This window comes from Pongo pygmaeus, chromosome 2, assembly GCF_028885625.2.
Source record: "Pongo pygmaeus isolate AG05252 chromosome 2, NHGRI_mPonPyg2-v2.0_pri, whole genome shotgun sequence".
NCBI classification, from domain to species: domain Eukaryota; kingdom Metazoa; phylum Chordata; class Mammalia; order Primates; family Hominidae; genus Pongo; species Pongo pygmaeus.
The window spans coordinates 565,766-637,854 of NC_085930.1; the positions used below are offsets into that span (position 1 = coordinate 565,766).

The 72,089-nt window shown below is 39.1% G+C and overlaps 1 pseudogene; it reads right to left on the reverse strand.

Moving 5' to 3' along the window:
* Positions 1–33,087: 33,087 nt before the first annotated feature.
* On the reverse strand, positions 33,088–34,042 carry LOC129034227 (ubiquitin domain-containing protein UBFD1-like; annotated as a pseudogene).
* Between the last annotated feature and the right edge of the window lie 38,047 nt (positions 34,043–72,089).

Genomic DNA, 72,089 nt, shown 5'->3' on the forward strand with positions numbered 1-72,089 from the left:
AATTCACATGGAACCAAAAAAGAGCCTAATTAGACAAGGCAATCCTAAGCAAAAATAACAAAGCTGGAGGCATCATGCTATCTGACATCAAATTATACTATAGGACTACAGTGACCAAAACAGCATGGTACTGGTACAAAAACAGATATAGAGACTAATGGAACAGAGTAAAGAACCCAGAAATAAGGCCACACCTACAACTATCTGATCTTGAACAAAACTGACCAAAACAAGGAATGGGGAAAGGACTCCTTATTCAATATATGGTGCTGGGAAAACTGGCTAGCCACATGCAGAAGACTGAAGCTGGACACCTTCCTTAAACCATATACAAAAATCAACTCAAGGTGGATTAAAGACTTAACTGTAAAACCCAAAACTACAAAAATCCTGAAAGACAATCTGGGCAATACCATTCTGGACATAGGAACAGGCAAAGATTTCATGACAAAGATGCTAAAAGCAAAAGCAAAAATTGACAAATGGGATCTAATTAAACTAAAGGGCTTCTGCACAGCAAAAGAAACCATCAGTAGAGTGAACAGAAAACCTACAGAATGGGAGAAAATATTTGCAAACTATGCATCTGACAAAGGTCTAATATCCAACTTCTATAAGGAACTTAAACAAATTTATGAGAGAAAAACAAACCCATTAAAAAGTGGGCAAAGGACATGAACAGACACTTTTCAAGAGAAGATATACATGAGGTCAACAAGCATATGAAAATAAGCTAACCATCACTGATCATCAGAGAAATGCAAATCAAAACCACAATGACATACCATCTCACACCAGTCAGAATAGTTGTTATTAAAAAGTCAAAAAACAAGGATGCTGGAGAGGTTGTGGAGAAAAAGGAACACTTTTACATTGTTCGTGGGAGTGTAAATTAGTTCAACCTTTGTGGAAGACAGTGTGAAAATTCCTCAAAGACCAAGAGACAGAAACACCATTTGACCCAGCAATCCCATTACTGGGTATATACCTGAGCTAATATAAATTTTTCTATCATTAACCTGCACATGTATGTTCATTGTAGCACTATTAACAATAGTAAAAACATGGAATTAACCTAAATTCCCATGAATGGTAGACTGGATAAAGGAAATGTGGTACATATATGCCATGGAATACTATGCAGCCATAAAAAATGAGTTCATTCCTTTGCAGAGACATGGATGGACCTGGAGGCCATTATCCTTAGCAAACTAAATGTAGGAACAGAAAACCAAGTACCATATGTTCTCACTTATAAGTGGGAGCTAAATGATGAGAACACATGGATATGTATAGGGGAACAACACACGTTGGGGTCTATTGGAAGGTGAAGTGTGGAGAGTAGGAGGTGGAAAAAGATCAGGAAAAATAACCAATGGGTACTAGGTTTACACCTGGGTGATGAAATAATCTGTACAACAAACCCCCATAACACAAGTTTACCTATATAACAAAGCTGTACATGTACCCCTGAACTTAAAAATTAAATAAAATTAAATATTTGCTGGTTCTTATTCCAATGCCAAGCATAGTGACCATAAGAAATAGTAATTCAAGGCAGTGTGAGGCCGAATCCCTGCTTGCTGTGACTTCTCAATGTACTGGGGAAGTGTTCATGTAAACAAGTAATTAGAATGCAAAGTGATAAAATCTATACTATCACACATTCCTAACTATGGGAGGACAGATGGGGTATGACTTAACTTGCCTGGGGGAGTTAAGAAAATCTTTCTGTAAAAATAATTTCATTTTCCATAATAAAATAACACTTTTAATTTTGCAGTAGAGACCAAATCTCCATGTGAAAGGAGTCAGGGGCCTTATAACCTCCAAACCTTTTCCCAGATATTTGTTTTTCCCTTGGGGAAGTAATCACAACTGCTGCCCAAACCATGGTGACCGCAAGAAGGTACTGCTTGCTCTTCCATTCACATTCACTCTGGCCCAGATGATCCCCTGTAGCAAAGAAGAGTAGGAAGGATCATTTACTAGATCTAGGAGATAACCACTGGAAACAAAATTCAGTAATATACAACTAGAAGAACAGTTCTTCTTCTTCTTCTTCTTTTATTATTATTATTATTATTATTATTATTATTTTGAGACAGAGTCTTGCTCTGTCACCCAGGCTGGAGTCCAGTGGCGCGATCTCGGCTCACTGCAAGCTCTGCCTCCTGGGTTCATGCCATTCTCCTGCCTCAGCCTCCCAAGTAGCTGGGACTACAGGTGCCCACCACCAAGCCTGGCTAATTTTTTGTATTTTTTTTTTTTAGTAGAGACAGAATTTCATCGTGTTGGCCAGGATGGTCTCGATCTCCTGACCTCGTGATCTGTCCGCCTTGGCCTCCCAAAGTGCTGGGATTACAGGCATAAGCCACTGCACCCGGCCTAGAACAGTTCTTACTTAATCCTTTCACCCTACTTAGAAAGCTGGCAAGCTGGCAGGTGACATGACTTTATGACATACTCCCATGTGCCCCCTAGGTTTTGAACAATTGCCCGCTAGCTAGCTAGCTAGCTAGCTAGCTGGCTCTGATTCCTCTTCATTTTCTCCCAAAGAGAGCACATTGTTTTGCAGAGGAGTGAGGAAGGTATCATTGAAGTAATCTGGAATCCACTCTACTTACTTTTTTTCCCCCCCGGAGATGGAGTCTCGCTCTGTCGCCAGGCTGGTGTGCAGTGGTGGTATCTCAGCTCACTGCAACCTCCTCTTCCCGGGTTCAAGCAATTCCCCTGCCTCAGCCTCCCCAGTAGCTGGGACTACAGGCATGCACCACCACACCTGGCTAATTTTTGTATTTTTTGGTAGAGACAGGGTTTCACCAGATTGGACAGGATGGTCTTGATCTCCTGACGTCGTGATCCACCCGCCTTGGGCTCCCTAAGGGCTGGGATTACAGGTGTGAGCCACCACGCTTGGCCCACTCTACTTACTTTTTAAAAAGTTAGTCATATTTCAACTACGGTTATTAGTGTTATTAGTAACACTTTAGTTGTGATACATCTCATAACCAATTGTGACAGGTCAGGGTGTTGAAATATTAATAGTATGAAACCTGCTGATCGTGATAATCTGGTTTATATGACTAAGTTGCTCATCTTGTGCTTATGGTTCACTATAGTGACACCTCCTTACCCATCTCCATATCTACCTCTGAAAGACAGATGCTGCCTTTTCCTAGTCATCTGGCATACCTCAGCTCCAGAGATCCATTCCTGAGAGTCTGAGGGACAGAAGAGCAGCCAGGAGACTCACCCCTTTTTGTTGTTTAGGGCTTAGCTCTTCCCCTGTGTAACTGACACTAGGAATGGCCATCTCTTCAGGGGAGAGTCCAACCTTAATAACAAGGTTATAACCATATCTTTAATAGTATAATCATATGAAAATATCCTACAATTAAGCTTAGCATCTGTGTAAGACTGGGAGATTACATTTAATCTTGACCTTGAAAGATATGTAGAAATTTTCTCAGCAAAGAAGAGTTGGAAATGGAATGACAAGCAAAATGCCAGAGGCATAAAAGCCCATGAAGTTTTAGAGGAATGAAAAGCAGTCTCCAGTCTTGCTGGATGTAGGATGTATTAGAGAACTTGGTATTTGTAATTATGTGATGGGTAAATTACTCAATGGTGATACAATTTTGATATTTTCTGCCTGAAATAAATATTAAATGAATCAGCTATTCATAATCAAGTAGTTGCTCAGGAGAAGTTCTAAACTCATTAGGTACATACGAGAAAGGATGTCTGATTTTATTGTAGGCAGAGTAAAAGTCAGATAGCCTAAGGCAGATGTAGGAACCCAGACAGAATGTGGTAGACCAAGCTGTGCTCAATAGAGAAATTTATAACTAGAGACATGGAACCCGCTTTCTTTCACTTTTTTCTTTCCTTCGTTCCGTTCGTTCTTTCTTCTTTCATATATGCATACATTTATTTTGTATCCTTTCCCCCAAATATATTACATGTCTACTTTATGCCAGCCACAATTCTAGGCACCATGATTAAGCAATAAACAAAAGTAGTATGGTATCTGCACCTCCCCTTAAAGAATTTGGGGCAAGGCATAAAACAAAGACTTTAACCAATCACCCAAATGCGGTGAAATTACAACTTCTCTATTATGAAGATCCCTGGAGATCTAAAACTTGTAATAAAGAGGTGTAGCCTAGTCTGAAAAGATCATATAATGTAGCAGTTAACCCCATGAAATCTGGAATCAGGATGCCTAATTTTGTATCTTAACTCTATCACTTTCTAGCTGCTCTTGGGAAAATTACTTAACCTCTCTGAGCTTTAATTTTCTCATAGAATAATGTATATTATAATGAATTATGTTCCAAAAAAGGAGACTAAAAAAGATAGTTTTAAAGATTTACTACATTATTATGTGAAAAGCGCTAGAAAAGAGCCTATTACATACTAAGTGCTTGATAAATGCTAAATGTTCTCACTATCACCATTATTACTTATGGTGAGTCACAGTCGGGTTGCAGGGGGTGCTTAACAGAAAGATTTCCTTGAAGAAGTGATAACTGAGCTGAAATCTGGAGGCTGAAGAGAAGTTACCAGGGTAGGGTAGAGTGAGTGAGTTGTGAGGAGAACCTATATAATAAAGGCCTTATTTCTGGAGGGAACATGGCAAGTTCAAGGTACTGAAAGAGGGTCAGGTAGGCAAAGAGAGTTGGGGAAAATTGTGCGAGAGAGGTGAACAGGGAAGAGATAATATGTGGTATTGTAAACAATTAATAATTTGGGTCTTTATTCTAAGAGCAATGAGAACTCATGCAAGGTTTTGATAAAGAAGGCTGACATAATTAGATTCTCATTTTGTAAAAAATCTGGGCCAGGAGCAGTGGCTCAGCCAGTAATCCCAGCATTTTGGGAGGCCGAGGTGGGCAGATTCTCTGAGCTCAGGAGTTCAAAGAAGGGTCTAAAATTCTGGCTTATGTAAGAGGATGTTGATGACACTCACATAGACTGGACCATGGAACAGGATTAGGTTTGAAGAAGGAGAACAGCAGGAAATAAGTTTGATTTCACACATGCTGAGTATGAGGTACATTTTTTTTTATTATTATACTTTAAGTTTTAGGGTACATGTGCACAACGTGCAGGTTAGTTACATATGTATACACGTGCCATGTTGGTGTGCTGCACCCATCAACACATCATTTAACATTAGGTATATCTCCCAATGCTATCCCTCCCCTCTCCACCCACCCCACAACAGGCCCTGGTGTGTGATGTTCCCCTTCCTGTGTCCATGTGTTCTCATTGTTCAATTCCCACCTATGAGTGAGAACATGCAGTGTTTGGTTTTTTGTTCTTGTGATAGTTTGCTGAGAATGATGGTTTCCAGCTTCATCCATGTCCCTACAAAGGACATGAACCCATCATTTTTTATGGCTGCATAGTATTCCGTGGTATATATGTGCCACATTTTCTTAATCCAGTCTATCATTGTTGGACATTTGGCTTGGTTCCAAGTCTTTGCTATTGTGAATAGTGCTGCAATAAAAATAGGTGTGCATGTGTCTTTATAGTAGCACGATTTATAATCCTTTGGGTATATACCCAGTAATGGGATCGCTGGGTCAATGGTATTCCTAGTTCAAGATCCCTGAGGAATCGCCACACTGACTTCCACAATGGTTGAACTAGATTACAGTCCCACCAACAGTGTAAAAGTGTTCCTATTTCTCCACATCCTCACCAGCATCTGTTGTTTCCTGACTTTTTAATGATTGCCATTCTAACTGGTGTGAGATGGTATCTCATTGTGGTTTTGATTTGCATTTCTCTGATGGCCAGTGATGATGAACATTTTTTCGTGTGTCTTTTGGCTGCATGAATGTCTTCTTTTGAGAAGTGTCTGTTCACATCCTTCGCTCACTTTTTGATGGTGCTGTTTGTTTTTTTTCTTGTAGATTTGTTTGAGTTCATTGTAGACTCTGGATATTAGCCCTTTGTCAGATGAGTAGATTGAAAAAATTTTCTCCCATTCTGTAGGTTGCCTGTTCACTCTGATGGTAGTTTCTTTTGCTGTGCAGAAGCTCTTTAGTTTAATTAGATCCCATTTGTCAATTTTGGCTTTTGTTGCCATTGCTTTTGGTGTTTTAGATATGAAGTCCTTGCCCATGCCTATGTCCTAAATGGTATTGCCTAGGTTTTCTTCTAGGGTTTTTATAGTTTCAGGTCTAACATGTAAGTCTTTAATCCATCTTGAATTAATTTTTGTATAAAGTGTAAGAAAGGGATCCAGTTTCAGCTTTCTACATGTGGCTAGCCAGTTTTCCTAGCACCATTTATTAAATAGGGAATCCTTTCCCCATTTCTTGTTTTTCTCAGGTTTGTCAAAGATCAGATGGTTGTAGATATGCGGCATTATTTCTGAGGGCTCTGTTCTGTTCCATTGGTCTATATCTCTGTTTTGGTACCAGTACCATGCTGTTTTGGTTACTGTAGCCTTGTAGTATAGTTTGAAGTCAGGTAGTGTGATGCCTCCAGCTTTGTTCTTTTGGCTTAGGATTGACTTGGAGATGTGGGTTCTTTTTTGGTACCATATGAACTTTAAAGTAGTTTTTTCCAATTCTGTGAAGAAAGTCATTGGTAGCTTGATGGGGATGGCATTAAATCTATAAATTACCTTGGGCAGTATGGCCATTTTCACGATATTGATTCTTCCTACCCTTGAGCATGGAGTGTTCTTCCATTTGTTTGTATCCTCTTTTATTTCACTGAGCAGTGGTTTATAGTTCTCCTTGAAGAGGTACTTCACATCCCTTGTAAGTTGGATTCCTAGGTATTTTATTCTGTTTGAAGCAATTGTGAATGGGAGTTCACTCATGATTTGGCTCTCTGTTTGTCTGTTATTGGTGTATAAGAATGTTTGTGATTTTTGCACATTGAGTTTGTATCCTGAGACTTTGCTGAAGTTGCTTATCAGCTTAAGGAGATTTTGGGCTGAGACAATGGGGTTTTCTAGATATACAATCATGTCATCTGCAAACAGGGACAATTTGACTTCCTCTTTTTCTAATTGAATACCCTTTATTTCCTTCTCCTGTCTGATTGCCCTGGCCAGAACTTCCAACACTATGTTGAATAGGAGTGGTGAGAGAGGGCATCCCTGTCTTGTGCCAGTTTTCAAAGGGAATGCTTCCAGTTTTTGCCCATTCAGTATGATATTGGCTGTGGGTTTGTCACAGATAGCTCTTATTATTTTGAGATACGTCCCATCAATACCTAATTTATTGAGAGTTTTTAGCATGAAGAGGTGTTGAATTTTGTCAAAGGCCTTTTCTGCATCTATTGTGATAATCATGTGGTTTTTGTCATTGGTTCTATTTATATGCTGGATTATGTTTATTGATTTGCATACGTTGAACCAGCCTTGCATCCCAGGGATGAAGCCCACTTGATCATGGTTGATAAGCTTCTTGATGTGCTGCTGGATTCAGTTTGTCAGTATTTTGTTGAGGATTTTTGCATCAATGTTCATGAGGGATATTGGTCTAAAATTCTCTTTTTTTGTTGTATCTCTGCCAAGTTTAGTATCAGGATGATGCTGGCCTCATAAAATGAGTTAGGGAGGATTCCCTCTTTTTCTATTGATTGGAATAGTTTCAGAAGGAATGGTACCAGTTCCTCCTTGTACCTCTGGTAGAATTAGGCTGTGAATCCATCTGGTCCTGGATTTTTTTTGATTGGTAAGCTATTAATTATTGCCTCAATTTCAGAGCCTGTTATTGGTCTATTCAGAGATTCAACTTCTTCCTGGTTTAGTCTTGGGAGGGTGTATGTGTCAAGGAATTTATCCATTTCTTCTAGATTTTCTAGTTTATTTGCATAGAGGTGTTTATAGTATTCTGTGATGGTATTTTTTATTTCTGTGGGATCTGTGGTGATATCCCCGCTATCATTTTTTATTGTGTCTATTTGATTCTTCTCTCTTTTCTTATTTATTAGTCTTTCTAGCAGTCTATCAATTTTGTTGATCTTTTCAAAAAACCAGCTCCTGGATTCATTGATTTTTTGAAGGGTTTTTTGTGTCTGTATTTCCTTCAGTTTTGTTCTGATCTTAGTTATTTCTTACCTTTTGCTAGCTTTTGAATGTGTTTGCTCTTGCTTCTCTAGTTCTTTTAATTGTGATGTTAGAGTGTCAATTTTAGATCTTTCCTGCTTTCTCTTGTGGGCATTTAGTGCTATAAATTTCCCTCTACACACTGCTTTGAATGTGTCCCAGAGATTCTGGTATGTTGTGTCTTTGTTCTTGTTGGTTTCAAAGAACATCTTTATTTCTGCCTTTCTTTCGTTATGTACCCAGTAGTCATTCAGGAGCAGGTTGTTCAGTTTCCATGAAGTTGAGCGATTTTGAGTGGGTTTCTTAATCCTGAGTTCTAGTTTGATTGCACTGTGGTCCGAGAGACAGTTTGTTATAATTTCTGTTCTTTTACATTTGCTGAGGAGTGCTTTACTTCCAACTATGTGGTCAATTTTGGAATAAGTGTGGTGTGGTGCTGAGAATAATGTATATTCTGTTGATTTGGGGTGGAGAGTTCTGTAGATGTCTGTTTGGTGCAGAGTTGAGTTCAATTCCTGTATTCTTGTTAACTTTCTGTCTCGTTGATCTGTCTAATGTTGACAGTGGGGTGTTAAAGTCTCCCATTGTTATTGTGTGGGAGTCTAAGTCTGTAGGTCTCTATGGACTTGCTTTATGAATCTGGGTGCTTCTGTATTGGGTGCATATATATTTAGGATACTTAGCTCTTCTTGTTGAATTGATCCCTTTACCATTATGGAATGGCCTTCTTTGTCTCTTTTCATCTTTGTTGGTTTAAAGTCTGTTTTATCAGAGACTAGGATTGCAACCCCTGCCTTTTTTTGTTTTCCATTTGCTTGGTAGATCTTCCTCCATCCCTTTATTTTGAGCCTGTGTGTGTCTCTGCACATGAGATGGGTTTCCTGAATATAGCACACTGATGGGTCTTGACTCTTTATCAATTTGCTTGTCTGTGTCTATTAATTGGAGCATTTAGTCCATTTACATTTAAGGTTAATATTTTTATGTGTGAATTTGATCCTGTCATTATGATGTTAGCTGGTTATTTTGCTCGTTAGTTGATGCAGTTTCTTCCTAGTCTCAATGGTCTTTGCAATTTGGCATGTTTTTGCAGTGGCTGATACTGGTTGTTCCTTTCCATGTTTAGTGCTTCCTTCAGGAGCTCTTTTAGGGCAGGCCTGGTGGTGACAAAATCTCTCAGCATTTGCTTGTGTGTAAAGTATTTTATTTCTCCTTCATTTATGAAGCTTAGTTTGGCTAGATATGAAATTCTGGATTGAAAATTCTTTTCTTTAAGAATGTTGAATATTGGCCCCCACTCTCTTCTGGCTTGTAGAGTTTCTGCTGAGAGATCAGCTGTTAGTCTAATGGGCTTCCCTTTGTGGGTAACCCGAGCTTTCTCTCTGGCTGCCCTTAACATTTTTTCCTTCATTTCAACTTTGGTGAATCTGACAATTATGTGTCTTGGCATTGCTCTTCTCAAGGAGTATCTTTGTGGCATTCTCTGTATTTCCTGAATCTGAATGTTGGCCTGCCTTGCTAGATTGGGGAAGTTCTCCTGGATAATATCCTGCAGAGTGTTTTCCAACTTGGTTCCATTCTCCTGTCACTTTCAGGTACACCAATCAGACATAGATTTGGTCTTTTCACATAGTCCCATATTTCTTGGAGACTTTGTTCTTTTCTTTTTATTCTTTTTTCTCTAAACTTCTCTTCTCACTTCATTTCATTCATTTGATCTTCAATCACTGATACCCTTTCTTCCAGTTGATCAAATCAGCTACCGAGGCTTGTGCATTCATCACGTAGTTCTCGTGCCATGGTTTTCAGCTCCATCAGGTCCTTTAAGGACTTCTTTGCCTTGGTTTTTCTAGTTAGCCATTCATCTAATTTCTTTTCAAGGTTTTTAACTTCTTTGCCATGGGTTCGAACTTCCTCCTTTAGCTCGGAGTAGTTTGATCATCTGAAGCCTTCTTCTCTCAACTCGTCAAAGTCATTCTCTGTCCAGCTTTGTTCTATTGCTGGTGAGGAGCTGCGTTCCTTTGGAGGAGGAGAGGTACTCTGATTTTAGAGTTTCCAGTTTTTCTGCTCTTTTTTTTTCCCCTTCTTTGTGGTTTTATCTACCTTTGGTCTTTGATGATGGTGATGTACAGATGGGGTTTTGGTGTGGATGTCCTTTCTATTTGTTAGTTTTCCTTCTAACAGTCAGGACCCTCAGGTTCAGGTCTGTTGGAGTTTGCTGGAGGTCCTTTCCAGACCCTATTTGCATGGGTATCAGCAGCAGAGGCTGCAGAACAGCGGATATTGGTGAACGGCAGATGTTGCTGCCTGATCGTTCCTCTGGAAGTTTTGTCTCAGGAGTACCCGGCCATGTAAGGTGTCAGTCCGCCCCTACTGGTGGGTGCCTCCCAGTTAGGCTACTTGGGTTCAGGGACCCACTTGAGGAGGCAGTCTGTCCGTTCTCAGATGTCCAGCTGCATGCTGGGAGAACCACTACTCTCTTCAAAGCTGTCAGACAGGGACATTTAAGTCTGCAGAAGTTACTGCTGTCTTTTTGTTTGACTGTGCCCTGCCCCCAGAGGTGGAGCCCACAGAGGCAGGCAGGACTCCTTGAGCTGTGGTGGGCTCCACCCAGTTGGAGCTTCCTGGCTGCTTTGTTTACCTACTCAAGCCTTGGCAATGGGGGGCACCCCTCCCCCAGCCTCGCTGCCACCTTGCAGTTTGATCTCAGACTGCTGTGCTAGCAATGAGCGAGGCTCCTTGGGCATAGGACCCTCCAAGCCAGGTGCAGGATATAATCTCCTGGTGTGCTGCTTGCTAAGACCATTGGAAAAGTGCAGTATTAGGGTGGGAGTGACCCGATTTTCCAGGTGCCGTCTGTCACCCCTTTCTTTGACTAGGAAAGGGAATTTCCTGACCCTGAGGTACATTTTTTTTTTTTAAGAGGCAGTGTTTTGTTCTGTCACCCAGGCTGGATTGCAGAGGTATAATAATAGCTCACTTTTACCTTCAACTCCTGGGCTTAAGCAATCCTCCCACCTCAGCCTCCCAAGGAGCTAGGTGCACATCACCATGCTCAGCTAATTATAAAAAATATTTTGCTCTCCCTCTCCCTCTCCCTCTCCTTCTTCGGTCTCCCTCTCACTTCTTCGGTCTCCCTCTGTTGCTGAAGCTGGACTGTACTGCCATGATCTCGGCTCGCTGCAGCCTCCCTGCCTCGGGCTCCTGTGACTCTCCTGCCTCAGCCTGCCGAGTGCCTGGGATTGCAGGCGCACGCCACCATGCCTGAATGGTTTTTGTATTTTTGGTGGAGATGGGGTTTCGCCGTGTTGACCGGGATGGTCTCCAGCTCCTGGCCTCCAGTGATCTGCCTGCCTCGGCCTCCCGAGGTGCTGGGATTGCAGACGGAGTCTCGCTCACTCAATGCTCAATGGTGCTCAGGCTGGAGTGCAGTGGTGTGATCTCGGCTCGCTACAACCTCCACCTACCAGCCTCCTGCCTTGGCCTCTTAAAGTGCTAAGATTACAGCCTCTGCCCCGCCACCACCCCGTCTAGGAAGTGAGGAGCGTCTCTGCCTGGCCACCCATCGTCTGGGATGTGAACAGCCCCTCTGCCCGGCCGCCCCATCTGGGAAGTGAGGAGCGCCTCTGCCCGGCCGCCATCCTGTATAGGAAGTGAGGAACGTCTCTGCCTGGCTGCCCATCGTCTGGGGTGTGAGGAGTGCCTCTGCCCGGCTGACCCATCTGGGAAGTGAGGAGCGCCTCTGCCCAGTCGCTCAACGTCTGGGAAGTGAGGAGCTCCTCTGCCCGGCCGCCCCGTCTGGGAGGTGAGGAGTGCCTCTGCCCAGCTGCCACCCCGTCTGGGAGGAAGTGAGGAGCGCCTCTGCCCGGCCACCCCCTCTGGGAGGTGAGGAGCGCCTCTGCCCGGCTGCCCCATCTGGGAGATGAGGAGCACCTCTGCCCGGCCGCCCCATCTGGGAAGTGAGGAGCACCTCTGCCTGGCCACTCCATCTGGGAGGTGAGGAGCGCCTCTGCCCAGCCACCCCATCTGGGAAGTGAGGAGCGCCTCTGCCCGTCCACCCCGTCTGGGAAGTGAGGAGTGCCTCTGCCTGGCCGCCACCCCGTCTGGGAGGAAGTGAGGAGAGCCTCTGCCTGGCTGCCCCATCTGGGAAGTGAGGAGCGCCTCTGCCTGGCCACTCCATCTGGGAGGTGAGGAGCGCCTCTGCCCGGCCGCCCCATCTGGGAAGTGAGGAGCGCCTCTGCCCGTCCACCCCGTCTGGGAAGTGAGGAGTGCCTCTGCCTGGCCGCCACCCCGTCTGGGAGGAAGTGAGGAGAGCCTCTGCCTGGCTGCCCCATCTGGGAAGTGAGGAGCGCCTCTGCCTGGCCGCCACCCCGTCTGGGAGGAAGTGAGGAGCACCTCTGCCCGGCTGCCCCATCTGGGAAGTGAGGAGCGCCTCTGCCCAGCCGCCACCCCATATGGGAAGTGAGGAGCGCCTCTGCCTGGCCACCCCATCTGGGAGGTGAGGAGCGCCTCTGCCCAGCCGCCCCGTCTGGGAGGTGAGGAGCGCCTCTGCCCGGCCGCCACCCCATATGGGAAGTGAGGAGCACCTCTGCCCGGCCGCCCCATCTGGGAGGTGAGGAGTGCCTCTGCCCGGCCGCCCCGTCTGGGAGGTGAGGAGTGCCTCTGCCCGGCCACCCCATCTGGGAGGTGAGGAGCGCCTCTGCCCAGCCGCCCCGTCTGGGAGGTGAGGAGCGCCTCTGCCCGGCCGCCACCCCGTCTGGGAAGTGAGGAGCGCCTCTGCCCAGCCGCCCCGTCTGGGAGGTGAGGAGTGCCTCTGCCCGGCCGCCACCCCATCTGGGAGGAAGTGAGGAGCACCTCTGCCCAGCTGCCCCATCTGGGAGATGAGGAGCACCTCTGCCCAGCCGCCCCATCTGGGAGGTGAGGAGCGCCTCTGCCCGGCCGCCACCCCGTCTGGGAGGAAATGAGGAGCGCCTCTGCCTGGCCGCCACCCCATCTGGGAAGTGAGGAGCACCTCTGCCCGGCTGCCACCCTGTCTGGGAAGTGAGGAGCGCCTCTGCCCGGCCGCCACCCCATCTGGGAGGAAGTGAGGAGCGCCTCTGCCTGGCCGCCCCATCTGGGAAGTGAGGAGCACCTCTGCCTGGCCGCCACCCCATCTGGGAGGAAGTGAGGAGCACCTCTGCCTGGCCGCCCTGTCTGGGAAGTGAGGAGCGCCTCTGCCCCGCCACCCCATCTGGGAAGTGAGGAGCGCCTCTGCCTGGCCGCCACCCCATCTGGGAGGAAGTAAGGAGAGCCTCTGCCTGGCTGCCCCATCTGGGAAGTGAGGAGCGCCTCTGCCTGGCCACCCCATCTGGGAGGTGAGGAGCGCCTCTGCCCGGCCGCCCTGTCTGGGAGGTGTACCCAACAGCTCTGAAGAGACAGCAACCATCAGGAGCAGGCCATGAGGACGAGGGCGGTTTTGTTGAAAAGAAGTGGGGGAAGTGTGGGGAAAGGAAGGAGAGATCAGATTGTTGCTGTGTCTGTGTAGAAGGAGGTGGGCATAGGAGACTCCATTTTGTTCTGACTAGGAGAAATTCTTCTGCCTTAGGATGCTGTTGATCTATGGCCTTTCCCCCAGCCCCCTGCTCTCTGAAACATGTGCTGTGTCAACTCAGGGTTAAATGGATTAAGGGCGGTGGGAGATGTGCTTTGTTAAACAGATGCTTGAAGGCAGCATGCTCTTTAAGAGTCATCACCACTCCCTAATCTCAAGTACCCAGGGGCACAAACACTGCAGAAGGCTGCAGGGTCCTCTGCCTAGGAAAACCAGAGACCTTTGTTCATGTGTTTATCTGCTGACCTTCTCTCCACTATTATCCTATGACCCTGCCATATCCCCCTCTCCGAGAAACACCCAAGAATCATCAATAAATACTCCATAAATTAAAAAAAAAAAAGAAAAATATTCTGTAGGGCACTTAGAGGGCTCCAGATCTTGGGCTAAGACTTCCAAAGCGATTCCCTTTTGTTTGTGTACATACAAAAAGAAAGGCTTAGTCAGATCTGGTAAGGCTAGGGCTGGGGCTGAGATTAAAGCCTGTTTAAAAGTGTTTAGAGCATGTTTCATATCATTAGTCCATGTTAGAGGTTGTTCCTCAGTTCCCTTAAAAGCTTCATATAAAGATTTTGCTATTAATCTGAAGGAAGGAATCCATATTAAACCCGACCCTACCCAGAAAGGAAAAAAAATATATATATATTTTTTAAGAAACTGGATCTCACTATGTTGTCCAGGCTGATCTGGAACTTCTGGCCCCGAGTGATCCTCCCACCTCAGCCTCCCAAAGCCCTGGGATTACAGGTGTGAGCCACATTTCCTTTTCCTGAGACTTCTAAAAGAAGATGTATAGAAGGTTTGAGGCATAGCAATGTTGTCTGAATGTGTTTCATATGAAGATATGTATTTGCGTATCAATTATTTAGAGGTGGTGTCTGAAGCCTAGGGAGAATGTATAGATAAGAAAATCTAGAGCAATGCTGTCCAATAGAACTACAATGTAAGCTACATATGTAATTTAATATCTTCTAGTAACCTAATTAAAAAATAATAAAAATGTGAAATTAATTAATTTTAATAATATGTTTATTTAACTTAATATATAAAAAAATTATCATTTCAACATGTAATAATGTAAAAAATTAATAGGATATTTTACTTTACTTTTATCTCACCTAGCTTTAGAAATCTGGTGGGTATATCACAGTTAGAACACATTGTAATTCAGACTATATACATCTTAGGCACTCAGTAGCCACATGGCTAGTGCTACCAGTTGGACAGCACTTACTTGTCTTGGAAAGGAGTGGAAAGGGAGGATAAAAGAAAGAGAAGAAAGAGAGCAAATGGGAGAAGAGGAGAGATAGTGTAGTGTGGTAAAAATCAAGGAGATAGTATATCCTAGAAGAAGTGAGTGGTCAAAATGTTCAACTGACTTCAGCCTTCGCCTCTGTAATAGGTATTTTTTCCCCTGAAACTGGGTAGTTCTGCCATATTTTGGAAAACCTTAATTGACTGCACTGTCAATTCTTTAGTTCCTGACTCATTTCTCTAAATTTTTAACATTAAACTTCTTAAAAAAGAGTCTATACATGCTGCTCTTATTAACAATCTGCAACCCAACTTTTGTTCCCATCATTTTGCAAAAACTGGACCCTGTAGTGACCTATTCATCAAGTCAAATGATCTTTCCAGAACTTTTTATCCTTTCCTCTCTAAAATACTGAACAGCTTAAACATTCTCTCATTATTAAAATGGTTTCTTTCCATCTCAACATGGGCATTTGTTTCATCTCTGAGCATCTCTTTTCTCTTAGAAAACATTAACTCATACCTGGATGCAGCTGGTTCTCAAATCTTCATTTGCAGCCCTAATCATGTTGGATATGTGGGATAGTCCCATAATATCTAATTATTGCCTCAAATTCACCATGCTTGAAAGGGAAATTACTTTGTCCAATAAAAGAAATTTTCTTCCTGACTAGTCTGTCACAGAATGTAAGAGATGAGTCAGAAAGGGCATCCCTGAGGATGCTCACATAAGGTGAGGCTGGGGTGTATTTTGTAGTGAACCAGATAGCAAGGAAAGCAGAGAGAGAAACAGCATTCCAGGTTGTAGAATCTGTTTGTTCACTCATTCTTTTGTGCCTTTATTCAACAAAGAGCATCAGCTGCTTGCTATGTGCCATGCAGTGTGCTACTCTCTTGAGATGGGCAGTGAGCAAGTCAAGCATGGACTCTTCCCTCATTGGGCTTATCATCTAGTGGTAGAGAGAGACACATTAAATAAATCATGACAACTGGATTAAATAGCATGAAGATAGCATTTGGAGGCTTTGAGTTGGGAAGTAGCTTAGTGTGTTCTGGGAACTGAGAAGTCAGTGTGAATTATGGGAATAGTAGCAGCAAATGGGGCTAGAACAGGAGTCAGGGTCAGATATCATAGGGTTTTATAGTCCAGGCTCAAGACTCCCAAGTGTATACTAAGACCAATGGGAAGACATTCAACTTCTCCAGGCTCCATACTATCATCTATGGCGCTGCCATTATCCTCACTCCCTGTATCCAACTTATTATCAAGTTGTCATCAAGTTCCATGGATTCTTCTCTAATAAACGTCTCTCATTCTAGTCACTTGTGTTGTTGTTCATGTCTGTATCCTGTGATTTTCATCTCATGTAATTCAGGGCTATAAAATACTATAACAAACATTGTTCAGTACCATAACATTGAACTGGTACCAAAAATATTAAAATTCTGTCTCATAAATACGTAAGAGAGCTTGGTCATATCAGTGAGCAGTTCTGTTAAGACAGAAACACTATGAGGGACAATAAAGAATTCATTAATCACGGATACTTTTATAGACATTATAAAATGTTATTATACTATAGTAGTAATTTTGTTGGAATTATTGACGTCTTATTTAATGCTCTTGTGTCTTCATGTTTTAGATAATGGTGCTAAAATAGCTAATATTTAAAGTGTATTATAAAAGACACAAAAATGTTTGAGAATCATTTCTTTTTTTTTTTTTTTGAGATAGAGTCTCACTCTGTTTCCAAGGCTGGTGTGCAGTGGTGCGTTCTCGGCTCACTGCAAGCTCCACCTCCCGGGTTCAGGCCATTCTCCTCCCTCAGCCTCCCTAGTAGCTGGGAGTACAGGTGCCTGCCACCACTCCTGGCTAATTTTTTTTTTTTTGTATTTTTTTAGTAGAGATGGGGTTTCACCGTGTTAGCCAGGATGATCTCAATCTCCTGACCTCGTGATCCACCTGCCTCGGCCTCCCAAAGTGCTGGGATTACAGGCATGAGCCACCACGCCTGGCCGAGAATCATTTCTGTATTGTCTCATTTCTGCAGTATTACAATACTGCTGCATGTGATGGTTCTTTGTCTGTCTTGCTTACATCCATTTTATACATAGGTATATCACATTTTATTGCATTTCACTTTATTATACTTCACAGATATTGTTTTTTTTTTACAAATTGAAGATTTGTGACAACCCTGTGTCAAACAAGTCTATCCGTACCATCTTTCCAACAACATGTGCTCACTTTCTGTCTCTATGTCATGGTTTTGTAAGTGTCATAATATTGCAAAACTTTTCATTATTATTCACTCTGTTATGATAGTCTGTGATCAGTGATCTTTGATGTTACTATCATAATTGTTTTGGGGTGCTACAAACTGCACTCTTATAAGACAGCAGACAATTAATAAATGTTGTGTATGTTCTGACTATTCCACTGATCAGCTGTTCTCTCACTTCTCTCTCTCTCTTCTTGGGCCTCTCTATTCCCTGAGCCAAAAAAATATTGAAATTAGGCCAGCTAACAACCCCATGATGGACTCTAAGTGATCAAGTAAAAGAGTCACACATCTCTCACTTTAAATTGTAAACTAGAAATGATTAAGCTTATTGAGGAAGTCATGTCAAAAGCTGAGATAGGAAGAAGGCTATGCCTCTTGTGTCAGTTAGCCAAGCTGCAAATGCAAAAGAAATTAAAAGTTTTTCTCTAGTGAACACACAAATGATGAGCAAAACAGCCTTACTGCTTATATGGAGAAATAAAAAAACAAAACTGAGGTGACAGCACACCTATTTACAGCATGGTTTACTCAATTTTGTAAGCCCATTGTTGAGACCTATTGCTCAAAAAAAAAACTGACTTATTTCAAAATATTATTGCTCATTGACAATACGCCTGTTCACCCTAGATCTTTGATAGAGATGTATAAGGAGATTAATGTTGTTTTCATATCTGGTAACACAATATCCATTCTGCAGCCTGTGAATCAAGTAGTAATTTTGACTTTCTAGTCTTATTATATAAGAAATATATTTCATAAGGTGATAGGTGCCATAATTAGTGATTCTTTGGATGGATCTGAGAAAATTAAATTAAACTTTCTGGAAAGAATTTATAATTCTAAATGCCATTAGGAACACTCATGATTGGTGGGAGGAGGTCAAAATATCAAAAATAAGAGGAGTTTGGAAAAAGCAGTTTCCATGGATGATTTTGAAAAGCTCCACACTTGCCCTGCCTTTTGCCCCTGGACCTACTCTGTGGGTCACACGCACACAGTTCCTGTACAAATTGACTAAGGCTTTTTGTGCCTTTTTTTTTTTTAAGTTCCAGGCAGAACTTGCAGGTACACTTGTGCCCTGGTGGTTTGCTGCACCTATTAACCTATCATCTAGGTTCCCTCCCCTCATCCCCCACCCCCCACCCCCTAACAGGCCCAAGTGTGTGTTGTTCCCCTCCCTGTGACCATGTGTTCTCATTGTTCAACTCCCACTCATAAGTGAGAACATGCAGTGTTTGGTTTTCTGTTCCTGTGTTAGTTTGCTGAAGATGATGGCTTCCAGCTTCATCCATGTCCCTGCAAAGGACATGATCTTGTTCTTTTTTATGGCTGCATAGTATTCCATGGTGTATATGTACCACATTTTCTTTATCCAGTCTATCATTGATGGGCATTTGGGTTGGTTTCCATGTCTTTGCTATTGTGAATAGTGCTGCAGTAAACATACATGTGGATGTGTCTTTATAGTAGAATGATTTATATTTCTTTGTGTATATACCCAGTAATGGGATTTCTGGTTCTATATCATTAAGGAATTGCCACACTGTCTTCCACAGTGGTTGAACTAATTTACATTCCCATCAACAATGTAAAAGCGGTCCTATTTCTCCACAGCCTCACTAGCATCTATTGTTTCTTGACTTTTTAATAATCCCTATTCTGACTGGTGGGAGATGGTATCTATTGTGGTTCTGATGTGCATTTCTCTAATGATCAGCGGTGTTGAGCTTTTTTCATATGTTTGTTGGCTGCATAAATGTCTTCTTTTGGGAAGTGTCTGTTCAATCTTTTGCCTACTTTTTGATGGGGTTGTTTGTTTTTTCTTGTAAATTTGTTTAAGTTCCTTGTAGATTTTGGATATTAGCCCTTTGTCAGATGGGTAGATTGCAAAAATTTTCTCCTGTTTTGTAGGATGTCTGTTCACTCATGATAGTTTCTTTTGCCATGCAGAAGCTCTTTAGTTTACTCTGGCCATGCAATTTCACTTCGCTTTGGAAAGGGCAAGGATGACATCATCAGAAATTTAACACTGAGGGAATGACCCTCAACCAATAAAAATGGGGGCTGGGGCTGGGCGCAGTGGCTCACACCTGTAATTCCAGCACTTTGGGAGGCTGAGGCAGGGGGATTACCCGAGGTCAGGAGTTTTGGAACAGCCTGGCCAATACAGCAGAACCCCATCTCTACTAAAAATACACAAAACCAGTCTGGCCTGGTGGCGCAAATCTGTGGTCCCAGGTACTCGGGACGCTGAAGCAGGAGAATCGCATGAACCTGGGAGGCGCAGGTTGCAGTGAGCCGAGATTACAGCCACTGCACTCCAGCCTGGGCAACAGAGTGAGACTCTGTTTCAAAAAAAAGGGGAGGCGGGGGTGGTCAGTGGATATGTACTTTGACTTTGACTTTCTCGCTCCAAGGTGAAAAATGTTGACGTGTGTTTTTAAGTCTTTCAGAAGGTCCCTGATTTCTTATAGATGTAACCTGCTCATTAATGCATTCATGGGTTTTCCTCCTTCCTCTATCTCACTTCTTCATGCTCATTATGCATCTTGAATTACTAACCACATAAACTACTTGCACCCCTATCCTTTTCTCAAAGTCTGCTTTTGGAGAAACTCAAAGTAAGACTGGACTGGAAAACATATTCACCAGCACTGTTTTTTTACATTTTCTTATTCAACCCTTACTTACCCAACTGTCTTGTTATCTCTTTGAAAGTGAAACTTTGGGGTTTTGTTGTGGGGGTTTTATTAAATGATATTTGTAAAAATCATAAGTTCTCTATAAAAGCAGCCATTATGGTTGTTACTGAGTGCTTTTGTAGTTGAAAGCCCTCACAACATTATATAAGAGAAGAAGAGCAAGGAATAGTTATTGACTAAATTATTACAATGTGATGGTGCTAGAAGGAATTCAGGCCAAAACCAATTCAAGGTCCTTCACTAAAGGGGCTATACCATTTTAAAGCTGAAGAGTGCAGAGATACTTGACGAAATAAACCTTTGATATAGATTACCTTGGAGACACGGCACTAGGGTAATTTTTCTGACGTTAGATTGTTGTAGGGTTTTGTTTTTTTTTTTAAATAAAATAAATTATTTTAAAAAATCAGCTTTCTGGAGAGATTTTCTAGGGTTCTCTGTTTCATATAATAAAAATGTGATCCTCAAAGAGTAAACTTCAGCTCTGCCGGCTAATGATGTCTCTGGCCCAAAGGGATGACTCAATTCAAATGCTTTTCTCATTCTGTCTCACTAATGTATCTTTACCAGAAATCCCTGTCTAGTTCCTAATAATATCCATTGTGCATTGCTTACAAAGGAAACACAACCTCTTTACAGTTATGGAACTTGTCCAATTCCCAATCTCTGAGGGGCCAAACTTTTAATAAAGTCTCCAGTGAGGACATTCAGGTTTACTAAAACTTTCAGTGAATATTATTAATTTAATAAGCAAATCTCCCCAGCTAACCAGTTAAAGTTAAAATTAGCCAAGTCATACACAGATTTAATAATTCTCAGTGAGCTTAATTTCTTTTCCAAGAGCAGTACCCAAGAAAATCTTCAATTTTTTTTCTAGTCTGGAGTAAAAATAAAAAAAAAAACAGAAAGAAGCACCTATAAACTGGGCTGTTTAATGTATTTTGGTACTCTATATTAGAATCTTTTATTTATATTTATATAGATGTAAAATAGCAATATTGATATATTAATATACAAATATAAATATATAGTTATTTATATTTATAAACTTGATGGTGATGATAACATCCAAGCCTGAGGTGAAAGACTGAAAAGGGATTTCCATGTGATATTGTTTTTGGAAGAAGCCATAATTTTTATTTTCTGTTTTTTTGTTTTCTTATTTATTTGTTTTTACTTTGCTTCCAATTAGCATGAATGGATTCTCTCTGACTCAACTCTTTAATTACCAAGGCGTTTTCAGCCATCACACCCTGAGTTTACAGCTGAGTCTTTATGTATTTTTAAAAATTATGATATAATACACTTGGGATATAGTATAAAAATCTTCTGTGTATCAACGAATTATTTATCCACTTGTGTAATATAATCACCTTAGTTGTTGATATCCTCTAACGTACAGCACTTTCTTCATTTTATATATCCTTTTCTTCTGCCTCACCTTCTTTTCCATTTTCCCTCTTCCCATCTCTATGTCTATCCCTACTACCTCCCATTTCTCCACCTTCTGTACATCTCTACTTACGGATGCTCTCCACTTCTATTCTCCCTTTTGTTCTCCTACCTAGTCTCACTTCCCCTTGTGTAGGTGTATCTGGAAGTTCTTGAGCTGGTTATAACCTGTTGCTTGATTTTATTACTCACCACTCTAGAGTCTTGCTGAAGCTCTAATTGAGCCCAGGATCAAAGCACTTCTGTAGAGGATAAAGTGGGATGGCTATGATTGGCCATTTCGTACCCACAGTGTTTGGGAGAAACAGTCCAGCCCCTCTTTTAAAAAATGAACAAGACACTGATTCCATCACATTGACTCAAGCTGGCTTTCAAACCAGAGGACTGGATTCCGATTCAAGCTGCCTGATCTGTCTGGACATGTCACTCTGACACTGGCATTAAAAACAGTAGGTGAAGGTAGCTTTATGGACAGAAGAAAGAAAGCCAGTATTTACCAGTTCCTTATGTATTTACATCTTTTCAGATGAAAAGTTTTTATCATAAAATTGTAACTTTTATACACCATGCATAGGAAAAATGAAACAAAAGAAAACACAGTCAGAAATACATAAAAAAACTTAAAAATCTATGAAATATTCACACTTGGTGGCTAACTAAAAATAAGTATTATTGATATTTTAATTATATCTTTCCAGAATTATTTCTCCTATTGTTTTAGAAACTTGGAATCATATTGGAAAGAGTGTTTTAACTTAACATATTAGAGAAATCTGTCCCTATCAGCAAGGAAAAATTATATAATTAAACATAATATATGCCACTATTTTAAATTCATTCCCTTTTAATGGGTATGTGGCTTAATTCAATTTTTCTATCATAAATAAGCTACTAATTAATATCCATTAAATATATCCTTGCTCTCTAGTCTAATAGAAATGAAATATTTGGATCAAAGTGTATGAACATTGTAAAGGCTTTTGATCTACTTTGCTAAAGTGCTCCCCAGAAAGATTGAGTTAATCTGGGAAAAGTCTCTGCCCCATTACACCATCAATAAACTGACTAACATCATCCTTTGTAGTTTTTGCCACACTGATATTTCTTCTTTTTCCTTGCTTCAGAAAAATAAAATAGATAGAACCCCAAAACTTGTTTGCCATTTGTATTTCTTCTTTGAGAAATGTCTATTGATCTTTCCTTTTATTCAAATGTTTGCCTTTTTCATCACAATGTGTTAAGAGCCTCTTATACATCAAAGGTGTTAATATTTCCCTTTCTCCCATAAATGTCCTGAATATATATTTTTCTTATAATATTATTTGTCTGTTAACTGTTTTTTTTTTTTTTTTACATATAAAAGTTTTAAAGTTTTACATTATCACTGTATCAGGGTATACTCAGGAAAACGGAGCCCTTGCCAACTATTTAAATAGAGAAAATGCAATTCAGGAAACTATTACAAAGGGTGGGAAAAGCAAAAAGTCAAACAAGGTAACCCGTGATAAGCTCCTACTGGGAGGACTGGTGTTAACAGAACTCAGAATTCTGTCCATAGGAGAGGTTATTCTGCAGAAGCTGGAATCACTCTGGGGATACAGCTAAGTGCTAGAGACACTGCCTATAGCAGACAAAGAGTGAAGAAATATTGTGGCTTATATCCTCCACTCTCCAGTTTCTTATTAGTGTCTGCCACTGGGAAAATCTAGCCAGAAGCCATTTGAAAGAAATTCTGGGAAATATAGCATACAAAGGCAATTTGATTGTGATACAAAACTGACCAGGGGAAGCCGAGAAATAGAAGGGGAAGCTGAGAAATAGATTGAGGGTAAACAGCGCGTGTTTAAGAGAATCATATACATTAATTATTTCTATTTATGACTTCTGGCTTTGGTGTTAATAAAGCCCTCTTTTTCCCCAAGATTATTTCTTTTATTTGTCTTTAATTTTGAGTCTTATATTTTTAGTTTACATAAAATATATGTTGGTGTAAATTGTGAGTATGTTCCCTGACAGAGGAAGGTCCAGCTGCTTGTTCGCGAGGTCTAATAATGAGATGTAGACAAACTAGGAAAGAAGGGAGTTTATTTCTGCAACCAGTTACAGGGAGAAGGTCAGAGTAACTCACCAGACCATCTCAAAGTTATAAGTTTTTTATTTTATTTTATTTTATTTATTTTATTTTATTATTATTATACTTTAAGTTTTAGGGTACATGTGCACAATGTGCAGGTTAGTTACATATGTATACGTGTGCCATGCTGGTGTGCTGCACCCATTAACTCTTCATTTAGCATTAGGTATATCTCCTAATGCTATCCCTCCCCCCTCCCCCCACCCCACAACAGTCCCTAGAGTGTGATGTTCCCCTTCCTGTGTCCATGTGTTCTCATTGTTCAATTCCCATCTATGAGTGAGAACAAGTTTTTTTTCTGGTACTTATGCTCCATGCTATGTGCGGGATTACACCTACAAGCAGAAGTGTTTCATTCAATCTATGTCTAATCTTTAACTAGGGGGTCTGGGGTCTGGAAAGCTTTCTCTAGAGTCTTAGTTTCTTAATCTTAAGACAGAACCAGGTGTATGTGTAAGAATGCTATTACTATTCAATCAGACCTCAGGGTCTGAGAAAACCCAGGTGGGATCTTAATGGGTTTGTTTTCACATTCCAGTCCTCATACTCAGGCACCAGTTTCTCCAGTTCTTTATTTAACTTATTCATTCATCAAAATTATAGTAAAGGGTAATGGAAACTAACCACCTGGTTGCTAATGGAAACCTGACCTGCCACAAGTAAGGATCCAACTATATTGTTTAATGACAGCCTAGTTGGCCCAACACCATCGTTTGAATTAGATCTTTACCATATTGATAATTTTTAAAGAAGTTTGGGTTTATTTTTGTACTTTTTACTTAGTTCTATATATCTCTTTGTAAGTGTTACAGAAGCTAAATTTCAGGTAAGTGTGAGCAAAAGTTTGGGGGATTCCTTCTGCTACCCATTCATAGGGTAGAAGCTATACCTTAGGCATGGCATGACAATAATGCAGAGATAACAATCACTTTTGCCCCCAGCTCATTGGTAAGGCAGAGGTTCCACACTGGGAAGCCAAGCTTAGAAAATAAGAGGCTATGGTCCACACCCAATGCCTACTCCTAAAGCAGGGATGTCACTCACAGAGAAGGAGGCCACTGTTCCCACCACCAAGCTTGGGAGTGTAGTCTCAGAAATTTTTCTGAGGAGAAAATATGGATATTCACATACAAAAGAATGAAATTGAACCCCTATTTCAAAACATACACAAAAATTAGCTCAAATGGCTCAAATACCTAAATGTAATAGATAAAACTATAAGCTCTAATAAAAATAAGTATAAATATTGTGACATTGTGTTATGTCACAGTTTCTTAAATATGACACCAAAAGCACAGGCAAAATATCAAAAATAGGTGAGATTTCATCAAAATTAGGAATATTTTTGCTTCAGAGGATACCAGCAAGAAAGCAAAGGACATTACTAGATTTGGAGAAGATATATGAAAATCACATATATGAGAAGAGGGTTTTATCTAGAATATATAAAGAACTCTTATCACTCAATAATCAAACCTCAAATTACCCTGTTTAAAAGTTGGCAAAGGATCTGAATAATTACTTCTCCAAAGAAGTTATACAAATTTCAAATAGTACATGGAAGATGCTCAGCATTATTAAACATCAAGGAAATGCAAATCAAAACCCAATGTGACACCACTTCACATGAAATATAATAACTATAATAAAAAGACAGAAAATAACAAGTCTTGGTGAGGATGTGGCAAAATTGGAACCCTCACGCACTCTTGGGAATGTAAAATGGTTCAGCTACTTTGAAACACAGTCAAGCTGTTCCTCAAAAAGCTAAACACAGAGTTACCATAAAACCCAGCAATAACAGTCCTACCTTAATACCTAAGAGAAATGAAAAGATATGTCCATATGCAAAGTTGTATGCAAATATTCAGAGCAACATTATTCATAATTGACCAACTAATGCTAAAGCTTACAATGAAAGCTTAAAGACAGGTATAGCCGGCCAGGCATGGTGGCTCCTGCTTGTAATTCCAGCACTTTGGGAGGCCGAGGCAGGCAGATCATGAAGTCAGGAGATCAAGACCTCGGTGAAACCCCAGTCTCTACTAAAAATACAAAAAATTAGCCGGGCGTGGTGGCGGGCTCCTGTAGTCCTGGCTACTCAGAGAGGCTGAGGCAGGAGAATGGTGTGAACCTGGGAGATGGAGCTTGCAGTGAGCCGAGATCGCACCACTGCACTCCAGCCTGGGGGACAGAGGGAGACTCTGTCTCAAAAAAAAAAAAAAAAAAATGACAAGTATAGCCAACACAACACTGAAGAAGAACAAAGTTGAAGGAAATCACACTACTGATTTCAAGATTCACTATGTAGCTGCAGTAATCAAGATAACATAGTATTTCTGAAAGAATAAACACAGAGGTCAAGGGAACAGCATAGACAGCTCAGAATTGACTCACACAAATGTAGTCAGTTGATCTCTGACAGAGGAGCAAAGGCAACCTATTGAATAAAGATGGCCTTTCAACAAATGGTGCTGGAACAATTAGATATCCATATGCAAAAACTATAAAGCTAGATATACATCATACATAATTCTCAAACATTAAGTCAAAATGGATCATAGATCTAAATGTAAAACTAAAACTATAAGCTTCCAGAAGAAAGATAGGAGAAAATTTAGGTAATCTTTGGTGTGATCATGAGTTTTAGATACAATGCCAAAAGCATAATCTATAAAAGAAAAAAATTGATGTTTAGTATAGTAAAATAAAAACTTCTGCTATGAGAAAGACACTTTCAAGAGTATGAAAAGGCAAGCTGCAGACTTAGAGATGACATTTGTAATACACATTTTTGATGAAGAACTTGTATTCAATACATACAAAGAATGACTAAAATTCAACAATAAGCAAATAAATAATCCAAATTTAAAAGGACCAAAATATAGGAATAGGCATCTAACAAAATAAGATATACATATGGGAAACAAGCATATGAAAAGACGCTAGACAAAATCCAATAATACTTAAAATACAAAATGCTAATGAGGATGTGAAGCAAGAGGCACACACATACATATCTTCAGTCTGCCAGCTGAGAGGGCCTAGAAACAATGATACAGAAGAAGCAATGAACACACCTATTACCCAGATCTTGGTTTCTAATACCATTCTTCAATAAAAGGAACTAGAGTTCTTTGGCTGATTCTAGCAATGGAGCAAGAAATATACAGTATGAGTCTGGAGCATCTTGCAATGACAAAACGAAAAGGTGCTAAAAAACCCCAACCCTATAAATAGAACTTGGGAGGAGGATTTTAATCCATATTTCAATAGGAATGCAGTAAAAAAAATGGAGCAAGACAGGGTAGGGGCACATGTACATAAATGAATAAAATACGTACAGCTAGAACTAGAGTGTGATAAACTTTTTTTTGCCCTGAAGACAATCATCCCATTGAAAACAAAATTCCAGGGAAGAACATACCAGATGACCAGGACCAAGCACAGAGACAAATCAGACACAGTGATTTTGAAGAAAACGTGTTGTCCTTTTGTTACCAATATAACTGGACTTATTTTTTTATCCTGTGTTAAGTGACTGAACTTCAGTTTTTACCTGCCAAAAGTAAAGAGAGCCTCTTTTAAGAAAAGCCCAATGCTAACAACAACAACAAAAAAATACAACCCAATATATACACAATGACCTGTATATGTACAGGGACATATACAATGACGTGTATATGTGCAGGAACCACTGGAAACAGCTTCCAGTAGCCAAAGATTACATGATTTGATCAACAAAGTTAAGGAAGTAATATTTGGATATGCTCAAGTTATAGAATAAATATTGTGCATCATTACTAATGTCAATAAATGATTGAATAAGTAAACAAATAGGTTGAATAACCAAATATTCTGTACAAGAATTTCAACTGATTTATGTAAATATTTTGCCTTCAAAGAGTTGATGTATAAACTCTCCATTCCTTAAGTGTGTTTTGTTTGTAGTTACTTCATTCCAAAAAGTAAAAGTTGGAAAGGGGAGAATCAGTTGAGTTTATGGTAGAGAAAACTGGCAAAAACTGCCTTAGCCAGGTGGTCATAGTCAACATCAAGAGTTATGAGTCATGACAATAATATTTACCATTGATACAATGTGATAAGAATGGCAGTTTGTTCATAGTCTTTATCCCCTAAACCCATAACTCTAGTCTAACTATGAGAAAAATATCAGAGAAATTCCAATTAAGTGACATTCTATAAAATGCCTGACTATTACTCCTCAGAACTTGCAAGGTGATCAAAAACAAGGAGTGGCAGAGAAACTGTCACAGCCAAGAGAAGCTAAAAAGACACATGAATAAATATAATGTGGATCTTAGATAGGATCCTGGAACAGAAGAACGACATTAGGTGTAAACTATAGAAATCTGAGCAATAAAGCATGGACTTTAGTTCATAACAATGGATCATTGTTGGTTCATGAACTGTAAAACATATACCATACTAATTAAGATGCTAATAAAAAGGGTAACAGCTGTGTGATATACGGGAACTCTCTGTATTATCTTTGTAATTTTCTATAAATCTGAGGCTGTTTATTTATTGAAAAGGGCTTGGAGATAAAGTTCTACTTTTTAGAAAGAATCCAGACAGCAACTGGAAACATTTCTCAATTTTTATATCCTCAAAGGTAATATTTTGATTCATGCAAGAATTTTCAATGGGTGTTAACACCATTTATAAAAAATTATTGAGAACAGTAAATTCACACAATATCAATGCATCAAACTCTACAAATTAGATTTTAATTAGTAAGGAAATAAGTTATCTTTTCATGAAAAGATCTGATGGACACTGCCTTGACCAAGTTATCAAACTTAGCATCCAGTAAGAAGAAAAACTGATGTTATGAATCTCTTGTGATGCAAAAGGGAAAATACAGCATACCTATATAGCCATAATTATTTGACCTGAATGAATCAAATTATGAGGAAACATCAGAAAAATATACATTGCAGGATATTTTATAACATGTCTGACCAAAATACTTGAAAACTTAAATGCCATTGAAGGAAAAAAATAGGTAAGATAATTCTCTAGATCGAAGGGGACTAAAATATAATAATAACTAAAAGCAAATAGTGACCAGTAATTGAATATTTAATTAAAAGATAAACTGCTATAGGGAACAATTCTGGGATTATTGGGGAAAATTCAAATGTAAAATACATATTAGTGATGTTTAATTTCTTTGGGATAATACTGATATGATGACTATGTAGAAAATGTCTTTGTTCTTTTGAGATATACATTATTTATTGATAAAGTATCCTGATATTAACTATATATGTATTATGTGTACATATATATAATATATGTATACATGTATTATATATATGTATATACATATTTGTAGATAGGCAAATGTGGTGAGTTGTTAAAAGTGTCCAACTGTTAACAACTATTTAACAATTGTTTAAATGTTTAGTTGGTTGAAAAACCAAAAATCGGTATTAATTGTATAATTCTCTAGGCTTTTCAGTAGGTTTTAATTTTTTCTAAATAAATTCAAGGGAAAATGTTATTGATCCATATCTCTCTTGAATTTCTGTGCTATCTGCCTGCCCATTTCACAGGTTAGCTTCTGGAAAAGTTTTCTTCTCATGCTACACTTTTTAATGTTGTATATACTGTGACTTAGTGATTAAGAATCAAAATTCCGGAGGCAAGCAGCCTGGGCTTGATTCCTGAGCTCCACCTTTGTATTTCTGTGGACAAATTGTAAAATCTTTCTGTACCTTAATTTTTAAAAGTGTTTTTTTAGAAATTAAAATGTGGTTGAGTAAAAAGCTTAATAGATATGCTAAATAGTAAAATAGATGCCTCTGATAAGTCACTAAATGTTTCAAAGTATGAGACTTTTATTGAGGAAAAGCATAAAAAATAATGCCTAGCTAATTGGTAGGTAATATATATGGAAAGTCCAGTGACAAAGATTCTTCACTTGGCCAAACTTTAGGCCACTTCTAAGCCTTCTTCTAGGCCCATCTGTGACTTCTTTGTAAAATCCAGTTATAGAAAATAATGCTGCTAAGACAGTTCACCAAGAATCCCCCACTCTTAATACCCAATCACCTTTGATATCTGATCAAATTGTTTCACTCCTTACCCCTGATATCTGATCATCTTGGCCTGCCCTCAGCAGGAATCCTGGTAGGTTGGCTTATTCAGCCAGAATTCTCCATATACTTGATATGTCGTCTTAGTAATTTTCCATCCATGAAACCCCCTGTTCCTTGGCTACAAATCCCCACTTGTCCTTGCCATATTGGAGCTCAGTTCTATAATAGGGTCTCTCTCTCCCTACTGTAATAGTCCTGAATAAAATTTGTCTTCACCACTTTACTTGTCTGGCTGCTTTTCTTTGACAGTTTTTGGTGCTGAGATGCTGATCTGGATCAGAACTACCACTGGATTCTCAGATGTGGCAACAGGACCTCTCAGCACACACCAGGACCTTTGTCTCCAGACTGTCTGCTTGCTCATTCAGGTACTTGATGGTGAGCCCAACTCCAAAATCCATTGCTCCAGATAAATGTCCACTGATGCATGGTGAGGACAAATTTTGATTATTAAGATTTTGAGTATACTTTCTGAAGCTGGGTTAGAGTCTCGGGCTTCTTTTGAAAGGTGCCTCCTAGGCTGGAAGGGCTTCCTGCCTCCTTGTTCAGAGTGAGAATTATTATTCCCTGCTTCGCTAGGCTTAATGTCTTTCTTCCTGGCTCTCTGTGAGGCCTCTCTAGTTTTTCTCTTTTCTCTATTGGATCCTGCTTTCCCTGAAAGGGAGTCCCAGAGCAAAACAAAACACAAATTTCAGATGCACATTGGCCTACGTATTTTGCCTGGTATGAAGAAGGCAAAAAATGGCTAAATCATTCAAATCTTACTCAAACTACTGAAGCTATTAGACAACATCCCCAGAAAAAAATGTCCAAGCTGATAAACTTCCTAGAGCCCGCACAACTCTTCCACCCTCCCCTTTCCACTTTCTTTTGTATCAATTTCTCCCAGAATGTCCCTTACCAGCTGCATCGCCAGCCCCTGAATTCTCTGTAATCATAAGGTTCACTGGGCTTCCATCTCTTGCTGATAATGACAAGAGTGAGGCTGGTACATGTTCTCAAGCAAAGTTAACAGAAGAAATTACATTTAAACATAGGTCTTGATTCAAATTATGTGCCATCAAGGACTTTCTGACCCCAGAAGGAAAGGGAAAGATTTATTAAACAATTTAGAATATTTCTCAGGGGAAACTCTCTAAGATTCCTTCACTTATCACAACTTATCCATCTACTGGTTGGACCTGGAGATGCCTCCCTTTGGTTTGAAAAAGCCAAATGGACCACCATCTCTGAAGACCTTCAAGGATATTGGCCTATCACTGATTTTCATCAGAGAATGAGGCAAGTAAGAGAAAAGTTACTAGCAGCCATCTCTCAAGTCTATCCAACCAAAATTGATTGCTTACATATCCAAAATTATAAGCAACTAAAGGATGAAACTTGCTACCGTCTTCAACTATAGATAACATGGGAAGAACACTTAAAGCTGGAACTGACTTACTTGACAGTTACTGCTCTGCCCACCAGCTTTGTAAATGGTCTCAGACTGGAGATCCATGATGCATTAAAGAAAAATTATATTAATTGGAAAAATTAAAACACAACTGAGTTCTGCACATTAGTCTAGCATTATGTAAATAGTATTTCAGAAAGATTGGAAACCACACACCACGAGCTTATGGCATCGCAAATGAAACAGTTAAAACAACCTGAGAATTTAAACTCACAGGAAGCTCCAAAATCACTGGCTCCTATTGATTTAGACACTTGCTGATATTATATGGAAAACAATATCTGTGCCTGGGATCCTCCAGACCTCAAGAAAAAAACAACAACCACTGAGTACCCTCCACATCAAAGATTGTTCCCTCTCTTCCAGGGAAGTAAATGTCCAGTGCCTTCGGCTACCACTAAACCACAAGGAGAAATACCTTCTTTAGGCTTTAGCAAAACAAAGGTCAAAAAGTTGCTAGAGAAAAAATTCAATTATGCTCACTGTTTTTATTTTATATTTTGTAATATATATACACATATATAAATATATATACATATATAAAAATATATATGTATATAAATATATATATGTGTATATATATATAGTTTGTTTGTTTCTTTTTTGAGACAAAGTCTTATTCTGTCACCCAGGCTGGAGTGCAGTGGCATGATCTCAGCTCATTGCAACCTCTGCCTCCCTGGTTCAAGTGATTCTCCTGCCTCAGCCTCCCTAGAAGGTGGACCTACAGGTACGCACCACAATGCCTGCCTAATTTTTTGCATTTTTAGTAGCGACAGGGTTTTGCCATGTTTGTCAGGCTGGTCTCAAACTGCTGACATCAAACAATCTGCCCGTCCCAGCGTCCTGAAGTGCTGGTATTACAGGCATGAGTTACCGTGCCTGGCAACTGTGTGTTAAATATCCAGGTCATGATATTTCATCTTCAAGTAAAATCATCAGGCTGAGTCTCTCCTGCTAATCACTTTTATCTCCCTGAAACAAAATGAAAATAGAAAATGTTGGGGGGTCTTGTGGCATATTGTAAAATAAATACCTAATTTCTGTATGACTGCCTCACTCTTTATGACCAGTGATGAGGGATTTATCCCCAAACCCAGTAGCCTGGGACCCTCTAATCAGATTCTTTGGAAAACTTTAAGGACTCTCTACTTTCACCTCTCACTCTTAGACTTCCTAATTACTCCCTGCCCTTTTACTTGTTTTTGCATGAATGGGAAGAACATATCCTTTGAGCGTTATCTCAAAAGCATAATGGACACCAGAGATATCTAGGGTATTATAGTCTAGCCTTAGACCCATTAGCTAAGGTATATCCTTGTTGTCTGCAAGCCATGGCCACAACCACCAAATTTGTCCAAGATCCAATTATTATTAAAGCACAACACTTTTCTGCATCTCTACTGATCTCTTATGAAACTTCAAAATTCTCCCCCTCCCACATCACTGTACATCACTTTTAAAACCTTAACCTTGCCACTTGCTTCCTTTACCAACTGATGAGAAACCTCACAATTATGTCACTAACACTAGATCATTACCTTATTCTGGGCTAAGTTTATCAGAAAGCCCCCTTGTTCAAGTTTGTGTTGATGGCTCCTACCTCAGAAGGCACGATGGGACTTGCCACGCCCTATAAGCTGTCACTGATCAATATAAATCTCTTGAATATCATGCTTTGTCAAACTTAATTTGTATTTAAACTTTTTCTCAGAATTCAGATTTATTGATTTCTGTTATGTTGCTTTTAAAATGGTATTAAGCAGTCAGATTGGCAGTCAGCAAGAAAGGGAACAGGTGATTTCAAGATAAAATTAAGCTGATGGTGTAAGTACATCACCACTGGCTGCAGTCATCACATCATCTTAGATTGAATATGGATTTTTTTTTTTAACAAAGTTCCAGAGCTCTGATATCCAGGGACACTGCAGATGTTTCCTGGCAATATCCTTCACTTTGGTCAGTCTCCTGAGCCAGCAGTGAAAGTGCTTTCAAAAACACTGTCATTTTCCCAACACAGTGTTTTTGATTGCACCAACATATTGAGTTGGAATCCAGCAGTAAGAGGCTCCTGCGGGACCCTACTGAAATATCACCATGTTGTAGTGTTCATGACCCTAGGTTCACTGACCACATTTTTAATGAAGCCCATGGGCAGTTTCTCAATCTGCCCTTGAACTCTGAATACCTACAGTGTTGGCCAGAAACAGGTGAATTAGGCATGTTTGCTTCTCTCCAGGAATCTTTAGTGCTGATCTGGCCTTGTTCAAGCTTAAGTGAATCTCACTTTTCCCTCAGACTAATTGTACATGCCAGACAGGGGTAGTGTTGGAAGGATTCCTGGGCACACCTAACAGATCATATCTTCAGGTTTTCCTTTATTTAACACTTATCTGTGTTGTTTCTGCCTGCAGAGAGGCTCCTTCTTGTTCTTTCTGACATTTGCATCCACTGTGTAGTATCTTTGGGTGGGTTTACTGCTTAAACACTGCATTGTGGAGCCAATCACCATGATCTTGAACCTACTGGTCACTTTTATTTCTCTCAATGGGTCTTATACTCAATGTCCTATTCTCAATATCTTGTACTTGGGGACCAGTCCCTTACATATGACTTTCTGCATGGCAGGTGGAAGACCTGTAATCAAGTGAATTTTCTCTTTTAGCTTGGAGCTTGTGCTATCCAAGGGGAACTTCATGTTGTGTTTGGTTTTGTTCCAGAGGACCTTCAGGTCCACCAACTCTCTGTCTGTGCTGCTTCCCACATCCTCACTGTTGCTGACCAAGGCCTGAGCCAGGGGACTGGGCTGAGGCCAGTAGCAGGCTGCCTCAAGTGGTGCAGGAGTCCTTGGCCACCATCCCCACTGAAGCTTCAGCCTCTATGCAGTTGTGGGGCCAGATGGGTGCCTCAGGCACCATCATCTCAGTTACCATGTCCATGCCGGTTTTTCCATGCCATCTCGGGCTCCTGCTGCCACTATGATGATTGTGTCACCAAATTTTAAATCAGCCCAAGTGGCTGCTAATTGCTTTTACTTGGGCTTGCATAAGAGCAGAGGGAATGAAGGTTAACATTTATTGTGATAACCACTCTTCCTTTGGATAGTACATGACATTGGCATGTTATGGAAACAGAGAGGATTCATGACAGCAGCTGGCATCTCAGTCAAAAATGGAACCCAAATAGCAGAACTCTTAGAGATAATGCTATTACCCCCAGCAGAGTGCTATATTTTAAAAGACGGACCAAAAATTCCAATGAGGCCTGGAGAAATGGATTGGTTGATAAATATGCTAAATTATCAGCTTTTCCCCCAATTACCCAAGACATTCAGGTGGTTTCTAAGCCTTGATATTATGCCTTTGGGTCTCACTTCAAGGCCCTAGACTCCCAGTGGGATTATTCACCCTCATTTGAAATAGTTCTTTGGACACCTGCTAAGAAAATAATAAAAAAAATTGCCATGAAGAAAACAACAGCTTCCGACACAGAAAACAATTGTATGGGCAAAAGTCAAATGTTTCATTCACTTGGGTGGGCCATGGAAACACCAAGGTGGCCACACGGTAGCTTCTACATTTATGGCCATGGCTTGCAGGCAACAAGGATATACTTTAGCTAATGGGTCTAAGGCTAGACTATAATACTCTAGATATCTCTGGTGTCCATTATGCTTTTGAGGTAATGTCCAAAGGACATGTTCTTCCTATTCATGCAAAAACAAGTAAAAGGGCAAGGAGTAACTGCGAAGTCTTCTAAGTTTATCTCCCAAGTTTTTGTTATGGTTTACTTAACGTGACCCACTACAGAAAGGACAAAATGGGAGATATATTAGATAAGTAGTGGTTTGCACTCTTTAGCTTCATTTGGACCAAGTCATTGCCACACTTGACTCATCTGCCAGAACCATAACCCTGGAAAAACTGTCATGTGGGGCAAGGAAGGGAAGTGTTTCCCCTGGAAACTTCTTTCACTTGCAAATAGATCTTATCCAATTACCAAAAGCACAAGGTTAATGATATAGTATAGATATTTGTCATCTCCAAATCAGATGTTGAAATTTGATCCTCAGTTTGGAGTTGGTACCTAGTGGAGGTGTTTTGGTCATACGGGCAGATCCTTCATGAACATCTTGGTGCCAAGATGTTCATGGCTAAGTTGATCAGAAAGCCCCCTTGTTCAAGTTTGTGTTGATGGCTCCTACCTCAGCAGGAGCTCACAGTAATGAGTGAGTTTTCACTCTATTAGTTCCTGTGAGAACTTATTGTTAAGAAGAGCCTGGCATCTCCCTCCTCTTTTTTGCTCCTTTTCTCACCATGTGACACACTGGCTCTCCTTTACCTTCTTACATGAGTGGAAGCTTCCTGAAGCCCCCACGAGAACCAAATGCTGGTGCCAGGCTTCTTGTACAGCCTGCAGAACTGTGAGCTAAATAAACATTTTTTTCTTTTATATTTGTGTAAATGTAAGGGATACAAGTGCAATTTTGTTACACAGCTATATTGCACAGTGGTGAAGTCTGGGCTTTTAGTGTATCCACTGCCTAAATAATGTACATTGTACCCATAAATAATTTCTCATCATCTACCCCCCTGTATCTCCTGTCACCCTTCCCAGTCTCTGATGTCTGACAGTCCACACTGTATGTCCAGGTATACACATTATTTAGCTTCTGCTTATAAGACCATGCTGTATTTGTCTTTCTGCTTCTGAGCTGTTTCACGCTTAAGATAATTACCTCCAATTCCATCCATGTTGCTGCAAAATACATGATTTCATTCTTTTTTGTGTCTGAATGGTAGACTATTTTGTATATATACCACATTTTCTTTATCCATAATCTGTTGATGGACTGAATATTTAGGGTGATTCCCTATCTTTGCTATTGTGAATAGTGCTGTGATAAAGACATGAGGGCAGGTATTTTTTTGAGATAATGATTTCTTTATCTTTGAGTAGATACCTGATAGTGGGATTGCTGGATTGAATGGTAGTTCTATTTTCAGTCCTTTGAAAAATCTTCCTACAGTTTTTCATAAAGATTGTACTAGTTAGCTGAGCACTGTGCCTCATGTCTGTAATCCCAGCACTTTGGGAGGCTGAGATAGAATTGTTTGTACCAAAGAGTTTGAGACCTGCCTGGGTAACATAGTGAGACCCTGTCTCAACAAAAATAAAAAAAGTTAGCAGGATGTGGTGGTGCACACTTGTGGTCCCAGCTACTGGATGGATTGAGCCCAGGAGGTCAAGGCTGCAGTGAGCTGTGATAGCGCTACTGCACTCTAGCCTGTGTGATAGAATGAGACCCTGTCTCCAAACAATCAAGCAAACAAACAAGATTGTACTAATTTACATCCTCACCAATAGTTTAATAAGCATTCTCTTCTTTTCATCCTCACCATCTGTAATTTTTAGTCTTTTTAACAGTAGAATAGAGATCTGATTGGTATAGGATGATATATCATTGTGGTTTTAATTTTCATTTCTGTGATGCTTAGTGATGTTGAACGTTTTTTCATATGTCTGCTGGCCATTTGTATGTCTTATTTTGAAGCATGTCTATTAATATCCTTGGCCCACTTTTTAATGAGATTATTTTTATTTCATTTTATTTTAGTTGTATTTAGTTGTTGAATTGAGTTCCTTAGAAATACTGGATATTAGTCCCCTGTCAAATGCATAGTTTGCAAATATTTTCTCTCATTCTGTAGGTTGTCTATTCAATCTGTTGATTATTTCTTTTGCTGTGCAGAAGCTTTTTAGTTTAATTAAGTCTCATTTGTCTATTTTTGTTTTTGCTCTTTGTGCTTTTGAGCTTTTAGTCATGAATTATTTGCCTAGACCAAGGTCCTGAAGAATTTTCCCTAGATTTTCTTCTGGTTTTCTCATAGCTTCAGGTCTTATATTTAGGTCTGTAATTAATCTTGAGTTGGTTTTTGTACAGGGTGAGAGAAAGAAGTCAGTTTCGTTCTTTCGCATATGGTAGTTCAATTTTCCCATCATCATTTATTGAAAAGAATGTCCTTTCCCCAGTGTATGTTCTTGTCAACTTTGTCAAAGGTCAGTTGGCTATAGGTGTGTGGCTTTACTTCTGAATTCTCTATTCTATTCCATTGATCTATATATCTATTTTTATGCCAGTACCATGATGTTTTGGTTACTATACCCTTGTAGTATAGTTTGAAGTCAAGTCAGATAATGTTGTTAGAAGAGCTGAGGCAGGACTAGCTTGTCTGTCATAATGTGAAAGAGTCTTGGAAGATGTCTGGGGTCCAGGGTCTAAAACCCCTCATGGCCTTTGGAACACCAAGCTCTGTGCCAAACGGTGGAAGGCTGCCCTGCCGCACCACAGATCTAAGCCCAGGGCATAAAACCCCTTGTGGCTTGGGTGGAACCCAGGACTCAGGGCATAAAACCCCTTGTAGCCTCTGGAATGTGCACAGACACAGAATATAGCTAATTGGGCTATATTTAAGTTATTAAAGGAATTTAAACAAGCCATTAGTCCATCTCAGTACTTGCAGTTTAAAACTTGGTGGGCTGATGAAGTTCAAATTCAGGCAAGAGAAAACAGACTTTGTTTCCTACCCTGAATGTTGTTTGTTTACCTGCATTAACTCAACTTTTAATAAAAATTAGACTATCCTAATAATTAAAGCCAGGGAAGGAATCTGGATCCCTATGTCTTTAAATGGACCGTGGGAGGCATCTCCATCCATTCATATAGTAACTGAAATCCTTAAAAAACTTTTATCCCATTGAAAAAGATTTATAGTTGCTCTCATAGTTGCTATAATTGGCCTCATTGCTGTTACTACTACTACTGCAATAGCTGATGTGGCTCTACATTCATCTGTAAAAACTGTTAAATTTGTCAATAAGTGGCAAAAGAATTCCACAAAATTATGGAACTCTCAAACTCAAAAAAATAAAAAAATAGGTAACCAAATTAACAATCTCCATCAAACAGTAATTTGAATGGGAGATGGTACTATAAGTTTAAAAAGTAAAATTCAAATGCAATGTGATTGAAATACCTCTGGTTTTTACATTACTCCTCATCTGTATAATGAAACAGAGCATGAGTGGAAAAAAGCTAAGAAACATTTAAAAGGTCATACTGGAAATTTATCTTTGGATGTTGCAAAACTAAAGGAAGAAATATTTCAAGCCTCTCAGGCACATCTGACACTAATGCCAGGAACTAAAGTGCTTGAAGGAGCTGCAGATGGATTAGCAGCTATTAACCCACTAAAATGGATCAAGACACCTGGAGACTCTGTGATTTCAATGATGATTGTGCTTTTAATCTGTGTTGTTTGTCTTTATATAGTCTGCAGATGTGGAAGCTGCGTCTGGAGAGAAAGCCGCCACCGGGAACAAGCAATGATAGTTGTGGCAGTTTTGTGAAAAAGAAAAGGGACACGTGTTGGTAGAAGAGCTGAGGCAGGACTAGCTTGTCTGTCATAATGTAAAAGAGTCTTGGAAGATATCCGGGGTCCAGGGTCTAAAACCCCTCGTGGCCTTTGGAACACCACGCCAAACGGTGGAAGGCTGCCCTGCTGCACCACAAATCTAAGCCCATGGCATAAAACCCCTTGTGGCTTGAATGGAACCCAGGACTCAGGGCATAAAACCCCTCATAATCTCTGGAATGTGCACAGACTTGTTGGTTTCTTGCTTCTTACTTGTAAACATGTTCTCTATTATCTCAAGCAGCAGAGCATATTCTATATGCATCAAAGAAAATGCTAAACCATCACAGCTATGCTTAATGCACCACTGCCTTTCTACCCCCACGTCCTCATGCCCTCACCTGTTTACCCTCATGTCCTCACCACCTGCTTCTTTGTTTGATCACCAACAAATAGTGTGGCCTCCCAGAACTTGGGGCCTTCGCAGCCTCCAATCTAGTGCTGGCCCCCTGGACCCATTTTATGCACTCTTAACTTGTCTTTTCTCATTCTTTTGACCCCACCAGACTTTGTAGCCCCCAGGACCTTGTGTTGGGCCTGATCACCCCAACAGGTAATGTAACTCTTCAGGGTTTCCATCTCTTTCTGGCTCAATCTTGGGAAGTTGCATGTTTCCAGGAGTTTATCTATTTCCTCTAGGTTTTCTACTTTGTGAATGTATAGTTGTTCCTTATAGTCTCTGATGATCTTTTGCATTTCACTAGTATCAGCTGTAATATCTCCTTTTTCATGTCTGATTTTATTTGTTTCTTTACTTTTCTTGTTTAGTCTTACTAGTGGTCAATTTTGTTTACCTTTCAAAGAACCAACTTTTCATTTCATTGAATGTTCTGTAAATGTCTCTTAGTTCCATTTGGTCTAAAGTCTAATTTTAGTTTATTTATTTTTTGTTAATTCATTTTTTGAAGATCTGTCTAGTACTGTAAGTAGGGTGTTAAAGTCTCCCACGATTAGTGTATTGTTGTTTCTCTCTTTAGGTCTAGTAATATTTGCTTTATGAATCAGTGTTCCAGTGCTGGGTGCATATATATTCAGGACTATTATGTCCTCTTGCTGAGTTGATGCCTTTATGATTATACAATGAACATCTGAGCCTGTTTTTTTTTTTTTTTACTGCTTTGGATTTAAAGCTTGGTTTACGTGATATAAGCATAGCTATTCCTGCTCACTTGGTTTCCAGTTACATGGGATATTTTTTTCCATCCCCTTACTTTCAGTCTATATGTGTCTTTATGAATAAGTTGAGTTTCCTGTAAGAAGCATATAGTTGGATCATGGTTTTTTACTCATTACACCAATCTATACCTTTTAATTGGAATATTTAATCCACTTACATTCAAGGTTAATATTGATATGTGAGATGTGGTTTCTGTCACATTGTTAATAGTTATCTAGTTATTTTATAAATTTTTTATTTCTTCCTTTTTTCTCTGCCTTTGTGGCTTAGTGGAATTCTGAAGTGTGAGCATTGATTCCTTTTTCTTTCTCTTTTGTGTGGTTGCTTTATAAGACCTGTGAGTTTTATACTTTCGTGTTTTTAAGATGGTGAATATCAACCTTTTGTTCCCATGTTTAGAACCCTTTTTAACATTTCTGGTGGGACCAGCCTAGTGGTGACAAATTCCTTCAGTGTTTGCTTGTCTGGGAAAGACTGTATTTTTCCTTCTTTATGAAACTTCTTCCAGCTGGATATAAAATTCTTGGCTTACAGTTTTCTTTTTTCTTTTGCACTTTGATAATAGCATCCTATTTTATTCTGGCTTCTAAGTTTTTTTCTAAGAATTTGGTTTTTAGTCTGATGAGATTTCCTGTACAGGTGACTAGATGCTTTTCTCTTGCTAATGTATTTTAAAGATATTCATCTCCTTGGTAAATTTCTTGTTCATATTCTTAATTGATTTTTAAAAAATTTCTTTGTATTGTTTTTCAGATTTAAAAGCTTCTTTAAAACTAGTATTTTGAATTCTTTTTCTGATGTTTCAAGGGTTTCTCCTTTTTAGGTTCCATTGCTAGAGAATTACTGTGTTCCCTTGGAAGTGTTGTAATAGCTTGCTTTCTTGTGTTTTCTGTTTTATTATACTGATTTCTGTGCATCTGGAGAAATAGTTGCTTTTTCTTATTTTGAGTTTACTTTTGTTGGGGTGGGACTTTTTGTTTTTTAAGGTGTGACCATGATGTATGTTGACTAGGACCATTTGGCTTTGCTTCTGATTTTACAGGCTCAGGGGTGGAAGGAACTTGCCTTATCTCAGATGAGACTTTGGACTACAGACTTTTGAGTTAATGCTGGAATGAGTTAAGACTGGTGGACTGTTGGGAAAGCATGATTGTGTTTTGAAATATGAGAAGGACATGAGATTTTGGAGGGGCCAAGGGCAGAATGATATAGTTTGGTTCTGTGTTGCTACCCAAATTTCATGTTTAATTGTAATACCCAGTGTTGGACATGATTGGATCATGGGAGTATTTTCTAATTATTTAGCACATCCCTTTAATGCTGACCTGTAGTAGAGTTCTCAAGAGATCGGGTTGCTTAAAAGTGTGTACCACCAGCTGCTTCTCTCTCACCTGCTCCACTATGTAAAGACATACCTGATTCCCCTTTTGCCTTCTGACATGATTGAAAGTTTCTTGAGGCCTCCCCAGCCATGCTACCTGTACAGTGTGCAGAACTGTCAGCAATTAAATCTCTTCTTCATAAATTACCAAATCACAGGTAGTTCTTTATAGCAATGCAAGAATGGACTAATACACGAAGCCTGCACTTGAGCCCCCCATTGGCAGGTACAAGTACTGGCCCTGATGGTGATTGGGAGACAGTCCTCAGGCTTCCTGAAGAAATGTCTAGGCAAAGAGCAGAGTGACTGCTACTGCACTGATGTGTCACATGGGGGATGGAGATCCTGACACCACATCCTAACAAGTAGGAATTGGACCTACTTGCCTCTCTTGCCACAGACCCTTCAAGATTTAATCCCCTGCTACAACTATGGCAGCAAGTTGGGACATTTAGTCATGGGAGTTTGCTTTCACTCCACAAGGCTGCTCTGGGCCACAGAACTCACTGCCTGGGTTAAAATCATGCCTCCCCAGCAAGTTCCTCCTCCTTCAATTCTGTGAAAAGGGGATGCCAGTTCTCACACAAGCAGCTAATGTCCATACTACACTCATTTCTCAGTTCTAGCTGTGGGAGCCCCTCCCACCTCAAGTCCTAGCTCTCTAATCTTTGACCCAAGTCTCTCTCATGCCAATGGCTACCACCATTGTTAGCCTGAAGAATCCTGCACAACTTGCTATGAGCTAAGAGCAAGAATGGCATCCAACAATCAGCCCTCAGACCTGGGAAAGTGAGTGAGATGGTTCCTTGAGTTGTTCTTTCTCACAGTTTGTAGTCTGCTTTCTAAGTTAGATCCAGGGCTTGGGAGGATCAAGATGCTCTCTTGTGAACTGAACTGCATGATTCCCTCGTTAGAAGTTGGATCACAGAGAGACGTTCATCCTCCCTCCCCCATAATGGGGATTCACCATTTTCAGCCAGACCTGGCTGCACAAGCTATCCACTCGTCTTCTCTATACCAGTCTCAGAAGTTTTATTTTGCTCTTCTGTGTTTCTCCCTGGATAAAAGTTCAAAGTATGGATCTCTACAGAGGGTTTTGTTTCTTCTAAATGAGTGAGCCATGTTGGAAAAACTTCTAGTCTACCATCTCCAGCAAAAAATCTCCAAAACCTATTTTCTTTATAAATCACTCAGCCATAGATATTCATGCCTATCAATGCAAATGGACTGAGACAGAAAGCAGTATGTACTCACTCTGGCCTACATGTGTTTTAAATAGCTAGAGGATTTTTCCTTGCTAAAATGCCCCAGAAATATCTGTTGCCAAAGTTTTTCTGTAATAAATGTTCCCAACTTTGGGTATCCTCTCTACCAATTCTACCAACTCTAAGCTAACATTTTATTGGTAGAATTATATAGGAAATAGAAAACACAACACACAGTACTCAAAGACTCCACTGCCCCTATCATGCTCAGCCATCAGGAGACACAGAAGCAGCCAATGGGATTCTCAAGACCAAACAGACTAAACTAGCTAAGGAATTGGACTTACCATAAACATGAGTCATAAGATGATCACTTTTGGAATTATCATGGGAAATCCCATGAGGATTATTTATCTTGGCTAATGGAGGACTTTAACCTAACTCTATCTGACATTTTTAGATGCTATCAAGGGTTAATAAAATATACTAAATTCTATAATCAACAAGTCAGGACTGTCTTCATTTTAGAGCTTCCTGATCAACAATTACTCAATTTACAAGGAAGCAATCTGGTCTTCTGGAAATGCCACTGTAGGAAAACTATTCTTGAGTTCAGAAGAAAAGGACATTATGCTGTTTTATTTGGGCTAGCACAGGTACCAAATTACAGGGTGTTTAACCTTAGATTTATGCTTAACAACTAAAGAAATATAAGAGAAGATGGCCAAAAAGGAACAGCTCCAGTCTACAGCTCCCAGCATGAGCAATGCAGAAGATGGGTGATTTCTGGATTTCTGACTGAGGTACCGGGTTCATCTCACTGGGGAGTGCCAGACAGTGGGTGCAGGACAGTGGGTGCAGTGCACTGTGCATGAGCCGAAGCAGGGTGAGGCATTGTCTCACATGGGAAGGGTCAGGGAATTCCCTTTCCTAGTCAAATAAAGGAGTGACAGATGGCACCTGGAAAATCAGGTCACTCCCACCCTAATACTGCACTTTTCCAATGGGCTTAACAAATGGCATACCAGGAGATTATATCCCACACCTGGCTTGGAGGGTCTTATGCCCACGGAGCCTCACTCATTGCTAGCACAGCAGTCTGAGATCAAACTGCAAGGCAGCAGCAAGGCTGGAGAGGGGTGCCCCCCATTGCTGAGGCTTGAGTGGGTAAACAAAGCAGCCAGGAAGCTCCAACTGGGTGGAGCCCACCACAGCTCAAGGAGGCCTGCCTGCCTCTGTAGGCTCCAACTCTGGGGGCAGGGCACAGACAAACAAAAAGGCAGCGGTAACCTCTGCAGACTTAAATGTCCCTGTCTGACAGCTTTGAAGAGAGTAGTGGTTCTCCCAGCACGCAGCTTGAGATCTGAGAATGGGCAGACTGCTGCCTCAAGTGGGTCCCTGACCCCTGAGTAGCCTAACTGGGAGGCAACCCCCAGTAGGGGTGGACTGACATTTCACACGGCTGGGTACTCCTCTGAGACAAAACTTACAGAGGAATGACCAGGCAGCAGCATTTGTTGTTCACCAATGTCTACTGTTCTGCAGCCACTGCTGCTGATACCCAGGCAAACAGGGTCTGGAGTGGACCTCTAGCAAACTCCAACAGACCTGCAGCTGAGGGTCCTGACTGTTAGAAGGAAAACTAACAAACAGAAAGGACATCCACCCAAAAACCCATCTGTACATCACCATCATCAAAGACTAAAGGTAGATAAAACAACAAAGATGGGGAAAAAACAGAGCAGAAAAACCAGAAACTCTAAAAATCAGAGTGTCTCTGCTCCTCCAAAGGAACACAGCTCCTCACCTGCAATGGAACAAAGCTGGACAGAGAATGACTTTGATGAGTTGAGAGAAGAAGGTTTCAGAAGATCAAACTACTCCGAGCTAAAGGAGGAAGTTTAAACCCATGGCAAAGAAGTTAAAAACCTTGAAAAAAAATTAGACGAATGGCTAACTAGAATAACCAATGCAGAGAAGTCTTTAAAGGACCTGATGGAGCTGCAAACCATGGCACAAGGACTACATGATGAATGCACAAGCCTCAGTAGCTGATGCAATCAACTGGAAGAAAGGGTATCTGCGATGGAAGATGAAATGAATGAAATGAATTGAGAAGAGAAGTTTAGAGAAAAAAGAATAAAAAGAAATGAACAAAGTCTCCAAGAAATATGGGACTATGTGAAAAGACCAAATCTACATCTGATTGGTGTACCTGAAAGTGACAGGGAGAATGGAACCAAGTTGGAAAACACTCTGCAGGATATTATCCAGGAGAACCTCCCCAATCTAACAAGGCAGGCCAATGTTCAAATTCAGGAAATACAGAAAACACCACAAAGATACTCCTTGAGAAGAGCAACTCTAAGACACATAACTGTCAGATTCACCAAAGCTGAAATGAAGGAAAAAAGGTTAAGGGCAGCCAGAGAGAAAGGTCAGGTTACCCACAAAGGGAAGCCCATCAGACTAACAGCTGATTTCTAGGCAGAAACTCTACAAGCCAGAAGAGAGTGGGGGCCAATATTCAACATTCTTAAAGAAAAGAATTTTCAACCCAGAATTTCATATCCAGCCAAACTAAGCTTCATAAGTGAAGGAGAAATAAAATCCTTTACAGACAAGCAAATGCTGAGAGATTTTGTCACCACCAGGCCTGCCCTAAAAGAGCTCCTGAAGGAAGTACTAAACACGGAAAGGAACAACTGCTACTGGCCACTGCAAAAACATGCCAAATTGCAAAGACCATCAACCCTAGGAAGAAACTGCATCAACTAACAAGCAAAATAACCAGCTAACATCATAATGACAGGATCAAATTCACACATAACAATATTAACTTTAAATGTAAATGGGCTAAATGCTCCAATTAAAAGACACAGACTGGCAAATTGGATAAAGACTCGAGACCCATCAGTGTGTAGAGACACACATAGGCTCAAAATAAAAGGGTGGAGGAAGATATACCAAGAAAATGGAAAACAAAAAAAGGCAGGGGTTGCAATCCTAGTCTCTGATAAAACAGACTTTAAACCAACAAAGATCAAAAGAGACAAAGAAGGCCATTCCATAATGGTAAAGGGACCAATTCAACAAGAAGAGCTAACTATTCTAAATATATATGCACCCAATAAAGGAGCACCCAGATTCATAAAGCAAGTCCTGAGTGACCTACAAAGAGACTTAGACTCCCACACAATAATATTGGGAGACTTTAACACCCCACTGTCAACATTAGACAGATCAAGGAGACAGAAAGTTAACAAGGATATCCAGGAATTGAACTCAGCTCTGTACCAAGCAGACCTAATAGACATCTACAAAACTCTCCACCCGAAATCAACAGAACATACATTTTTTTCAGCACCACACCACACCTATTCCAAAATTGACCACATACTTGGAAGTAAAGCACTCCTCAGCAAATGTAAAAGAATAGAAATTATAACAAACTGTCTCTCAGACCACAGTGCAATCAAACTAGAACTCAGGATTAAGAAACTTACTCAAAACTGCTCAACTACATGGAAACTGAACAACCTGCTTCTGAATGACTACTGGGTACATAACGAAATGAAGGCAGAAATAAAGATGTTCTTTGAAACCAACGAGAACAAAGACACAACATACCAGAATCTCTGGGACACATTCAAAGCAGTGTGTAGAGGGAAATTTATAGCACTAAATGCCCACAAGAGAAAGCAGGAAAGATCTCAAATGGACACCCTAACATCACAATTAAAAGAACTAGAGAAGCAAGAGCCAACACATTCAAAAGCTGGCAGAAGGCAAGAAATAATGAATATCAGAGCAGAACTGAAGGAAATAGAGACACAAAAAACCCTTCAAAAAATCAATGAATCCAGGAGCTGGTTTTTTGAAAAGATCAACAAAATTGATAGACCGCTAGAAAGACTAATAAAGAAGAAAAGAGAGAAGAATCAAATAGACGCAATAAAAAATGACAAAGGGGATATCACCACCGACCCTACGGGAATACAAACTACCATCAGAGAATACACCTCTATGCAAATAAACTAGAAAATCTACAAGAAATGGATAAATTCCTCGACACGTACACCCTCCCAAGACTAAGCCAGGAAGTTGAATCTCTGAATAGAACAATAACAGGCTCTGAAATTGAGGCAATAATTAATAGCTTACCAACCAAAAAAAGTCCAGGACCAGATGGAATCACAGCCGAATTCTACCAGGGTACAAGAAGGAGCTGGTACCATTCCTTCTGAAACTATTCCAATCAATAGAAAAAGAGGGAATCCTCCGTAACTCATTTTATGTGGCCAGCATCATCTTGATACCAAATCCTGGCAGAGATACAACCAAAAAAAAGAGAATTTTAGACCAATATCCTTGAGGAACATTGATCCAAGAATCCTCAATAAAATACTGGGAAACCAAATCCAGCCGCACATCAAAAAGCATATCCACCATGACCAAGTGGGTTTCATCCCTGGGATGCAAGGCTGGTTCAACATATGCAAATCAATAAACATAATCCAGCATATAAACAGAACCAAAGACAAAAACCACATGATTATCTCAATAGATGCAGAAAAGGCCTTTGACAAAATTCAACAACACTTCATGCTAAAAACTCTCAATAAATTAGGTATTGATGGGACATATCTCAAAATAATAAGAAATATCTGTGACAAACCCACAGCCAATATCATACTGAATGGAAAAAAACTGGAAGCATTCCCTTTGAAAACTGGCACAAGACAGGGATGCTCTCTCTTACCACTCCTATTCAACATACTGTTGGAAGTTCTGGCCTGGGAAATCAGGCAGGAGAAGGAAATAAAGGGCATTCAATTAGGAAAAGAGGAAGTCAAATTGTCCCTGTTTGCAGATGACATGATTGTATATCTAGAAAACCCCATTGTCTCAGCCCAAAATCTCCTTAAGCTGATAAGCAACTTCAGCAAAGTCTCAGGGTACAAACTCAATGTGCAAAAATCACAAACATTCTTATACACCAATAACAGACAAACGGAGAGGCAAATCATGAGTGAACTCCCATTCACAATTGCTTCAAAGAGAATAAAATACCTAGGACTCCAACTTACAAGGGATGTGAAGGACCTCTTCAAGGAGAACTACAAACCACTGCTCAATGAAATAAAAGAGGATACAAACAAATGGAAGAACATTCCATGCTCATGGGTAGGAAGAATCAATATTGTGAAAGTGGCCATACTGCCCAAAGTAATTTATAGATTCAATGCCATCCCCATCAAGCTACCAATGACTTCCTTCACAGAATTGGAAATAACTACTTTAAAGTTCATATGGAACCCAAAAAGAGCCCACATCACCAAGTCAATCCTAAGCCAAAAGAACAAAGCTGGAGGCATCAGGCTACCTGACTTCAAACTATACTACAAGGCTACAGTAACCAAAACAGCATGGTACTGGTACCAAAACAGAGATATGGGCCAATGGAACAGAACAGAGCCCTCAGAAATAACGCCACATATCTACAACTATCTGATCTTTGAAAAACCTGAGAAAAATGAGAAATGGGGAAAGGATTCCCTATTTAATAAATAGTGCTGGGAAAACTGGCTAGCCATATGGAGAAAGCTGAAACTGGATCCCTTCCTTACACCTTATAGAAAAATCAATTCAAGATGGATTAAAGACTTACATGTTAGACCTAAAACCATAAAAACTACAGAAGAAAACCTAAACAATACCATTCAGGACATAGGCATGGGCAAGAGCTTCATGTCTAAAATACCAAAAGCAATGGCAACAAAAGCCAAAATTGACAAACAGGATCTAATTAAACTAAAGAGCTTCTGCACAGCAAAAGAAACTACCATCAGAGTGAACAGGCAACCTACAAAATGAGAGAAAATTTTCACAACCTACTCATCTGACAAAGGGCTAATATCCAGAATCTACAATGAACTCAAACAAATTTACAAGAAAAAAACAAACAACCCCATCAAAAAGTGGGTGAAGGATATGAACAGACACTTCACAAAAGAAGACATTTATGCAGGCAAAAAACACATGAAAAAATGCTCATCATCACTGGCCATCAGAGAAATGCAAATCAAAACCACAATGAGATACCATCTCACACCAGTTAGAATGGAGATCATTAAAATTCAGGAAACAACAGGTGCTGGAGAGGATGTGGAGAAATAGGAACATTTTTACACTGCTGGTGGGACTGTAAACTAGTTCAACCATTGTGGAAGTCAGTGTGGTGATTCCTCAGGGATCTAGAACTAGAAATTCCATTCGACCCAGGCATCCCATTACTGGGTGTATACCCAAAGGATTATATATCATGCTGTTATAAAGACACATGCACACATATGTTTATTCTGGCACTATTCACAATAGCAAAGCCTTGGAACCAACCCAAATGTCCAACAATGATAGAGTGGATTAAGAAAATGTGGCACATATACACCATGGAATACTATGCAGCCATAAAAAATGATGAGTTCATGTCCTTTGTAGGGACATGGATGAAGCTGGAAACCATCATTCTCAGGAAACTATCACAAGGACAAAAAACCAAACACCACATGTTCTCAGTCATAGGTGGGGATTGAACAGTGAGAACACATGGACACAGGAAGGGGAACATCACACTCCCGGGACTGTTGTGGGGTGGGAGGTTGGGGGAGGTATGGCATTAGGAGAGATATCTAATGCTAAATGATGAGTAAATGGGTGCAGCACACCAACATGACACATGTATAAATATTCGAACTGGAAACCTCAACTGAGGCTCTACTAGGAGTTTCCCAAAGCAGACAAAGGCTACAGAAAGACAGTTACTTTAAGAACCTCAGAACTAGTAGATATCTTTACAAGGTAATTACTTTCTGCCCAAGACCATGGAACAAGACCTACCTGGATGCCCCCATCTCTTTATTTCTTTTAAAAAATTATTGATACATAATAATCAAACATATTTTATGGGGTACATGTGATATTTTGATACATGAATACAATGTGTAATGATAAAATAAAGATAATTAGTATATAAATCACCTCAAACATTTATGACTTGTGTTAGGAAAATTTCAAATCTTTTCTTCTAGCTATTTTGAAATATACAAAAAATTATTGTTAACTATAGTCACCTTATTATGCTATTGAACACTAGTGCTTATTCTTTCTATTTAACTGTTTCTTTATAAGAGTAACCAACCTCTTTTCATTCTCTCAAAGACTTCCTATCTCCAGTACCATCATTCTACTCTCCACCTTCATGAGAACAACATTTTTAGCTCCTGCATGTGAATGAAAATGTGATATTTGTCTTTCTCTGCCTGGCTTATGTCACTTACCATAATGACCTCCAGTTACATTCATTTTGCTGCCAATGATATAATTTCATTCTTAAAAAATTTTTAGTTTTTCATTTATTAATACATATATTATGCATATTTATGGGATTCATGTATTTTTTTTACATACACAGAATACATAATGATCAAGTTAGTGTATTTGTAATACCAATCATCTTAACTATTTATTATTTCAATGGGTTGATAACATTTCAAGTTCTCTATCTAGCTATGTTGAAATATAAAAGGCATCATTGATAACCATAATCATCCTAGTTGCTGTCAACCAGTAAAACATATTTTTTCATTTAACTATGTGTTTATACCCATTAATCAATCTCTCTTCATTGCCCCCTGCCACCCAAACACTTCTCCAGCCTCTGGTGTCTATCACTCTATTTTCTACCTTCATAACATCAATTTTTTAGTTACCACATATGAGTGAGAACATGTGGTATTGTTCTTTCTGTGCCTAGTTTATTTCATTTAACTTAGTGACCTCCAGTTCCATTTGTGTTGCTGCAATGACATGATTTTCTTGTTTTGTATGGCTGAATAGTACTCCATTATGTACATATACACTACATTTTCTTTATGTATTCATCCATTTATGGACACTTGGGTTTATTCCATATCTTTGCTCTTGTGCATAGTGCATATGGATTTGAAAACCTATCTTCTTTTGTCCCTTTACCTTCAATCTGTGTATTTCTTCCCTGGTAAGGGAAGTTTCTCATTTGCAGTGTATGGTTAGATCATTTTTTAAAAATCCATTTAGCCAATTAATATTTTTAAGTTGAAGGTTTAATCCATTTACGTTCAAAGTTATTGACATGTGAGGGTTTATTCTTATCATATAGTTTTTGGTGGTTTTGTGTATTATTTCCTTATTTTTCTTTTATTGTTTCTTATCATGGTTTAATAGTCTTCAGTAGTGGTGACATTTTATTCTTTTCTCTTTCTTGTTCATGTGTTTGCTCTACCTGTGGTTTTTATATTTCCTTGTGTTTTCATGATAGTAGATACTCTTCTTTTGCTTCCAGGTGTACAACTCCCTTTAACATTTCTTTTAGAATGGGTATAGTAGTGATAAATTCCCTCAGCCATTTCTTATCTGGAAAAAACTTTATTTCTTCTTCATTTATGATGGATAATTTTGCTGGGTATAGTACTCTTGGCTGGCAGTTTTTTTTCTTTCAGCACTTTGAATATATTATTTCATTCTCTTTTAGCCTATAATGTTTCTGCTGAGAGGTTCACTGTTAGTCTAAAGGGAGTTTCTTTATTGATGACTAGACTAGATGTTTATCTCTTGCTGTTTTTAGTATTCTCTGTCTTTGACTTTGACTATAGTGTGCCATGGAGAAGACCTTTTTGTATTGTATCTGGGGATCTTTGAGGCTCCTGTATCTTGTTAGACTTGGGAAGTTTTCATCTATTATTTGGTTAAACAGGTTTTCTAACCTTCTCATTTTCTCTTTGTCTTCTGGGACTTCAAAAATTCAAATTTTGGTTCCTTTATGGGGTGTCCCATATGTCATGTAGGATTAGCTCATTCTTCTTCCACTTTTCTTTATTTTTATCTATGTTATTTCAAAAAACTGTCTTTAAATTTTAAGATTTTCTTTTCTGCTTGATGTAGTCTATTGTTGAGACTTTCAAATGTGTTTTGTATTTCATTCAACGAATTCTTCAATTCCAGAATTTCTGTTTGGTTTTCTGCTATGATATTTATCTCTTTGGTAAATTTCTCATTTATATCTTAAATTGGCTTTTTTATTTCTTTGTGTTGTTTTTCAGAATTATCTTGTATTTCATGGGCTTCTGAAAAATCAGTATTTTGAATTATTTTTCTGGGATTTCTTAAATTTGCTTTTGGTTGAAATTTCTGGCTGGAGAATTATTATTTTTCCCTTTGGAGGTTTCATATTTTCTTGCTTGTTAATGTTTCCTCAGTCCTTATATTGATATCTGGGCATCTAATGTAACATTCACTTCTTCCCATTTTTAAATTTGCTTTTATTGTGGAGAACTTTTTCTTGAAGATTTATCTATGGCTTTGCTTCTGGATGCTTGCTTGCAGTAGTGTTGTCTTTGTATAATTTGTTTGTTGGTTGGTTTGTTTTTTGGCAGTGAACAGTTTCAGTGATATCTGTGATTTCCTTGGTGGTTTAGATTGTGGTTATTAGTAGAGGCTGTGATAAAGGTTTGCTGGGTACTGGGACAACAGGTGGGCTAGTTTTCAAGCCCCAGTGGTGACAGCAGTGGGCCAAGCAAGCCTGTCCTTGGGCCCCAGGGTGACATGGGACACCAGTGTTAGTGGGTCCAGATGGCCCAGTACTTGGCTCCTCGGGTAGCTAGCTTGGATTGGATAGTGATAGTGGTGAGTCAGTTAGTGGGTAAGTTTTTGGGCCTCTGAGCAGTTGGTGTGGCATGGGTGATGGCAGCAGCAGTGGCAAGACAAGCTGCTGGTTCCAGAGTGGTAAGCAGTTGTGTTGTCAGTGGTTGTGATGTGGTTGGTGAAATAATAATTAGGCCTGCGTGTGACATGAGCAGGTTGGTGCCAGCTGTGGTGGTGGTGGCAGGGTGATAGGCCCACCATAGTACCCCAGGAAGAGTGCTCAGGTGTCAACATTGGTAGACTGGGCTGGGAAATCTCCAGGTCCCCAGATTGCATGCTGTGGCATAGGGGGAGTGAAGCTGAGCTCAGTGGGCTTGTCCTTGGGACCTCTATGATTTGGGACCTCTATGATGTATGTGCCAGCTATGGTAGTAAGGAATGGGGCTATCCCCAAACACCTGACAGTGCTCAGGTGAGAGGCAGCAGTGGCTTCACTGTGGCACTGCCACCCAGGAGGTGGCAGGAGGTGCCTTTGGTGGTGGCTGTCTAGGCCAGCATGTGTCACATTCATGCCTCAGCCAGAGACAGTAGCCCACAACTTGTTCATGCCTTAGTCCATACAGTGGTATCCGATGCCCATGCCTTGCTTATGCCTCAGCGCCAGCTGTGTCAGCTCACATCTCACTCAAAGTTCAGTTCCAGTGGGAGCAGTCCATGCTTTTCTTGTGCCTCAGCTCCAGCACCTCTGGGCCCTAGTACAGTGTAAATGGAACCTTAGGTCTCAGGGAGTGTGTAGAACACAATATAAGCTCCCTCTCTGAAGCAGTGCCATTGCATAGTTTTCCAGCAGCTCCTTGTGTCAGCTTCAGGGTCTGCAAGGATCAAGGGATTCTCCTGTGGCTGGGCTTGCAGAAGTCCACAGCAGGAATGTGTACCACTGGAGGCCCTCTCACTTAAACTTTTCCCTGTGTCAGGAAGTCTCTTCTGGCTCCCAGCTGATTCCAGCTGAGCAGGCTGGCTTGCTTCACTCTTTTTCCCTTCTTTAGGTGTTTTCTGTCACTTTTCTCTTGAATTCTAATATTCTCTCTTGGACAATGTATTCAAAGTGTTATTATCTACTCACTATTTTGGTTCTTCTTAGTGGAGAAGGCATCTTGAAGCCCAGAAAACTGATTTTATTCTTTTTTTAATGGCTGAATAGTATTCCATTGTGTATATATACCACATTTTTGTAGTAAGAGATTTTTACATTCGTGTCAGCCACTGCAAATAAGAATGGAATGTAATTTGCAAATTTACTATGCCATTTGCATTAGCAAATAGTAAAAGATGCACTTTTTTTTTTTATTTCTGCAGGTTATTAGGGAACAGGTGGTGTTTGGTTACATGAGTAAATTCTTTAGCAGTGATTTGTGAGATTTTGGTGCACTCATCAACCGAGCAGTATACACTGCACCCTATTTTTACTCCTTTATCCCTCACCTCCTTCCCACTCTTTCCCCCTGAGTCCCCAAGTCCACTGTGTCATTCTTATGCTTTTGCATCCTCATAGCTTAGCTCCCACTTATGAGTGAGAACATACGATGTTTGGTTTTCCATTCCTGAGTTACTTCACTTAGAATAATAGTTTCCAGTGTCATCCAGGTCACTGTGAATGCCATGAATTCAGTCCTTTTTATGGCTAAATAGTATTCCTTTGTGTGTGTGTGTGTGTGTTTGTGTGTTTGTGTGTGTGTGTGTGTATATATATATATATATATCTCCCTCACAGTTTCTCTATCCATTCCTTGATTGATGGGCATTTGGGTTGGTTCCATGATTTTGCAGTTGTGAATTGTGCTGCTATAAACATGCGTGTACAAGTATCTTTTTGTATAATGACTTCTTTTCCTCTGGTAGATACCCAATAGTGGGATTGCTGGTTCAAATGGTAGTTCTACTTTTAGTTCTTTAAGGAATCACCACACCATTTTCCATAGTGGTTGTACTAGTTTACATTCCCACCAGCAGTGTAGAAGTGTTTCCTGTTCACTGCATCCACACCAACATCTACTATTTTTTGCTTTTTGATTATGACCATTCTTGCAGGAGCAATGCGGTATCACATTGTGGTTTTGATTTGCATTTCCCTGATTATTAGTGATGTTGAGCATTTTTCATATTTTTTTTTTGGCCATTTGTATATCTTCTTTTGAGAATTGTTTATTCATGTCCTTAGCCCACTTTCTGATGGGATTGTTTGTTTTTTTCTTGCTGATTTGTTTGAGTTTGTTGTAGATTCTGGACATTAGTCCTTTGCCAAGTGTATAGATTGTGAAGATTTTCTCTCACTTTATGGGTTGTCTGTTTACTATCTTGACTGTTCCTTTTGCTGTGGAAAAGCTCTTTAGCTTAATTAGGTCCCATCTATTTATCTTTGGTTTTTATTGCATTTGCTGTTGGGTCCTCGGTCATGAAATCCTTGCCAAAGCCAATGTCTAGAAGTGTTTTTCCAGTGTTATCTAGCATTTTTATAGTTTTGGTCTTAGATTTAAGACCAAATCTTTTGTATAAAGTGAGAGATGAGGATTCAGATTCATTCTCCTACATGTGGCTAGCCAATTATCCCAGCACCATTTGTTGAATAGGGTGTCCTTTCCCCACTTTATGTTTTTCTTTGCTTTGTCAAAGATCAGTTGGCTGTAAGTATTTGGGTTTATTTCCGGATTCTCTATTCTGTTTCATTGGTTTGTGTACCTATTTTTATACCAGTACCATGCTGTTTTGGTGACTATGGTCTTATAATATAGTTTGAAATCAGGTAATGTGATGCTTCCAGATTTGTTCTTTTTGCTTAGTCTTGCTTTGGCTATGTGGGTTCTTTTTTGGTTTCATATGAATTTTAAAATTGCTTTTTTCTAATTCTGTGAAGCATGATGGTGGTATTTTGATGGTAATTGCATTGAATTTGTAGATTGCTTTTGGCAGTATGTTCATTTTCACAATATTGATTCTATCCATCCATAAGCATGTGATGTGTTTTCATTTGTTTGTGTTGTCTATGATTGCTTTTGACAGAGTTTTTGTAGTTTTCCTTGTAGAGGTCTTTCACCTCCTTGGTTAGGTAAATTCCAAATTTTTTTTTTCCAGCTATTGTAAGAGGAGTTGAGTTCACAATTTGAATCTCAGCTCTGTTGCTGTTGTTGTGCAGAAGAGCTACTGATTTGTGTACATTAATTTTCTATCCAGAAACTTTGCTGAATTCTTTTATCAGTTCTAGAAGCTGAATTTTTTTTTTTTTTAATCAGTTCTAGGAGGAGTCTTCAGGGTTTTCTAGACAAACAGTCATATAATCAGCAAACAGCAACAGTTTGACTTCCTCTTTACTGATTCAGATGCCCTTTATTTATTTCTCTTGTTTGATTGCCCTGGCTAGGACTTTCAGTACTAGGTTGGAGAGGAGTGGTGAGAGTGGGCATCCTTGTCTTGTTCCAGTTCTCAGAGGGAATGCTTTCAAGTTATCCCCATTCAGTATTATGTTGACTGTGGCTTTGTCATAGATGGCTTTTATTACATTGAGATATATCCCTTGTATGCCAAGTTTGATGAGTTTTAATCATAAACAGATGCTGGATTTTTTTAATGCTTTTTCTGCATCAATCAAGATGATTATATAATTTTTGTTTTTAATTCTGTTAATGTGGTATACCACATTTATTGAGTTGCATATGTTAAACCATCCCCGCATCCCTAATGTAAAATCCACTTGCTTATGGTAGATTATCTTTTTGATATGTTGTTGGATTCTGTTAGCCAGTCTTTTGTTAAGGATTTTAGCACCTGTGTTCATCAGGGATATTGGTCTGTGGTTTTCTTTCTTGTTTATATCCTTTCCTGGTTTTTGTGTTAGGGCAATACTGGCTTCATAAAATGATCTAGGGAGGTTCCCCCTTTCTCTATCTTGTGTAATAGTGTCAATAGATTGGTACCAATTTTTCACTGAATATCTGGTAGAGTTCTGTTATGAATCTGTCTGGCTCTGGACCTTTTTTTTGTTGGTAATTTTTAAATTACCATTTCAAATTTGCTGTTTGTTATTGGTGTTTTCAGGGTATCAAATTCTTTTTTATTTAATCTAGGAGGGTTGCATCTTTCCAGGAATTTATCCATCTCTTCTAGGTTTTCTAGTTTGTGTGCAAAAAAAACATACATAGTAGCTTTGAATGATCTTTTATATTTCTGTGATGTCAGTTGTAATATTTCCTGTTTCATTTCTTATTGAACTTATTTGGATTTTCTCTCTTTTATTGGTTATTTTTGCTAATGGTCTATCAATTTTATTTATCTTTTCAAAGAACTAGCTTTCATTTCATTTATCTTTTGTAATTTTTGTTGTTTCAATTTCATTTAGTTCTGCTCTTATCTTGGTTATTTCCTTTCTTCTGCTGGGTTTGGGTTTGGTTTGTTCTTGTTTCTCTAGTTCCTTGAGGTGTGGCCTTAGATTGTCTGTGCTCCTTCAGACACTTCAATGTACGTGTTTAGGGCTATGAACTTTCCTCTTAGAACTGCCTTTGCTCTAACCCAGAGGTGTTGATAGGTTGTGTCCCTATTGTCATTCAGTTCAAATAATTTTTAAATTTCCATCTTGATTTCACTTTTGACCCAATGATCATTCAGGAGCAGATTATTTAATTTCCATGTATTTGCATGGTTTTGAAGGTTCCTTTTGGAGTTGAGTTCCAGCTTTATTCCACTGTGGTCTGAGAGAGTGCTTGATGTAATTTCAACTTTTTAAAATTTATTGAGGCTCATTTTGTGGCCTATCATATGGTCTATCTTGAAGAAAGTTCCAGTGACTGTTGAATAGAATGTATATTCTGTGGTTGTTGGATGGAATGTTCTGTTTGTATCTGTTAAATCCATTTTTTCCAGGGTATAGTTTAAATCTATTGTTTTTTTGTTGACTTTCTGTCTTGATGACCTGTCTAGTGTGGTCAGTGGAGTATTGAAGTGCCCTATTATTACCAACACGATAATATTATTGTGTTGCTGTCTATCTCATTTCTTAGGTCTATTAGTAATTGTTTTATAAATTTGGGAGCTCCAGTATTAGGTGCATATATGTTTAAGATTGTGAAATTTTCCCATTGGACAAGGATTGTGATATTTTCCTGTTGGACAAGGCCTTTTATCATTATATAATGTCCCTCTTTGTCTTTTTTTTAAAAACTGCTCTGGCTTTAAAGTTTGTTTTGTGTGATATAAGAATAGCTACTCCTGCTCACTTTTAGTGTCCACTTATATGAAGTGTCTTTTTCCACCCCTTTATCTTAAGTTTATGTGAGTTATGTGAGTCCTTATGTGCTAGGTGAGTCTTTTGAAGGCAGCAGATAGTTGGGTTGGTGAATTCTTATCCATTCTGCAATTCTGTATCTTTTAAGTGGAGCATTTAGGCCATTTACATTCAATGTTAGCATTGACATGTGAGGTACCACTCCATTCATTGTTCTATTTGTTTTCTGTGTATCTTGGTTTTTTGTTTTTTTAATTGTATTTTTACAATTTTGTTTTTTAAATTGTATTTTTGTGTTATAGGTTCTGTGAGATTTATAGCTAAAAAGGTTTGGTTTTGATGTGTTTCCAGGATTTGTTTCAAGATTTAGAGCTCCTTTTAGCAGTTCTCGTAGTGGTGGCTTGGTAGTGGTGAATTCTGTCAGCATTTGTTTGTCTGAAAATGACTATCTTTCCTTTATATATGAAAGTTTTTCTGGATACAAAATTCTTAGCTGATAATTGTTTTGTTTGAGGAGGCTAAAGATAGGGCCCCAATGTCCTCAAGCTTGTAGAGTTTCTTCTGAGAAACCAACTGTTAATCTGATAGATTTTCCTTTATAGGTTACCTGGTGCTTTCATCTTACAGCTCTTAAGTTTCTTTCCTTCATCCTAACTTTAGATAACCTGATGACAATTTACCTAGGTGATGATCTTTTTGCAATGAATTTGTGCTTCTTATATTTGGATGTCTAGGTCTCTAGCAAAGCGGGAGAAGTTTTCCTTGATTATTCCCCCAAATATATTTTCCAAACTCTTAGATTTCTATTCTTCCTCAGGAATACCAATTATTCTTAGGTTTGGTCATTTAACATAATTCCAGACTTCTTGGAGGCTTTGTTCATATTTTCTTATTCTTTTTTCTTTGTCTTTGTTGGATTGGATTAATTCAAAGACCTTTTCTTCAAACTCTGAATTTCCTTCTTCTACTTGTTTGATTATATTGCTGAGACTTTCCACAGCATTTTGCATTTCTGTAAGTGTGTCCATTGTTTCCTAAAGTTTTGATTGTTTTTTATTTATGCTATCTACTTTGTTGAATATTTCTCTCTTCACTTCTGATATCTTTTTTTTCCCCTTACATTGGCCTTCATCTTTCTCTGATGTCTCCCTGATTAGCTTAATAACTAACCTCCTGAATTCTTTTTCAGGTAAATTAGGGATTTCTTCTTGGTTTGGATCCATTGACGGTGAGCTAGTGCAATTTTTGGGTGGTGTTAAAGAACCTTGTTTTGTCATATTACCAGAGTTGGTTTTCTGGTTTCTTTTCCAGTTTCCTCTGGCTCTGTCAGAGGAAAGGTCTAGGGCTGAAGGCTGTTGTTCAGATTCTTTTGTCCCCTGGCATGTTCCCTTGATGTAGTACTCTCCTCCTTTTCCTATGGATGTGGCTTTCTGAGAGCTGAGCTGTAGTGATTGTTGTCTCTCTTCTGGATCTAGCCATCCAGCAAGTCTACCAGGCTCCAGGCTGGTACTGGGGGTTGTCTGCACAGTCCTTGATGTAAACTGTCTATGGGTCTCTCAGCCATGGATACCAGAACCCATTCAAGTGGAGGTGGCATGGGGGTGAAATGAACTTTGTGAGAGTTCTTAGCTTTGGTGGTTTAATGCACTATTTTTGTGCTGGTTGGCTTCCTGCCAGGAAGTGGTACTTTCCAGAGACCATCAGCTGTAGTAGTATGGGGAGGAACAGGTGGTAGGTGGGTCCCTAGAATTCCCAAGAGTATATGATCTTTGTCTTCAGTTACCAGGGTGGGAAGGGAAGGACCATGGGTGGGAGCAGGGCTTGGCATATCTGAGCTCAGATTCTTCTTGGGTGGGTCTTGCTGTGGCTGCTGTGGGGGATAGGGGTGAGGTTCCCAGGTCACTTGAGTTATGTTCCTAGGAGAATTATGGCTGTCTCTACTGTGTCTTGCTGGTTGTCCGGGAAGTGAGGGAAAGCCATCAGTCACAGGCCTTATCCAGCTCCCACGCAATCCAAAGGGCCAGTCTCCCTCCCTCTGTGCTCCCACCAACAGCAACAAGTCTGTTTCCAGGCAGTGGGTAAGCAAGGCTGAGAAGTTGCTCCAGGCTGCCTGCCTCCCAGCTGCAAAAGCAAGTATGGCTTACCTTCTTCCTCTGCCTGTGGAGTCTGCACACCAGATTCATGCCCTCCACTGAGTTCTGGCCAGGAGACTTCTCGATCAGTACAAATTGTTCCAAAGTTCAGTGGAGATTTCCTTCTCCCAGTGGACTTTTCCCAGTACCTCTGGCTGCCCTTCCAAAGGACACCTGTGAGGCCAGGCAGAAATGGTTTGCTATGTGACCCAGCAAGGTCACAGGGCTTTTCCTGCTGCTTCCTCTACTCCTGTATTTTGCTCAGCTCTCTAAATTGATTCAGTTCCAGTTAAGGTCAGAATCTCCTCCCATAATCTAGACCTTCAGTTTCCCCAGTGGGGGTGTGTGTTCTGGGGTGGACAATCTTCCTTTCCCACTTTTACAGTTTGGGCACTCACAGAATATGGGGTATCTCCTGAGTCCTGCAGGAGCAATCCACTTCCTTCAGAGGGTCTGTGGGTCCTCTCAGATTTCCTGATTTATTCCTGCAGTCATTCCAGAGCAAAAATTCATGATGCAGGCCTCCACACACTGCTCTGTCTGTCTGAGTCAGAGCTGCAATCTAGTCCTGCTTCCCATCCACCATGATCCTATGATCTCTCCACATTTTCTTTATTCATCCATTGATGGGTGCATAGGTTGATACAATACCTTGGCTTTTGTGAATAGTGCTGCAATAAACATATGATTGTAAGATATCCGTTACAAAAACAGTACAGGCAATCCTAAAATAGTATATCCCTCTGATATACTCTTTTCTTTTCCTTAGGATACATGTCCAGTAGTGAGATTGTTGGAACACATAGTAGTCAGATTTTTAGGTTTTGAGAAACTCTCATATTGTTTTCTATAATGGCTGTACTAATTTCAATTTCCTGTAGCAATATGTAAGAGTTCCCACTTCTCCACATTTTTATCTGTAAGTGTTATTTCTTGTCTTTTTGATAACAGCCATTCTAACTGGGATTAGATGATATCTCATTGTAGTTTTGGTTTGCATTTCCTTGATAACTAGTGATATTGAGTACTTTATCTTATACCTGTTGGCCATTTGGATGTCTTCTTTTGAGAAATGTTTATTCAAATCTTTTGCCCACTTTTTAATGAGATTATTGGTTTTTGCTGTATTTTTGTTTGAGTTCTTTGTATATGCTTGATATTGGTCTTCTGTCAGATATATAGTTTGCAAATATTTCCTCCCATTCCACAGATGTCTCTTCACTTGGTAGATTATGTCCTTTCCTTTGCTGTGCAGAAGATTTTCAGCTTTTCTGCCCATTTCTTTATTTTTTTAACTATGTGTGCATTTGAAGTCTTAACCATAAAATCTTTGCAAATATCCTGAAGTGTTTTTCCCTATGCTTTATTCTAGTTTTTTAAAAATAAGTTTGAGTGTTACATTTTAGTTGTTCACACATTTTGAGTTGATTTTTGTATATGATGTGAGTATGGAGTCTAGGTTTATTTTTCTGCATATGGATATCCAGTTTTCCTAGCAATATTTGTTAAAGAGGATATATTTTCCCCAGTGTATGTTCTTGGCACCTTTGTCAAGTATCGGTTGGTTGTCAATATGTGGATTTATTTTAAGTTCTTTATTCTGTTTCATTGGTTTATGTGTCTGCTTTTATACCAATGCCATGATGTCTTGATTACTAAAGATTTGTAGTATATTTTGAAGTCAGGTAGTGTAAGGCCTAAAGCTTTGTTCTTTTTAATCAAATTGCTTTGGCTATTCAAGTTATTTTGTGGTTCCAGACAAGTTTTAGGATTGCCTGTACTATTTTTGTAAAGAATATCTTTTGTATTTTGATAGGGATTGCAATGAGTCTGTTGATTACTTTGGGTAGTTTGATCGTGTTAACAATATCAATTTTTCCAACCCATGAGCATGGATCATCTTTCCATTTGTTTGTGTCCTCTTCAACTTTCATCAATGTTTTATAGTTTTTCTTATAGAGAATTTTCACCTTCTTGTTTACATTTATTCTTACTTTTTGAAGCTATTGTAAATGGGATTTCTTTCTTAATTTCCCTTTCATGTAGTTAATTACGGTGAATAGGCATGCTACTAATTTTTTCTATTAAATTTGTATCCCAAAACTTTACTGAATTTGTTCACAGTTCCAAAAGTTTTGTTGTGAAGTTTTAGATTTTTCTATATATAAGACCATGCCATCTGCAGAGAGGAATAATTTGACTCCCACTTTTCCAATTTGAATACCATTATTTCTTTCTCTTTTCTCATTGCTTTTGCTAGGACTTGCAGTACCATGTTGAATTAGAGTGGGAAAAGCGGTCATCCTTGTTTTTGTTCTTAAGGAATGGCTCCAGATTCTCCTCATTCAGTATGATGCTAGAAGTGGGTTTATCATATATAGCCTTTATTATGTTAAAGTAAGTTCCTTCTATGTATAATTTGTAGAGAGTTTCAATCACAAAGGGAATTTTATTAAATGCATTTTCTGAATCAAATGAAATGATCAGTTCTTCTCTAGTTGTTGGTGTGATGCATCACATTTATTGATTTGCCTATGTTTAATCATCCTTGTATCCCTGAGATAAATTCCACTTGATCATGGTGCATTATCTTTTTGATGTGCTATTGGAGTTACTTTGGTGATTTTTTAAAAATGAATTTTGTACCTATGTTCAGAAGGGATATTGGCCTGTACTGGCCTTTGTGTTTGGTTTGGCTTGTTTTTATTTTGGTGGTGGTGTGTTCTTGTCTGGGTTGGTATTGGGATAATGCTTGATTCATAGAACAATGTATAAAGAATTCCCTGTCCTTCAAATTTTGGGGAATACTTTGAGAAGTTTATACATGTTATGTCTTCTATATATGTTTGGTAGAATTCAGAAGTGAAGCCATCTGTTCTTGACATTTTTGGTGGGGAAGATTTTTATTATTGACTCGATCTCCTCACTCATTATTGATTTCTTCAGGTTTTCTAATTCCTTCCTGATTCAATCCTTGTAGTTTGTATCCTATCCTGTAATTTATCCATTTCCTCAGAGTTTCTAATTTGTAAGATATGTTTGTTTGAAATGGAAGAACATTCCATGCTCATGGGTAGGAAGAATCAATATTGTGAAAATGGACATACTGCCCAAGTTAATTTATAGACTCAATGCCATCACCATGAAACTACAAATGACTTTCTTCACAGAATTGGAAATAACTACTTTAAAGTTCATATGGAACCAAAAAAGGGCTCACATTGCCAAGACAATCCTAAGCAAAAAGAACAAAGCTGGAGGCATCATGCTACCTGACTTCAAACTATACTACAAGGCTACAGTAACCAAAACAGCATGCTACTGGGACCAAAACAGAGACATAGACCAACGAAACAGAACAGAGGCCTCAGAAATAACACCACACATCTACAACCATCTGATCTTTGACAAACCTGACAAAAACCAGAAATGGGGAAAGGATTCCCTATTTAATAAATGGTGCTGGGAAAACTGGCTAGCCATATGTAGAAAGCTGAAACTGGATTCCTTTCTTACACCTTATACAAAAATTAATTCAAGATGGATTAAAGACTTAAATATTAGACCTAAAACCATAAAAACCCTAGAAGAAAACCTAGGCAATACCATTCAGGACATAGGCATGGGCAAGGACTTCATGTCTAAAACACCAAAAGCAATGGCAACAAAAGCCAAAATTGACAAATGGGATCTAATTAAACTAAAGAGCTTCTGCACAGCAAAAGAAACTACCATCAAAGTGAACAAGCAACCTACAGAATGGGAGAAAACTTTTGCAATCTACCCATCTGACAAAGGGCTAATATCCAGAATCTACAAAGAACTTAAACAAATTTACAAGAAAAAAATCAAACAACTCCATCAAAAAGTGCACAAAGAATATGAATAAACACTTTTCAAAAGAAGACATTTATGAAGCCAACAGATGCATGAAAAAATGTTCATCATCACTGGTCATCAGATTAATGCAAATCAAAACCACAATGAGATACCATCTCACACCAGTTAGAATGGCAATCATTAAAAAGTCTGGAAACAACAGATGCTGAAGAGGATGTGGAGAAATAGGAACACTTTTACACTGCTGGTGGGACTGTAAACTAGTTCAACCATTGTATAAGACAGTGTGGTGATTCCTCAAGGACCTAAAACTACAAATACCATTTGACCCAGTGATCCCATTACTGGGTATATACCCAAAGGATTATAATTCATGCTACTATAAAAACATATGCACATGTATGTTTATTGCAGCAGTATTCACAATAGCAAAGACTTGGAACCAACCCAAATATCCATCAATGATAGACTGGATTAAGAAAATGTGGCACATATACACCATGGAATACTATGCAGCCATAAAAAAGGATGAGTTCACGTCCTTTGCAGCGACATGGATGAAGCTGGAAATCATCATTCTGAGCAAACTCTCGCAAGGACAGAAAACCAAACACTGCATGTTCTCACTCATAGGTGGGAATTGAACAATAACATTTGGACACAGGGTGGGGACATCACACACTGGGGCCTGTCATGGAATAGGGGGATGGGGGAGGGATAGCATTAGGAGATATACCTAATGTAAATGACGAGTTAATGAGTGCAGCACACAAACATGGCACATGTATACATATGTAGCAAACCTGCACGTTGTACACCAGTACCCTAGAACTTAAAGTATAATAAGAAAAAAGAAAAAAAAATTACACAAAAAAGATATGTTTGTTTTTAATTATCTCTAACAACCCTTTGTAGTTCTGTGATATAAATTGCCACCTTTTTCACTTCTGATTTTATTTATTTGAGTCTTCTCTCTTTATTGCTGGTTAGTATAGCTAATAGTATATTAATTTTATCTTTTCCAACAATATATTTTTCATTTTGTCTTCTATTTTGTTTACTGTTCTTTGCTCTTTATTATTTCTTTTCTTCTACTAATTTTGGTTTTGCTTTTCTAGCTCTTGAAGTGTGTTGTTGGGTTGTTTATTTGAAACATTTCAATTGTTTTAGTGTTGTAATTTATTGGTATAAACATCCCTCAAAATTCTGCATTGATTATATCCTACTAGTTTCAATATATTTTGGATTTTATTCAATTTTTATTATAGATTCGGGGGCACATGTGCAGGTTTGTTACAAAGGTATATTGCTTGCATGATGCTGAAGTTTGGAGTAAGAATGAATCCATCTCAAGTACCCAAGATGAAGTTTTTCAGCCCTTGTTCTCTCCCTCTCTCCTCCTCACTTGTATTCTCCAGTGTTTATTGTTCTCATCTTTATGTCTATGTGTATTCAATGTTTAGCTCCCACTTATAAGTGAGAATTCAGGGTATTTTATTTTCTGTTTCTGCATTTTCATTTGTATTTGTTGCTAATTTTTTTTAATTTTCTTTGTAATTTCTTCTTTGACTCAGTGGTCATTCAGGAACATGTTGTTTAATTTCTATGTATTTGTTAAGTTTCCAAAGTCCCTCTTGTTAATATTGAATTTTATTCTATTATATTCTCAAAGTTACTTGATATGATTTTTTAAACAACTTTTGTTGAAGTTTTTTTTTGTGGCCTAACATATTGCCTAGCCTGAAAAGTGTTCCATGTGATGAAGAGAAAAATGTGTATGCTGTAGCTGTTGGGAGAAATATTCTGTAAATGTTTGTTAGGTTCATTTGATCTAAAGTGAAGTTTAAATCCAATGTTTCTTTGTCAATTTTCTGTCTAGATGATCTGTCCAATATTGAAAATTGGATGTTGAAATCTCAAACTATTATTTTATTGGGGTCTCTCTCAGTGGTTCTAATTATATTTGCTTTGTATATCTGAGTTCTGCAATTTTGGGTGTATATACATTTGAATTGTGATATATCTCTGATGAATTCATTTTTTATCATAATATAGTGCCCTCTTTGTCTCTTTTCATGTTCTTCTGACTGAATTTCAATTTTGTCTGTTATAAATATAGCTTCTCTTGCATGCTTTTTGTTTCCATTTGCATGAAATATTTTTCCCATCCCTTCACTTTCAGTCCTTGTATATCTTTGCAGGTGAAGTGAGTTTCTTAAAGGCAGGATATAATTTTTTCCCCATCTCTATTAGTTCTTTCTTGTACTGCTATAAAAAATATCTGAGACTGGGTAATTTAAAAGAAAAGAGGTTTAATTCACTCATGATTCTGAAGGCTGTACAGGAAGCATAATACCAGCACCTGCTTCTGGGGAGGCCTCAGGAAGCTTGCAATCATGGCAGAAGGTGAAGAGGGAGCAGGCCTCTCTCATGGTGGGAGCAGAAGTAAGAGACTGAGTGGCAGAGATGCTACACACTTTTAAATGATCAGATTTCATGGGAACTCACTCACTGTCATGAAGACAGTACAAAGACGGATGTTGATAAACCATTCATGAGAAAATTTCCCCCAAGTTTCAACCACCCCACACCAGAACCCACATTCAACATTGGGGGTTACATTTCCTCATGAGATTTAGGTGGGGACACACTTCCAAACTGTCACCATCCATTTGGCCAGACTATATCTTTTAATTTGGGAATATAAATTGTTCACATTCAAGGTTTTTGATGATAGAGGAGATCTTACTTCTGTCATTTTTTTCATTGTTTTCTGATTATTTTGTATATTCTTTGTTCCTTTTTCTTTTTTATTGTTTACCTCTATAAAATGATGTTTATTTGTAGTGAAAACATTGCACAGAGGTACTTAAAGGTGCTGGCAGGTATCTCCAGTGGTGGTTAGGGTGGATCAATTCCCAGGCCCTCAGACAACATGTATAGGTGGCAGCAGCAGTGGCAAGCTGGGCACGTCTTTCAGGACCCCAGATGGAACATGATGGCATTAATGGCAGTGGATGAGGTGGACCTGTCCTCAGGCACCTAGATGATATGCAGAGAGGCCCATACCCAGGCATCCTAAAGGTGCATGGAGGTGCAAGTCAGCTCTGCTGCTGGGGGTGGGGTTTTACTACAGCTGCTTGGTTTTGAGGGATGTGTGAGATCTGTCATGAATGCACTGTCTGAAACAATACTTGATAGTATTATTGGACTGCCATGGACTCCAGGCAGCTCCTAATACTAGTCTCAGAGCCCATGAGGGCTGAGGAGTTCTATCATCAATGATAGACTGAATAAACAAAAATGTGGTACATGTATACTATGGAATACTATACAGCCCCGGAATGAGATCTTGTTCTTTGCAGGAACATGGATGGAGCTGGAGGCCATTAACCTTAGAAGGCTAATGCAGGAACAGAACACCAAATACTACATGTTCTCACTTACAAGAGGGAGCTAAAGGATGAGAACACATGGACACATGGGGGAAAAAACACACACACTGGGGCCTGTCAGAGGGTGGGAGGTGGGAGGAGGGAGAGGATCAGGAAGAATAGCTAGTGGATGCTAGGCTTAATACCTGGATGATGGGGATAATCTGGGCAGCAAACCACAATGACACACGTTTACCTATGTAACAAACCTGCATGTCCTGCACATGTACCCCTAAACTTAAAATACAAGTTGAACATTTTAAGAAAGAAGCATAAATAAACTACGAATTGTTTAAAATGAGTGAACGTTCCTATATTCTTCCAGATAATCAGGAAAAGCTTCATGGGATGGGTAACATTTCATATGCACCTTAAAAAAAGATATCATTTCAGGCATCTACAGTGGGAATGTGGACTGCTGGGGATCTCTCATTTATCTTTTCTCCACAATGGGGAATTCTTCCTGGCTCCAGGTGGAGCTCAGCTGGACTGACTTCTTTGATTCCCTCTACTTTCTTCTATCATTGATGGAAATATAGGTTGATTCCACATCTTTGCTATTGTGAACAGTGCTGCAGTGAACATACATGTGCATGTTTTTAATAGAACAATTTATATCACTTTGGGTATATACTCAGTATTGGGATTGCTGGATCAAATAGTATTTCTGCCTCTAGGTCTTTGATGAATTGTCACACTGTCTTCCACAATGTTGAACTAATTTACACTCCCACCAACAGTGTCAAAGCATACTTTTTTCTCCACAACCTTGCCAGCATCTGTTGCTTTTTGACTTTTAAGTAATAGCCATTCTAATCAGTGTGAGATGGTATCTCATTGAGGTTTTGATTTGTGTTTTTCTAATGACCAGTGATGCTGAGCTTTTTTTCCTATTATTTTTGGCCACATGTGTCTTCTTTTCAGAAGTGTCCATTTATGTCTTTTGCCCACTTTTTAATTTTTTTTGCAAATTTGTTTAAGTTCCTTATAGATGCTGTATATTAGACCTTTGTCAGATGCATAGATTGTAAAAATTTTCTCCCCTTTTGTAGGTTGCCTGTTTACTCTGTTGGTAGTTTCTTTTGCTGTGCAGAAGCTCTTTTAATCAGATACCATTTGTCAATTTTTTGCTTTAGTTGAAATTGCTTTCAGTGTCTTCATCATGAAACCTTTGCTCATTCCTATATCCTGAATGGTACTGACTAAGTTGTCTTCCAGAATTTTTATAGTTTTGGGTTTTGCATTTAAGTTTTTAATCCATATTAATTTTTGCATGTGGTGTGAGGAAGGAGCCCAGGCTCAATTTTCCGTATATGATTACCCAGTTATCCCAGCACCATTTACTGAATAAGGAATCCTTTCCCTGTTGCCTGTTTTTGTCAGATCTGTCAAAGATCAGATGGTTGTAGGTGTGTGGTCTGATTCAGGCATCCTTTATTCTGTTCCGTTGGTTTATGTTTCTGGTCTTGTACCAGTACCATGCTGTTTTGGTTACTACAGCCCTGTAGTATAGTTTGAATTTGGGTAGTGTGATGCCTCCAGTTTTGTTATTTTTGATTAGAATTGCCTTTGCTAGTCAGGCTCTTTTGCAGTTCCCTATGAATTTTAAAATGTTTTCTTCTAGTTCTGTGAAGAATCAAATGATAGTAATAGCATTGAATCTATAAATTGCTTTGGGCTATAAGACCATTTTTATGATATTGATTCTTCCTATCTATGAGCATGGAATGCCTTTCCATTCATTTGTGTCATCTCTGATTTCTTTGCCAGTGTTTTTTAGTTCCTGTAGAGATCTTTTACCTCCCTGATTAGCTTCATTGATAGGTATTGTGTTCTTTCTGTGGCAATTTTGAATGAGATTGCATTCCTGATTTGGCTCTTGAATTGACTATTGTTGGTGTATCAGAATGCTTGTGATTTTTGTACATTGATTTTGTATCCTGAGACTTTGCCGAAGTTGTTTATCAGCTAAAGAAGCTTTTGGGCTTAGACTCTGGGGCTTTCTTGATATAGAATCATGTAGTCTGCAAACAGTGATAGTTTGACTTCCTCTTTTCCTATTTGGATGTGTTTTATTTTTTTCTCTTTTCTGATTGTTATGTCCAGGACTCCTAATACTGTATTGAATAGTAGTGGTGAGAGTGGGCATCTTTGTCTGGTGCTGATTTTCAAGGGGAATGCTTCTAGCATTTTCCCTTTCAGTATGATATTGTCTGTGGGCTTTTCATAGATGGCTCTTAGTATTTTGTGGTACATTCTTTCAATATCCAGTTTCTTGAAAGTTTTTTAACACAAAAAAGATGTTGAATTTTATCAAAAACCTTTTTCTGCATCTATTGAGATAATCGTGCATTTTTTTCTTTAGTTCTGTTTATGTAATGAATCATATTTATTGATTTGAGTATGTTGAACCAGACTTGTGTCCCAGGGATGAAGCCTACTTGATAAGCTTTTTGATGTGCTGCTGTATTTGGTTTGCCAGTATTTTGTTGAGGATTTTTGCATCAATGTTCATCAAGAATATTAGCCTGAAGTTTTTCTTTGTTCTTTTTTTTTTTTTTTTTTTGTATCTCTACCAAGTTTTGTCATCAGGTTGATGCTGGCCTCATAGAATGAGTTAGGGAGTAGTCTCTCCTCCTCAATTTTTTGCACTTGTTTCAGCAGGAATGATACCAGCTCTTCTTTGTACATCTGGTAGGATTCAGCTGTGACTCCATCTGGTCCTAGTCTTTTTTTGTTGGTAGGCTATTTATTACTGACTCAAATTTTGACCTTGTTATTGGTCTGTTCAGAGATTCAATTTCTTCCTGGGTCATTCTTGAGAGGGTGTATGTGTCCAGGAATTTATCCATTTCTTCTATAATTTCTAGTTTATGTGCATGGAGGTGTTCATAATATTCACTGATGTTTGTTGTATTTCTGTGGTGTCAGTAGTAATATTCCCCTGGTCATTTCTCATTGTGTTTATTTGAGTCTTCTCTTTTTTCCTTTATTAATCTAGCTAGCTGTCTATCTATTTTATTAATTTTTTTTCAAAAAATCACCTCCTGGATTCATTGGTTTTTTCGAATGGCTTTTTTGTGTGTGTCTAAATTTCCTTCCATTCAGCTCTGATTTTGTTTATTTCTTATCTTCTGCTAGCTTTGGGATTTGTTTGCTCTTGGTTCTCTAGTTCTTTTAGTTGTAATGATAGGGGGGGTTGTTAACTTGAGATCTTTCTAACTTTTGATACAGTCATTTAGTGCTATAAATTTATCTCTTAACACTGCCTTAGCGGTGTCCCAGAGATTTGGTACATTGTCTCTTTGTTCTCATTAGTTTTGAATAACTTTTGGACTTCTGCCTTAATTTCTTGTCCCAAAAGTACTTCAAGAGCAGATTATTCAACTTCCATGTAACTGTATCATTTTGAGTGAATTTCTTAGTCTTGATTTCTAATTTGATTGCACTGTGGTCCAAGAAATTGTTTGTTATGATTTTAGCTCTTTTGCATTTGCTGAGGAGTTTTTAACTTCTGATTATGTTATCAATTTTAGGGTGCATGTCATGTGGTGATGAGAAAAATGTATATTCTGTTATTTTTGGGTGGAGAATTCTGTATATATATATCATGTCCATTTGATTTAGTGCTGAGTTGAGGTCCTAAATATTTTTGTTAATTTTCTGTCTTGATGATTTTTAATTTTCTGTCTCAATGATCTGTATCATATTGTCAATGGGATGTTAAAGTCTCCCACTATTATTGTGTGAGAGTCTAAGTCTCTTTGAAGGACTTGAAGCACTTGCTTTATAAATCTGTGCTCCTGTGTTGAGTCCATATATATTTAAGTTAGTTAGGTTGTCTTGTTTGATTGAACCCTTTACCATTGTGTAATGCCCTTTTTTTTGCCTTTTTTAATCTTTATTGGCTTCATGTCTGTTTTGTCCGAAACTAGTATTGTAACCCCTACTTTTTTTCTGTTTTCCATTGGCTTGGCACATTTTCCTCCCTTTATTTTGAGCCTATGTGTATTATTACATATAACACTGGTCTCTTGAAGACAGCATAACAATGGATCTTGGTTCTTTATCCATCTTGCCACTGTGTGTCTTTTAATTGGGGCATTTTACCCATTTACATTCAAGGTTAGTATTGATATGTGTGGATTAGATCTTACCATCATGATGTTAGAGGATTATTTTGCAGACTTGTTAATGTTATTGCTTTATAGTGTCACTGATTTCTATACTTCAGTGTGTTTTTGTAGTAGGTGGTAATGGTCTTTCCTTTCCATATTTAGTGCTTCTTTCAGGAGCTCTTGTAAGACAGGTCTAGTGGTAAACAATTCCATCAGAATTTGTTTATCTGAAAAGGATTTTATTTTTTCTTCTCTTATGAAGCTTAGTTTGGCTGGATATGAAACTCTGAATTGGAATTTCTTTTTTAAAGAATATTGATATTGGCCTCCACTCTCTTCTAGCTTGTAGGGTTTCAACTGAGAGGTCCACTGTTAGTCTGAAGGGCTTCCCTTTTTAGGTGACCTGACCTTCGTCTCCAGTTGCCTTTAATATATTTTCTTTCATTTTGACCTTAGAGATGATTATGTGTCTTTGGGATGATCTTATTGTAAAGTATTTTACTGGGGTTGCCTGCATTTCCTGAATTTGAATATTGGCCTCTGTAGTTGGATTGGAGAATTTCTCATGGATGATATCCTGGAATATGTTTTGCTGGTTGCATCCATTCTCCCCATCTCTTTTAGGAACATCAATGAGGTATTCTTTTTTCTCTATTCTTGTCTGACTTTCTTATTTCAGAAAGCTAGTCTTCAATTTCTAAGATTCTTTCCTCTGCTTTGTCTATTCTGCTAATAATATCTGTGATTGCATTATGAAATTCTTGTAGATGTGTTTTTCAGCTCTATCAGGCCAGCTACATTTTTTCTATACTATCTATTTTGTCTGTCACCTCCTACATTGTTTCTCATGATTTTTTAACTTCCTTGCATTGGGTTTTAATATACTCCTTTAGCTCAATGATCTTGTTTCCTATCCATATTCTGAATTCTATTTCTGTCATTTCAGCCATCTCATTCTGGTTCAGAACTCTTACTGGAGAGGTGATGTGATAATTTGGAGAAAAGAAGGCACTCTGGCTTTTTGAATTTTGAGCATTTTTGTGCTGATTCATTTTCATCTTTGTGGGCTTATCTACTTTTAATCTTTGAAATTGCTGGCCTTTGGATGTTTGTTTTTCCTTTTATGCTATTGATAACCTTGAGGGTTAGTTTGTGGTATAAGGTGGATTCGGCCAACTGGCTTCATTTCTGGGTGATTTTAGGGGGCCAGTGCTCAGCTCCCAACTCCTGAACTGTGTGCTCTAACTCTGGAGGACTAGTATTGGTCCCAACTTTGGCTCCTCAAGGTTT